Raw genomic sequence first — 70347 nt, 5'->3', positions numbered from 1 at the left:
GTAGTTTTTAGCAAGCATTCCTCAAACAGGAGTCAAAGCTGCTAATATTAGGGACTATTTTCAGCTGCGGATTCATACACATTTAGCGCTCTTGTGTTTGTGGGACTGAATCAAACTAAACTCCGGCGTACGTGTTTATTATAAATAACAAACATCTTACCTAGCACCCTGGTGTGGCTCACTGATGTGTTTGTAATAGTTTAATCTCTGTGCCCTGAGGGGAAGTGCGAAGGAGATGACTTTTCGTGAATAGGAGAGCGCCGGCGGAGGGTGGGAGGAGTTCATTGTCCACTGGCTGCACCACCTCTCTCTGATCTAAGCGCCTGAAGAAACAGGACATGGAAATGTGTAATTCTGCCATGGAGTGTGTGTGTGTGTGTGTGTGTTTGCGTGTGTGTGTGTGTGTGCCCGTGAGCAAGAGAGAGGCTGCGATGTGAGACTGCATATAAGGAGGTATATAAAAAAAGAGCTACTCTCAACTCCCCTGAGGTGTGGTCTGTGTGCGCGCGTACACGCATGTATGTGATCTGCATACAAATCTCCGGTCTGGTAACCCATCTGCCCGTGCGCTTAATATTCCGTCATGAGTGCCAGCCTGTCTCTATCTGTTGACCAGTGTTAAGAGGCAGCAAGGATGTAACACCAGGGCCTTCAGGCTTCTACTACAAAATATTGTTTTGCTCAGGAGGTAGGCCCGAGGCGGTTAAATCAAGCATCATCATAGGCTCTTTATCTCCATTCGTTCACCCTGCACTGAACTTAAGAGCTCTCTGCAGGAACAGCGAGTGTTAACGCCTGTGGAAATGGGGATTGCAATGAGCTAACATGTTGGCCACTCATTCATTTAGGGTTGACATACACAGCAAAGGAAAAAGTACTTGACAGGTGATTGGATGAACCATCTCTCTGTCACCATCTATCCTGGGCTAACTTTGGGCTGAAGTTGACTGTTTAATGGTGCATCTGCGTGTTCATTAAGAGGTGAAACATTTGGATTCAAACAAACACCGCACGGCGAATCAACCGTTTTCCAGCAATGCTCGCTCATTCAGTAACCCAGCTTGAACTCAAAACCTGATGACTCTGAACCAAAACAGCCATTCAATCCCTTTTTCAGAGCCCGCTCTCTTCCTCTGCTCCTTGAAGATCTGAAGCACGCATTTCTGTGCTGCTTCTGGCTTTCTGTCTCTTTACCCCCTCCCCAGCTGTGATAGGCTTTTCTCGCATTTTGATAGGCTCCCCTGTCACATAATTGGGGGGTTTTCTTGGAATGCTGGCTTTAAAGGTTTGTCCCCTGTTATCAGTGCTAATGGGAAAATGAGTAGCGTTGCACTGATATGTTTCAGAGCGGCAGCGGAAGTTTAATGTGCTGCCTGTAAATAACAAGCAGAGTCAGATGTGTACTTTAATAAAGACGAGTGTTCCCTGTCTGTGCCTGCGTGCTCTTTTCATCTCTTGTTCTCTGTAGAATAAAACAGAGTTTCCTATAAAAAAGACTGACAGGAAAACAATTCAATTTTTAAGGAGATTCCCAGACTTATTTATTCTGCCAGCAAACTGAATAAATAGCCTAAGTAGGACCCAGATCAGTCTTCTCCTTCTCTCCAAAAATACTCCAGGGCCTCCACTGTGAAGGGAACAAGCTGGTCCCATCTTTTGCCATTTTAAACTCTCAATACATAATTATATGGATTGTAACCAATTTATCCAAGCCTTCATCTTTTCCCTCTTTCACCCCCTCAGCTGTTTTTTTTTTCCTTGACAGGGCAGCTGGTTGCATTGTATCATCTCAATGTCTCGCTTCACCGCATGTACAAACCTTTTTTTGGCAACTACAAGCAGCCCAGCCAGCCAAGAGAGGCTTTTGTCGACTCCTTCCCAGTCTGTATTAATATTTACCAGGCTGGGAAACATAGGCAGATGTCAGCCATGAGGCGATCTCGTCGTGTTGCTCGCTGGTGAGCCCACTCTTGTTCTGGATTAAAGTGTAATCCATGCATCAGATTTGTGGTGTTAAAACATCTTGTACAATTGCAAGAGGCAAGTGGGTGGGGGGTGGGGGTCCCCACTTCTCTGGCTGCTGCAGAGTTCCTCGATAGCCGAGATCAGCTCACAGTTTCAGTGACACGATGATTAAAATATTTACCAGCATATTTATCATTCTCATTGTGGCCTCATTTGACCTCTTCACATATGGAAGATTTGCAATTCAGTAGTCTGAAATTCATCGTGGCGCTGAACTGGAATATATTTTGTTTTTATACACTGTCAAGCCAGCAATAAAACAGCACACACACTGAACACAACATCGTGAAAAATAACAGGAATTAACATACATCTTCCTCAGTAACCCCCCTGTAACCCGCTACCTACTCTTTTCATTTTAATGCACTCAGATGATACAAACTCCAACAGGGAAACATTTCAGCACTGTCTAATACAAATATACGAATTGATTCTAGGTGTAATGTAAGTCTGAATCTGATCCAGCCTTATACTCAGCAAGAGTCCAAATGTGCACTGAATATGAAATTAAACCTAATACGATTCAGTGTATCAAAACATGACACAGATCTTCTAGATATCAACTTCATTGCGGTTAGGCTGCTCTATGACACCCAATGAGATGGTGTAAATCAATACACACATGCCCTGCAGTGTGCTTAATTTATCACAAACCTGCATGGAGCTGCAAATGCAAAGAAAATGCCTTCAAACGAGTCAGGATGGATTCCAGCACTGGACAGCTCCCACAAAGAGGACAAAGAGTAGAGGAGTCTTTTCAGTGCAGAAATTTGGCATTGCGCCTCCACAAAGTTGGAGACTCCCAAGAGACAGCTTTTAAAAAAGGATGCTCTGACTCAAAGCAGCAGACGTAGACATATCCTGACTTTTGTGGAACAAGCTCCCAACATGCTGGATCCTACCTTTCCCATAATGCCTTCCCACGATACATTGCCACAGGAGCTTTCATCAGACCCTCTAGGCCTGCTAAATGTCCACTTCTTTCGAGCCACAAACCTCCAGCTTGTAATGCTCGCTGTCTGAAAAAAATGCTAGGTCTCAAGCTCAAGCCATGATAACCCTGATGACATTATGAAGATTATTTTTTTCAAACATTGGCGATTCTGTCATCAGCTCAGTCTCCCTCCAGAGTCGCAGAGGACATTACTTGTCTGGAAAAAACCCAGTTTTGTTGCCACAAACACGGCTTGAACAGTGGTCCACCCAGCCGTCCACACCACCATCCCCGCCTCCTCCTAATGAGAAACTCACCCACTGTGGAAACACTGATATGATGCGATGAAATGTACAGATTTTTGGCAACTGGGCCAGATTTTGTTCATTTGTGAGAAGCTCCAGAAAATTGCCTACTTTCATGCCAAACTATGAGAAATTAAAAGGGAAGAAGAGGATGAGGCCTCACCCAATTCTGTTGGGATTTCCCAACAGCAAGGCGCTCCCAAAACTTTCCACATGTGTTTCCTCGGGAGGAGGGGGGCAGAGATAGATGCAGTTCTCTTCCACTCAGACGCTAATTTGGGCTTACACTGATTAAGCTGTCCATCGCACTGCCAGGAGACCTCCGTGTATGTGTGATCCACTGTGCGCCTGAGCGTATGTGAGCAGAATCTCCAAAGCTTAAGGGGACGCCATCGGCAGTGCTGGTGATTCACAGGGAGGACGTCATGAAAGAGCTGCGGAGAGCCGGTGACATAGCGGGATTACAGATGGGAGAGGAATCCTCCCCGTTCAGTCGGCAATTAACGAGGGGATAACTACAAAACAAGCTCGGCGTTTCTGTCATCGGCTCAGTCCTCAGGTGCACAGAGGGAAGGCGGCTAATTGAATGTAGAAGTGAAAACAGGATGGAGTAACGAGACGTGATGAGGCTGTGTTTTTGACTCCTGGCAGCACTTCAGCTTGTTTTCTCATGTTAATGAAGGTGAAACATTTCACAGACTCAAACTGTAGCATCTTGTTGAGAATGGCTGATTTGAAACCCAGTCATGGAAACATATGATCACAAAATACTAGATATGATAAGTGCAGACATATCCAGTGAATTGCACCATATCGTGGGACTATAAGATAAAAAAGGCAAAGCACAGCACTATCTGATATATATTCACGCTCCATAATAGAATGTCATATGATAACACCTGCTAGCTATGGGCAGTTTGGCCTCTCACAATGGCTAATAATCTCCATATCATGTGCTAGCCCCGTGGGTCTTAGGTTGTGAACTATCACTAAGCTGACACGAGCAGCTTTTGACCCCCAACCCCGAACCAGCAGCCAGGCGGATCATGTCCGAAGGGAGACTGTGGCCTGACAATGATCCCTCACCCCGGGCTCCGCGCTGTCACAACATACACACCAACACATTATGTTTACTTGGGTTCCTTATAAGCAAGTTTCAATTCCACTGGTCAGCGTGTACAACTGTAGCTGTAAACCTGGAGCTAGTGGTGGAAACTAAAGCTGGTCCTAATGTCCCCGAAAAAGTGCATCGCAGCAAGTAGAAAGTGAGTCCTACCACACTGCATGCTGCTCCAAAGCTTTATTACCTATTAAATCAAATAAAGGTGTTGTTTCAAGCCGCAAAAGGCAAGCTCACACCTGTGACCACGGACATGCATGTCCATATAAGCAAGAATACCTGAAGACACAACAGAGTGTTTGGTATTAAAGGAACAGTGTGACATTTTGGGATTTTTAGATGCCTTTACCCCGACACTGTCCAGTGACACTTCACAGAAAAGCACTGTGAGATGCTCTCGCTCCAAACTTTCCTCTCTAACCAGCAACACAAGCAGTGACTTTGCACAATCGTTCCCGGCGCTCTCCGACTTGTTTTCCCACTACAGATATGAACAAAATAATCAATTGAACCACAGCAGAATAAATACAGCTAATCAATGTAACAGCCTTCAGGTGCAGCTGCGGACGAGGCTGAGTGGATTGTCTCATTCTGGGAAAACCCATCTTGACAGGATGCACTAACTTGAACATAAGAGATGCTCCTTTCAGCCACATGGAAAGAAGAGTCAGGCTTATTTTCAGATTAAATGTGAGGGTGGGAACAGGTGAGAGTGGAGGAGAAGGTATCTCACTAAGGCTCGTGGAATTTTCTTTTCTTTCTTTTTTTTTCGAAAAGGTCAGCGAGTTTCAGTTCAGATTTTACTCTCAGTCTCTCAGCATGTGAGTAATTTAGCCTGTGGCACAAATGTCCTCATGCGTTAGACTACAGCACAGTCGCGGTTTGGGGAGATCCACTCGTTTGACGAGGAGCAAAGGCGGCTGTCAAACACGAGCACTGTAACAGAATCCGAGTACGGTGGTCAGGCTCGGCTTCTGATGCTCAAAAACGCCACAGACGTCGACTAAAGCCCTGACAGCCGGGGTGACATGTTTCAAACCCCTTCCACCGAGTCTCGCGGTGGGCTGTTTTACATTTTCTCAGCCGCCGTGCGTTACTTCCCCCCACCCCCCATTAAATGCCAGCCACTGCGTCTGTCTGCACCAAAAAACGCTGCTCAGAAGCTTCGACTGATCAGCCTAAACGGAGCAGAGGAGCTGCGCGCACCGGTGTCACATTTTTACTACTACTGTAGCCGCTGCATGTCACAGATTACGCGCAGAGACGTGCACCTTGAGCATCCCCGCGGTCCCCCGACGCGTCAATTTGCACGGCCAAAAAGCGGATTTGAGGACCGAAGACGTCGAGACGTCGCAGAGGAGTCGATGACATCATGTCTGTGGGGGGAAGCTGTAGTTTGGCGAGCCGTGAAAACAGATGCTCGTCTGGCCTCTAGTTGCGGAGTTGGAGTATTTGATGCGGGCAGGGAGAGCGGGTGAATCGAGGCGACCGCGAGCGGCGCGCCTGGCGCACGCACACTCAGACGCGCACGCACGCAAACACACACAAACAGACACGCGCGCGCGAGCTTCCAGCTACTACCTGTCCGTCTTTGAACAAATAGCCCTCTTCCCTCCCCACACAAGCGCAATGGCGCACTGTGATGAAATAATCACAGCGGTGCGATTTCTGTGCAGCTGCAGCTGTCTGTTCCGGGCACGGTTGGCTGCGAGCATGGGAATTATGCAAAACCGCCTCGAATGCAATTAGATGTATTCCAAATGCAAATACAGGCATGCGTGACAGCAAAGAGTGGAGACTGTGAGGCGAGCGTAATGGCATCACCACTGTGCTGATTTTCACCCCAGTCATGTACACAACGGGTTATACCAGGTGACAGTCAAGAGGAGGCTGGAAGAAGTGAATGGATAGAGTGAGAGGAGCTGGACGCGCTGTGCTCTGGGGGTTTTAACTGATCCCTTTAAAGGCAAAACTTTAAGTTTGTCTTACCTCCACACTTGTCCCAACTGAAAGATGTGTATGATGGTCTGCCAGACCCAGACAGAAAGGCGGCAGCACCTGTCTCTTTGCACAGCGACTGTAGCTCTTCGACTACTCAGCCCCTCCACGGAGCCCAGTCCGCCCCCAGTGTAATCCTGCACAAACCACCTGAAGCTCAGGATCTGGACCAGAACCGAGGGCACCAGCACGAAGAACAGGGTCAGGCCCGACCACAGGAAGTCCTGCTTGTGGTAGTAGTCGATGGCCAGCCACAAATCGGTCCCCACGTCCCAGAAAAAGACCAGCAGTGCCAGGATGATCCACAGGCAGTCCAGCCAGAGGCGCTCCTCCTGCGGTGGCCGCGCCGCATCTCTCTCCTTCCCCTTCCCCTTCCCCCGGAGGTAATGCAGGCAGGCGCTCCGGCAGCCCCAGTAGCACGACGAGGTGTTGCAGCAGTGGCAGATGTGGAATGAGCTGCCGTTCCGAGTGTCGTCCTCTCCCGTCCCCACCACCTCGTCCAGGTTGTGCAGCTGGGCGAAACCGGTGACGACCCCGCGACCATCGGATTTCGCTGCCATCTTTCCCTCTGATGTTCCCACCTCCTCCGGCTTCCGGGGTTCGTGACGACACTTCCCTGACACCTGTTTTGCACCCCAAATGTTGGAGCCATCTAAAAGCGGGGTGTCAGCGCGTCGCCGCCGCTCACTCTGTCCCCGGATAGCGCACCGGTGGCGCCACGGACGCAGCACATCTTGTCTTGCTTTCCCTCCACTGCAGCTCTATTCCCACCTGGTAACAATAATCTAATCTACAAATTCGAACAGTTTAATTCGTAACTCATGCGTCCAACTGTGGTCGGCCAGCTTTTACCTGTGCATTCATCTCATCCCCCCCCGTTCAGCTGTTTACCCTCTCTGCAGCTCTCCTCCAGCTGCAAGCCGAGTGCCATGAGCAGACCGTCCCTCCACTGTCCCACGCCGACGTAATTCATCCCCCCACCTCTCCCCCTCTCTCCCCCTCCCCTCTCTCTCACTCTCTCTCTCTGTCTCACACACACACACTCAAACAGGCGCGCACACACACACCGTCTCTCCCTCTCAACGTGGTTGCCATCTAGTGTCTCGTTTGAAGCCCCCAAATACGCAGGAGTGGTCCGCATGATGTAATGCAACATGCCTCACCACCACCGAAGGAAGTCTTTCCTGTTGTTGGAACATGTGAATCAGTCTCGGTGACACAGCGTGGGGTCACTTTTTTTGTAGGAGGCAGCCGGAAGAAAGACGAAGAAAAAAAAACTTCACGATGACCTCACTCTTCTTAGTGTTTACATCTCCTGCGACTAGTGCAGCGCTCCTATATGTTATGATCAGCCTTGCCTGTGCTTAATAGACTTGCGAAATCCATATGTTCTGGTAAGAGAATAGTAATTTCTGCACACCTGCATCGACAAACAATTGGGAATTGTCGCTGAAAGTTATGAGTGCAAACAGGAAAACAGGGTGACAAAAATGGAAGCCACACACACACCACGTCCTCCGAGGAAAGACATACTTTATCTATAGGTGAATCTATAGGCCTCTGGAACGGTTGCTAAGAGACATGTTGGGTTTTCTCTCCTGTCTGCTGCATTTTTTTCCTCCCCGGCAGCAGTCAAGGGGTTAAGCTATTGCTGAAATGTGACGCCCCCCCGTATAGCATGTGCGAGCAAAAGAGCAGGCTGCAGGCTCACCATCCCAGTGATTAGACTGAGCCCACAGATGCCATGCAGAGTCATATCCAGCGTGAGATTGATTGGACCATGCCCCCCCTCCTTACCTATCCGGACGCCGGAGTTCGGAGCTGTCCATTGCTGAAGTGGTGCTGAACACACACACACTCCCTCTCCCCTAAAACACAGCCTTAAGCTTTGAAGGAGCCAGGACGTCCCCACTTGAAAATGTCCTCATCCTCAAGGCCTAAAGCTCAGTTCAGCTCAAAAAGAAAAGTCTTCAATTGATCATCATCCTTTGCAAACACTCAGACGCCTCATTCACACACACAATAATAAAAAAAAGTGCAAAATATGAGAGTGAAAGGTTACAAGAGAATGGAGAATAAAGCAGTTAAAAGACAAGAAGGCGAAAGAAGTCTAAAAGATGGCTGTCTGTTTTTCTTGGCTGTTTTATGCACTATGATAGACACACACACACACACACACACACACACACACACACACACACACACATACACACACACACTACCAAATCACTCCAACACTACAAGGCTACAGTGCAAATAAATACCCACAACCACTCTGCTTGGTTGTGATCATGGTCACTGCTTTGTTTTGGTAATACTGTGCACCTGAGTGGAGCTTCACCGGGTCAGACAGTCACGTGGATCCCAATCCGAGCACTGCTGAAGACTGTAGCTAAAATATCTGCGACTCTGATGCTACTGCAGTGAATTTGTATGAATACAGAATCATGTGCAGGCAACCACGAACCCGTGAGATCCAGACATGACACGTCACCAAGCAGCCTGGACCAAGAGTTTGATGTTTAGGCATTTCAGTAGATTGTATATTTATAGGATTCTATTTAACAGTGAACAGGGAGTGTTTTTTGTTTTAATTGAGGAAGGAGTTAAGCAAAATAGGTTTTCTTACTGATACATACAGAAACTGGTACCACGAAGTCATTTTTTAAAGATCCCCTCCAGACATGTTTTACTTTGGATGAACTTTTTTGATCGACATATTTTTTCACAAAAACTAGTTTTGATTAACGAGTTAAATTTCTTAAACTTACAGCCTCTCCTTCTCCCACCACCCAGAATTGATAGATGTGCAAAAAGTTTTTCTTTCAAAGGTTTAACTGCTGGACAAGAGATGTCTGCAACTTAACTCAAAAGTCATTTCTTGGTGTGTGTGTGAGTCTGATTCACTGGACCAGGTCTTCTCTGGTCCAGCCATATGTTTTCTCCCAGTCATTATAATATATCTCACAAGACACTGAAAAGCACTTTAAGTCTAAAGCTATCACAGAAATCAGAATATTGTGAGTGAAAACAGACTGAGATTTGTTGTTAAACTGTTGTATGTCTCCTTGCGCACGGTGGGTAGACTTTGTTAGTAGCCTGTGTGTTCAACATAGATTCGTGTTATTGGAGAATTTATGTCAGGTTGATTTTATAAACAGCTGGCATGCACTGTAGCTCTTTCTATACGGGATAGCTGATGGAGCGGTTGAATGAGCTTTGTGCGTCTTTACGCACGGTGGGTATCTTTGGATTACGACGCACCATGTGTTCATAGCCGACCTATGCGCTCAGCGTATATATTATCTCGTGTGCACGAAATAACCAAAGCGTGGGACCCAGCTGTATGTCGTGCGCACGCATTAGCACGAGATGTTGTAAAACTTGGCCTCTGTATACACAGACGCCCCAAGAGGAGGCGTGGAAAGACGGTCTTAATCGGCAGGGTGGTCCCGACGGGCAGCGATCCAGGCGTGGGAGCCGAGCTGGCCCTCAGCAGAGGACGGCCAGTTCAAGGCGAGGTCCGTGGCAGCGGACAATCATTTATAAGGTCCACCATATTGTAAAGTGTTACCATTGTCTTTTATCTCTGTGGCCACTCCAGGGCTCTGTAGGTTTGTACTGAAGTGCATTTGTAATCTTGTGAGTATTTGTTGTTTTCTTTCGTTACTGTAAAATGTAATTATTCAGTAATATATAATTCAGTTCTGGCAATGATGTAGGCCATCTTTAAAGCATTTTTTTTTTTTAGTGATATTGTTAACCGACATAATGTTGAGGGTGTTGCTCAACACGAAGACCCACCAGACCCAACAGCAGCTCACCACCAGCTCACTCTTGGCACCCACCAGCTAACTGTCCTGGTAGGGATCCCTCTTTGAGTAGACGCTCCCGAGTTTTTCCTTCTTCTCATTGAGGGTCTAAGGTTTGGATGAGTGTCTTTTCTGTCTAATGTGGGCACTGAAGACCTCTGTCGAAAAAAAAAAACCCTCAATAAACTGAATAAAGACAAAGATATAAAACTTACTTTGGCGGGCTGACTCATCGCTTTTGTTTCATGAGGCATCAATTCAAATTACAAAGCACTTTTTAAACCAGTTTGTCGTGAACCGCTGTACGGGGCAACAAACAGGCATTAGCCATTTTAAACAAAACAAAAACAAACCACAGGGCTAACATGAGTGTGTCAGAGCCAGAGGGAGTGGGTGAATATTAAAGAATACAAGGCAGGACTGCAAGAAAGACTCAGCGGCCTCTCGAGGAAGAGATCAGGATGAAGGCTGGTTAGGGGGGCGTAGGCTAAATAAATCAGACAGAGTGTTTGTGTGTGTGCGTGTGTGTGTGTGTGATTTCTACCCAGGGACAGGAGGGAACCTGCAGAGGGAGGGAGCACTCATCCTTTCTAGTCATCTGTACTTCAATTGTAAACCCTGCATCTTGTGAGCAACATGTTCAGGTGGAGCAAAACACTGATGCATTGTGGGCGAGCTACCAACAGCTGAGAAAGACCTCTATAAGGCCGTTTTTCAGTGTGTGTACAATAAATTCTAAAGATACTCATCCAGCAATAATTAACAAATTAGTGCTAACATTCAGCAGCATTTTAAGGCTGTTAGCTATCCTGAGCAACTAAACTGCCAATTTCATCTCAGTTCTTTTATTTGAATGTGCAAATCTGAGACAACAAGTGCCCTGCTTTGTTTTTTGTGACTGTGTTTCATCAGATAAACTCAGTTTGGAGTCGACTGTAAAAACTAAATACTAACAGGAGTGCTTCTCAAAATTAAAGACAGAAAGAAATGCAAAGAAACCAGCTTTCAGAACCTATGAAAATTTGATGAAAGCAAATAGGGAGGCATATTGCTCGGACGTGCAGCGTTTACAGCAGCACACACGCGGCATGTGCTACATGCACTAAATAATGCAAAGAATGTAATTAGTGATGAATCCTTCAGGAGCTTTTTCACAGTTTTTTTCCCCTTTGAGGTGATGGCAGGAGCTGAAGTAGAGGTGAATGTCTCAGTGCGAAACAGAAGAAGAAGAAGAAGAAGACAAAGAAGAATGAGACAAAGAAGTATTTGAGAAGCAATTACCAGTACAGCAGCCAGTATTCTTACATGAAACGTATTGTTCTACCAGTCAAATCAGAAGCTCGATGAGATATAAAATACCTCTGTCTCACAGAGCTTACACAACATATTTTGGTATTAGACTCTTCACCCACGTTTCAGTCATCATTATCTGTCGTGACAGACTGCTCTGATTCACTGGACATGCCTAAAATAACGAAACAACACCAGAACAAGCAGCAAACAAACCGTGCAGAACGGGGGGTTGGATGAGACATTGTCTTTAGCAGAAACTGAATAAAAAGCTTGAGTGAGTAATGGTGTAGGTGTGGGTGCAAGCTGCCAATCCCTAAAATTTTGGCGGAAGATGTTCCAAAATGTTCAGAACTCGTCAATAAATGTCAAAGTCTGATCTGTGTGACGCAGGCGAGCGTTCAGCAGTTCACTCAAGACAGATTTAGAAGCTCACTGATTACCACTTGATCATAGTTTGACATTTACTGGTTGTAGTTACTCATCCAGGTCATCGCTGTTCTTTTCTCTCTTTTCTTGAGAAGTTTATTGATATTTTTCCCCAGATTCTTCCGAGGCACAATGAGCAGAAGTGTGTTTGATCAAGTGTTAGCTCTTTAAACATTCCGCTGCGGCTGTAAGAGTTAGCATTTTATTACTGAACCTTTTACAACAGATGCTAAAGTAAATCATCTCCTCCTGCACTGACACATTCGTCTAAGCATCCTGTTAAATAAAACATAGAGGTTGGGTTACTCTATTGTATCCTGCATCGGGCTGGGAAGTGAATATTTGCTTTGAAAGCTGTTTTTTATCAGCCCGTCTTCTTTAAAAAAAAAAAAGTCATAGCAAAGCATCTTTTTCCCAGAGGCAGGGCAGTTATTTGGTTTGTAAAGCAACACTGGGTTTCACATTCAATTGAGCCCTGGCGTCAATACATGCGTTCTCTATGATGCTGGGCTGGAAAGGCCCAGAGCAAACCATCTATTGTGAAACCCAGACAGGCTGCAACTGAAGCAGATATTGCACTGATTTGCAATACATCAAACACATGCACGTACACACACGCACACACTTTCCTGACAAAGATGTGCCTAAAACAAGCAAAGCCTGCTATTACCTTTGCCAAGCCATCTGCTCCTCTTCTTCTTCTCTCTCACCTCTTTAGGGAGTCTCCAGCTTTAACATCTCGGCAGGCAGACCTCCTCACTATCCCAAGAACTGAAAACAAAATCCTCTGCTGGCCACATTCCCTGCTGCTATTAGGGAAGCCAGCGCTCTTATGATCTTTAAGTCAAACTCAAATTGTACTTATCATCTCTATGAGTGTCAAAATGAGTCAAAGGAAATGAGGCAAATCCTCACATTTGTGAAGCTGGAACCATGAAACATTTTTGCATGAAAACTCTACCTCAGAATAAATTACAAATTGATTAGGCGGTTATCCGACTAATTGTTCTTGATGTATTAAGCTGTATTAAATGAGATGAGAAGAAAATACTCAAGTAAAGTACGAGTAAATTGAAATTTTACTGAGTAAATGTACTCTGTTATACAGCACACTGACTGTGGTCTTAACCTCAGCCCCTCCTCCTCTGACAGGTCTCTGTTCCTGGGGGTTTCTCTGAAGCTGTTTGGAAGAGCTGGGCCTCCATCTTTTCACTTACGCCACCCTCTGCTTCACCAGGCTGCCCACACTGTCACACTCCTCCAAGGGATTCCATCCTCTGACCTCCCCTCTAACCCCTGCTGCACCAACCTGGCACCGTCTGCTCGGGACTGGAACCACTCCTGGACTGTTATAACCCTTTGTTCGTTTTACTGTAGGCTAATTATAAGGCTCCTATTCTATCATCAGCCATCTGAGGAGGTATGGGTCTCTCTTTGAATTCCCTGTCCGGAGCTTGCTTCCTTTTTTCCGCCTTATGTTGCTTGTTAGTCTGGTAGGACTGTATATACACTATAGAAGCCAATTTACTGTTTCCTTTTGTTAGACTGCTCAAGTTGCCCTCACATTCTTGTCTTCTAGTCTCCAGCCTGTTCATGTGCTTGACTTGCCTGCCTGTTGTTTTGACTGAATCTAGTCCACCTGTGTTTGTTGCCTGTTAACAGCTACTCACAAGTCACCATCACCATGTAGGCAGTCTGACTGACCAATCAAGGGCTTTTAAATCACCCAGCCTGCCAGAGGAGTCTATGTTTGATTCTGGTGCCTACTCCTCTTATAATTTGTAACACACATTCCTTTACCTGGCCAGCACAATACCGTATTTCTCATGATCATTCAGAATACACTTTCCATGCATACATACTGACTCATAGGCTCAGGCAGTTTAGTCTTCTAACACCACGGGCCTCACCAGAATCTTTCAGTGTCACCACCTAGTGTCCTTTTTTAATATTGTTCCGTGCTCCGTACAACAAGACATGAAAAGGTGATAGATGAGCAGCTAATGTAGCACCATCAGCTGTAGACAACATGAATCTGAAAATGTGTGCTGGAGGAAATCAATAGGTCTTTATTTCACAATGAATAAGTGAATAAATACCTGTGTGATTTTACTAATCATCCATTTACATAGGGTTCACTCCTGAACACATAATCAGTGAAAACAGTTTGGACAGTCTTTGGAAGGCATGACAATCTAAATATTCTTGTTTACCAGTGAGAGGAATTTAAAATTTTTGACCATACAATGGATTCATGTACAAAAAAAACTTTGTTTTGTTCTGTCAAATTGTGTTTGGCTTTCATAGCAAAGGCTCATGACAGTTTCCATAGCCCACCTGAACTTCTATCAATGATTTCAGTAGTTATTCTTACTTTAGATTAAATGTTACAAGGAAAGCCCACCCTTGAATAGGGTAGAACATATGTGTATTTTAGCTGAAGGCTACAGATGATTTATGAAAAGTCTTCATGTCTTTAAATGAAGTCCAGTGGATAAGTGAACTTTTACTTAACACCTGAACGAATGAGATGAACCCACATTTGACATACACTCATCTTTCATCTTATAGTTCCACGTTTAGTCCCATTGGGTTATAATTTCTACGGAGGAATTTAACTATAGTTCCAATGCTAAAGATCGTTGGAAAGCATAAATAACCTATTTTATCCTTTGTAGTAAAGAATTGTAAGATTTGCAACGCAAACTGTCCGGAGCCAAATTTCGCAAGTCGCTTGTTTCCAGTCGGCGTGTTTTTGTGAACGTACCAGTCTTGCCCAACAACAAATTAAACGAAAAGATAACCAGGTATGATTAATCATTTTAGCATCAATGAAAAATTTCAAATGTTTGTCTCGTAAATGTATAGCATGTATGATGTTAACATTTTGATGTAAATCTAAAAGTGACAGACAATTTATACGGTCTGTCACGATTAGCTGGCTAGCTAACGTTAGCCACTTCATTTCCTGAATCAAGCTAACTTCAGCTAACTGACAGATTGTCGCAGCATTATTAGTTTAATGTTAATTGACAACGACTTTTTGCACAGTATCGATCTTGAAAAGCAGCACAGCAGGGCTTGACTTAGTCTGTTTTAGCAGTGGTAACGTTAGCTCATCAGTAGCGTTTATATCCATATGCGGTGAGAAACCCCCACACCCTTATCATTTCTGTCCTATGTAGCTGGGCTAATTGCTGTCTTTTCTTCAGGCCAGGTCATGGAGTTTGCTGAGTTGATAAAGACACCCAGAGTGGACGGGGTTGTCCTTCATCGGCCTTTCATGCCTACTGTAGAGGGGACCCTGTGTTTGACTGGTCATCACCTGATTCTCTCATCCAGACAGGACAACACTGAGGAGCTGTGGCTTCTTCACTCAAACATTGACTCTATAGAGAAAAGGTGATGAACCTCTTATTAACTGTTGTGAGGATTTCAAGCCCTTTTCCTTCATCATGTACCTGTAACTGTAGCTTAATTACTTGTGCTTAAAAAGACAATGCCGCATGAAGAGGGGGGCATAGGGCAGTGTGTTTTTGCATTGAGCGACCTCTTTATAAAACACATTATGAAAATAGAGGCAGATCAGTAGGACAATGTATTTGCATCATTTTGAGTAACAAGGAAGGCAATGCAGTGAAAGTAGAGTGTGATTGACTGTGGTTACACCTTCAGCCTTTCAACCACCAGATCACAGCATTTCACAGCCATTTTCTTTTTCTAAAGTAATCTTATGCTTGACTTTTGTTGTGGAGAGAGGATGTGAAACTGCTGTGGCCGGAAGTTAAAGTCTCACTGTGTGCTGTCACTACAGTGCTTCCCAAAGGTTGAGAGTTAATCTCATGGGGTACTGAGGCAAACAAATGATTGCATGTGAATGCACTATCCTAGCACCCGTATCAGAAGATCAGCAATGTACATAACATAACATAACGATTTAGGAAAGACCACCTCAAGCTCTGATGTCTGTGCGTTGGTCAAATTCAGGCAGGAGTATACGCAGTCCCTCTGTTTGACTCAAGGGCATTCTCGCTGTGAGGCAGCGGTGACAGGGCTGAGCCGTCATGTCTTTCCTGTGGTGGTTGTTCTGCCTGCTGCACTTTGCAGTTTTAATAAAATCTTCAGCTTTTCTTTCAGATTTGTGGGGTCTCTGGGAAGCATCATAGTCAAATGCAAAGACCTGAGAGTGATCCAGCTCGACATCCCCGGCATGGAGGAGTGTCTCAACATTGCCAGCTCTATTGAGGTTAAAAAAAAAAAGCAGACACAGATTACTTTAAACTTGCAAAAACTGCAAAATGTTCACTTTTACTGTCAATTGTGATTAACCAATACATATTCTTGATTCCTCTCTAGGCTCTGTCCACACTCGATTCGCTCTCCCTGATGTACCCTTTCTTCTACCGGCCCATGTTTGAAGTCATAGAAGATGGCTGGAATTCATTTCTTCCAGAGGATGCATTTAAAGATTTGGAGTCCATGGTATGAGCATGATAAGTGGCAAACGCTTTCACACTCAGCATTCTCTCAGCCCTCTGTCGCACATGCTGAACACACTTCTTTTAACCTGTCACCGTCCATTTTATCAGACAGATGAGTGGAGACTGAGTGTAGTCAACAAGGATTTCAGTGTGTGTCCATCATACCCCCCTTTGGTGGCAGTGCCCAAAGATGTCGATGATGACACGCTGAGGAAAGTAGCCACCTTCCGTCACAGTGGCCGTTTCCCAGTGCTTAGCTACTATCACAAGAAGAATGGCATGGTGAGCACCTGGGAAATGGAGTCTGTATGATTCTTTATGGATATATATTGTGTAATGGCTGAGTGAAGTATCTGTAGACGTGGTTTACTTTTATTTATTTGAAATGTTTATTTTAATCGCCTTCACTTTCAGGTGATGATGCGAGCGGGGCAGCCTCTGACAGGCACCAACGGGCGACGGTGTAAGGAAGACGAGAAGCTGATCAACGCCACCCTGCGGCCAGGCAAACGTGGCTACATCATCGACACACGCACTATCAGCGTTGCCCAGCAGGCCAAAGCTCGAGGTGGAGGATTCGAGTCGGAGGCTAACTACCCCCAGTGGAGGAGGATCCACAAGGCGCTCGAAAGGTGAGTGGTGACTGAGGGCTTCAGTGGCTCCATAGCTGGCAAATCTTGTTTTTTGTCTTTCTTTTAAACTACATATTTTTAAGACTCTTTGGGATGCTACGTGTCAAAAAAATCTGTTGTTTCCAGGTCCAACATCCTACAGGAGAGCCTGATAAAGCTGGTCGAGGCGTGTAACGACCAGTCGCACAGTATGGACCGCTGGTTAAGCAAGCTCGAGGCGTCCAGCTGGCAGGCTCATGTCAAAGAGATCCTCACCACTGCCTGCCTGGCTGCACAGTGTATCGACAGGTGAGTTAACAAAGTCTGCTTGTTGTATTAATCCTGGACCAGTAGTAAGCAGTGCATTCACATTTCATCTACTCTGTACACGCTGCATTGAGAAAATCGCAGTATTGCACCAGACAGTGTATCAGACAGACAGTAATTGTGTGTATGTGTGTGTGTGTCTCAGGGAGGGAGCGTCGGTGCTCGTCCACGGTACAGAGGGGACAGACTCCACCCTGCAGGTGACCTCCTTGGCTCAGATCATCCTTGATCCGGCCTGCAGGACCATCAGAGGCTTCCAGGGCCTGGTGGAGCGAGAGTGGCTGCAGGTAAGCTCTTCTGACCTTTGAAGCACAGCCATAATCTGTGACACTTTTGACAGTTTGTTATGGAACAATACGAGCACCAATGAAGTTACAGAAACATGCATCACCTCAATTAAGCTGATGATCATAAATACTTCCGTACCGGTACAGTAATCTCATCCAGTAAGCATTTTCATATTATGATAGACGTGTCCTTTGCGTTCCTCCTCATTACCGCTCTCCCCTCTCGGACCCTGTATCCCAGGCGGGTCACCCGTTCCAGCAGCGCTGTGCCCAGTCAGCCTACTCCAACAGCAAGCCTCGCCAAGAGGCGCCTGTCTTCCTGCTCTTCTTGGACTGCGTGTGGCAGATCCTTCGCCAGTTTCCCTGCTCCTTTGAATTCAGCGAGAGCTTCCTGGTGCTGCTCTTCGAACACGCCTATGCTTCTCAGTTCGGTACCTTCTTGGGCAACAGCACAGCTGAGAGGTAGGTCTGTTGAAGTCGGCCATACGCTTAGTTATGTGTTGATAATAATCTAATCCAATCGAATACAATATCCACACAACACAGCGTTTAGAAAGGTTAAATTACAGTATATAAGTGATTCCCATTCATGTAAAGAGTTGCATTATGCACACAATATTTTATGGAGCATTTCCTTCACGTTCTTGGCTACTGGCCACTAAGCTGCTGTACTAAAGCAGTTGTGGAGTAGGTGACTTTCTCAAAGTCAAGTTTTTATTCAGGGAAAGGAGAATGCTTTCACCATCATCAGTAACAACGCTTTACAAGCCCACTTGAGCAAACTGCAGGCCGCCACTGTTCTCACTGATTAACCCGCTCACCCTTTACTTAGAGCCAAACTGTCTCTGCCGGAGAAGACTGTGTCCCTTTGGTCGTGGGTGAATCGGCCGCAAGAGCTGGAGCGTCTGACCAACCCGCTCTACGAGGCCAACAGCCTCGTGATCTGGCCCTCGGTTGCCCCTCAGAGTCTGCTGCTGTGGGAAGGTGAGAAACGAACACAAAAGATATGCAGTGGCTGAGATTACATACCCCAGGTGACGTAAAGGTTCCTTCCACCGGAGAAGAAGGCCATGTTAGTCCATTACATTCACAACACTATGTCTCTCAAGACTAAATCAAAATTTTTAAACCAACCATATTGTGTTTATGTTATACTTTTAGCAATGCATTGAAAAACAAACTTAGCAGAAGAAAACTCAGCTGTCAACTATCCCTGATATGATATGATTGAAAGATAAGCAAACCAAGAAGTGAAAATACCCACAAAGGTTTAAGGCAAAAACTTGTAAGTAGAGTAAACTTTTTGTGGTTAAAAACAAGATTTGAGATAAACAAAAAAGAGCTTTTGTCTGAACAGATGACGGCAGAGGCTTAGAGTTGCTATGCTCATCATAAAACTATTGCTCAGTGTCACATTGTCTAACACATATTGTCTACATTTAATTTCCAGGTCACACAATGTAAACATTTGTCACATTCATTTGCATGGGGAATGTTCATCCTGTGTCCAGAGGGCTGTGTAAATCATTATATGCTTTCAACATACTTGTGTTTACACAGTATCTGTCGCGTGTTCTGTTGGTTTAAATGACAAAGTTGTGTTAAAGCAGACTGGAGGTAGGCTACACCGCTGATGACCGTCCTGATATTCTTGTTTGACACAAACAGCCTGTTTCTGTGTGCGTCAGCCACTAGCACTGCCTGCTGTGTACTTGCAGCATGACACATATTTCATGGCGCTGTGGGCTTGACTTGTGGTTTTGGTTTATCCCTGGAGTGAAGACAGGCCCAAAACCAAGTGTGAGTAAGTTAATTACTTAGTTAATCACTAATGCCTGAAACCGTTGTTAGCAGTGGGGAGGAACGCTGCTGTGGCTGCCACAGTTGCGCTGCCACGAACTGATCATTGTCTCACCTGTGATTGCATTTTGTCTCAGACAAACACTGTGAACTGTCACCACAAGGGGGCGCCATTTGATTTCACCAATTGCATTAGTGATAAACTGAGTGACCCTGCGATCTTCCAGTAAATTCTGTGACAGTCACCATTTGGTCCCAATATACGTTCACATCCATAAAACATATGACATTGTAGCATAAACATTCAGGAAATAATAAACATTAGGAATACTCTATTTATATTGTGATAATGTTATTATTAACAATATATATATATGACTGATAAGATGAATATTTTGTGTGAAAAACAGTGTAAACAAACCTTCAAGCATTTTCCAACCTCTTCCAGTAGTGAACTTCCACCTCTGGTAACCCGCCTTATGAACCATGTCACATGAAGAGGTCAAACTCGTGCCCGTTTAGCTCTTACGTCTTTTTCCCTCTCGTCTGGCATTCAGCACCTTTATATTTTCAACATTGCTCACATTGCTTCTCAGGCATCTCAATGGTGTGTTTGGCTTACGTGTTTGTCTAATTATAGGTTGCACAGACAGTATTTACACTGACCCCTGAGCCAGTGGCGGCTTAGTACCAGTTAGCAGTCATATGCACGCTAACCTTAGTCCTGTGGCACACTTTCACTCCTGTCTCCAGTAGCTCATTTATGAATTGCACCACAAAATATCAGATTAGCTTGGCAGCCGATGTCAGAATGTTACAGGTACCTGCATAAAACTTGACTCAAGAATTCGTCCACCTTGTTACTTTGAAGGTTTCAGAGCAGTGACTGGTGGTAAACAGAATGAGCAGTGATGCAGTGATGGTGCCACTGTGATTAAGAAAATCTGTGTGAGCTCTGTTATTTCTCAGCCACTGTAGATCAAGGGTTACATGGAATTAATTAGATCCCACCTGAAGTATCCGCTGCTGGGTCTGAAATGACGAAAAAAAAAAACCCCTGCGTGATGCAAAACAATCATTAAATAAAATAATTACAGTCCAATCGAATTTCTTTCTAAATGACTGTATTTGAAGGAAGCTAGGTTTGGCATGTGCAGGGTTTTTCCACCACAAACTTAATGATAGAGATAAAAATGTTCTTTTTTTGTTGTTGTTGTTTGAGAAGAATGGATTTAATTTCTATAATTATGGGTGCACTGCCTCCCCAAAAAAAAAAAAAAGTTCCAGCAATCTACGCTTGAATTTGCTGGATGTCACATCAGCTCAAAGCGCACGCCATTCATAAAGAAAAGTAGGGGGGATGGGGGTCTAGACAGATGAGAGGTTATTAGGTTCAGGCCATCCTGTGTGAGGGGCCCCCTTTTTCTGCCTAAAGCCTCAGAGCCACACCCTCATTCTATATGAACTGGAATGTATGTGAACTAGTGAAGCACATGAAATGCAACAGACATCCTGCTTACGCAACTCTTTCGTAGAGAATGATGCCTACTCCAACTTAAAAGACCCCATGCGAGTCCATATCTGGACATGTCTGACATGTCTGCAGCTAGGCAGGCCACTTCAGAGGGAGGATAAATCTGACTACGAGAGCGTGACACAAGCTGCTGTGTTAGTTGTTCAGAGCTGGAAAGAAGTTTGATGAGTTTTTATGTTTATATTAAAAATGCAACAGCGTGCCGTGATGGGAATCGCATCCAGTTTCATTCAGAGTGGTGTTTTACTCATGCTAACCTGGACTCAAAAATTTCAGAATTCGCTGTTTTCAAGTGCAATGAAACTGTCATCTACCTAAATGTAAATGAACGACATGACAAAATAGTTGAGATCTCAATCGTGGGAGCGAGACGTGACATTTTTAGCCACTTGTGTCACATTTACTCTCACCGTGACAGAGGAGTCGCCTCGTTATTGTGCGGTACATTCCAGTCGTGCAGCACATCTCTGCGGTCACACTCGTTTCTCTGGAGTGTCAGTCCCTCATGTTCCTCTGCCAAAGTCCCACACCCCGTGTCAAGGTTGTTATCCGCACAGTCAGCGCTCTGTTTTTCAGCACAAAGATGTTGAAATCCACTCACTTCTTCATTGCATTTAGTCTGAAGGATCTTTATATGGGTTTATTGCTCTTTAACCATTCAGCATTTGTTTAATTCATTAATTGTCAGAACGCCTCAGTTGCGGTTTTTCAGCCACACTGTTAGCGTACTGAATGTGGTACGGATGATCGTGGTTCCCAGAAGATGAATACTACTGACTTTTTCTAGTGATTTGTATTTCTGAGTGACATATCTCTACAATTTTTGGATGGATTGCCATGAAATTTGGTACAGACGTCCATGTCCCCCTCAGGTTCAATTCTGTTCACTTAACCAGATGACCTGCAAAAACCAATGGCATTCCCATCAGCCGTGTTTAGTGCTAATAAGTGAATGGTAGCATGCTAACATGCTACCTTCTAAACATTAGCATGTTAGAATTGTGACTGTAAACATTTTAGCTTACTAACATTAGCATTTAGCTCGAGGCACTGCTGTGTCTAAGCCTCACAGAGCCGCTAGCAGGGATGTAGACTCTTAGTCTAATTAGAGCCTAAACAGAATACAAGAAACCACGTCTTTGCAACAGGTTTTGTTCTTCATGCATTACTCACATTGCCCTCCTCCCTTTCCCATTACAGGAGTGTTCCTCCGATGGAACCGCTCCTCCAAGTGTTTGGACGAGGCTTATGAGGAAATGGTACATATAATTGAATATAACAAGGAGCTCCAGAAGAAAGTAAACAGCCTGCGCAGACAGCTGGCCCAGCTGGAAACTGAAGATCCTCTGCTGCAGACGCCATAGAGAGAGTGAGAGAGCGAGAGGAAAGAAGATGGAAGACAGAGGTAGAAAATGTGAAAACAGCAAACTACATAAACAGATCAATGTCGGCCTGGTTTCATGTTTCATTTAGGTTTGAATTCTTTTCACATGTTTGAGAATATGTAATCCAAGCAGTTTGATTTTGAGTTCACGGACTGAAAGAGCGCCCGTGAAGAAAAAAAAAAAGAAGACTTTTAGCCAGTTTCACTGTGCGTCACCGAAACTAAGCTGGACTGAGAGGGAAAGATGCAGAAACAAACAAAGCAAAAGAGTCCTGGAATAAAAGCCAAGCACTCATCATCTCATAGTCCTGCAATACAAAGGCCGAAACAATTAGTCAAGTCATCAATCAGTCGATTGTGAAAAATAATTGGCAAATGTTTAGTCATTTAATCATTTCAGCGTTGCTTTGGCGTGTCAGCTTGATTTCGCAGTTGCTGAACCTCGTCAAACCCTCATTTACATACGCAGGTACCTAAAAATCCAGTGAGTGAGTCCATTATCCCCCAGCCTGTGTTAAGATTTCTATAAAGTTCTGGGCATTGATCGTGGTCAGGAGGGAATGCTGGTCCTTGGGATGTTCATTCACTACAGGGTACACATTTGCACCAAACATCCTGCTGATTGTATGTGCCACTGAAGCACTGCAGAGTAACTATGGCAACATATAGGGTGCTATAAGGCAGCATGTGCCTTCGCTGCACGTTGAGATGATATAATAAGCGTAGGTATGGTCGGCGCCTGCTGTACAATGAGAGGGCAGGCTTGTCTTATTAGACCAAAATATCCTGATACTTGTATGTTTATGAGATCATTACTTGACATTCCAGTAGGAAGCACTGCAGGACGTATTAACAAATACTTCTTTAACCTTATAAAATGTCATCAGCTTGCCTCATTACGGCTGTCAATATTTATTCCAGTCTCATATGCATGATAGTAAAATAGTCAAATATGTCCAAGCACATGTTGCAGAAAAAAAAGAGCTATGATGGTACTGGAGGTTTTGTTGCCACAGTAATGGAGGCCATGTTCAGCCCTTACAGAGCTGAACACATGCAGGTTTGTCTGCATTAATGTGAGATTACTGCTTTAAAGACCAATTTATGTTTTGGTTATCAAAGTTCTATAATGTTGCGTTCAAGTACATTGTTAAGCAAAATGCACACTCGCTATTTTGGAGTTTAAGATGCAGAACTAATGCACTTTGTGTGAAATATCCACATACGCCTGTAATTCTGTAATCGGCATCATTTTTCACTTACCAGCTATTGCCATTTTAGACAATAAATGTGTTAATATTAAAACATGCCAACATATCCCGCTAATGTAAAATCCAACTACTAGGCTTACTACAGATGACACAGTGTGTCATAGGAACATTGTTACCAACCCAGGACTCATCACAGCACATCAAACACAAAAACATTGTTGGTGTTTCTTCTAAGTCTTTGATCGTCATCAAAGAGGCAACAACTCAGCCTAAATTATCCTCTCATGTTGACATTACAGCTCATCTCCCAGTGCTGTCCATTGGCGTGGGCGTCTTGTATTAGCATTACACCGTTACTTAAGCTTTACGCTGCACTTTAAATACAAAAACATGGGCCGGTTTGAGGTGAAATGAAATCCAGTGTCCAACCTGGGCCAGTTTTGTTTGCTCTGCCAGTAAGAAAATGCGTTTTTTTTTTCTGCTTCTCTCCATGTCATGTTCATATATTGAAACCATTTTGCTTGACGACGATGTGATAGTCACACTAATCTGAGCTGATTCCAGCCACTACGTTAAACTGCATTATAAAGGGAAGGTTGCTTATAGCTGCACAACATCCATTTTTTCCAGTTGCCAAAAATGACACCTTACCTTCCGTTGCTTTGTGTGTGCATGAATGGAGCACCGAGTTAAATCAAAGTAAGGGTGTGATTTAGAATTGTGCACTTTTTCATATGCTTGCGTTATTCGTAATATTATCCTTAAATGATTATTGCTTTGTCAAAGTCGGCAAAACTCTAAAAAATCATTAGCAATGTGGACAAATAATGCTTTTGTCTGATTTTGTCGTATATGTCAGCTTTGTGCAATGCCTTACTGCAAGATCAGAATAAGAAATAAACATTTCTTTTATCACTGCTGATCACATGTCTGTAAAATCCTATTATTGTTTGAAAGATGAAATGTTTTTTTAGTGTTCAAGCCATTAAAAATTGTCGCACACAACATGTTTGATTTTGTAATTTTTCAACTGAGGTTTTGTTCTCACAGCAAGATTCATTCAATTCTGACTTACCAGTTTAATTTTTAACATTTCATCAACCACAAATACAATTTAAAGCTGCACTGATATTCCTTTTTATAAAAAATGAATCAGATAACTGTGTCATGTGAAAGGTGTCGCTCGGAGTGAGGAAACCACACAGAATTATCACCTGCAGCTTCAGCTTTACAGAGCATTTTAGCATCTTTCAGCTCTTTGTTTTGGTTTTGCAGCCCATGACTTCACTGGTTTGAGTCACCGCTCTCATCAACCCGGTGTGAAGTCCCAGCATACAGCTGTGTTTGTGAAGAAGCTTCACAAATGCATGTTACCTACCAACCACCAAATAGCAAACAGATAAAGCTAGCCATTAGCTGGTGAACATAGTGGAGCATTTAGCAGCCGATGAGCCCAATATGCTAAAAAAAAAAAAAAAAAAAAAAGTTCACTGTTCACAAAGTTCACAAAACTTTATATGGCAGCCCGGATGCCCTGGTGACGTCTGTCACTGTCCAGTGACGAAGGAGCATGTCCCCACTACAATGACAGGTGACATAGAATTCAATTTTCCCATACCCTGTCCCCACATGGCTTGTCCAAGGACTAGTAAACAGTAAGCACACCATGTTGCCATCCCTGTGATGCAGGGATCATCTGATGAGGTGACCGGGGAATAAATAGCCAGGACTCAGCTGCTCCATGAAGCCATGTGATGGCAGCAAGTGTTTACAGTGCTAGCGTCCAGTCATCGCTCTGCTCGCCATATTAATGTGGCCTTGCATCTGTCACTGCTCTGATTTCAAGACTGAAAGCCTTGCTTTGCTTAACGCACAGACTAGGGTTGCCAGGGGAAGATGAACTGTTGGAGGTGCTGGTGCAGTCCACTGGAGAGTTGGACAGACTGATGAATCCTGTGTCTGTTGTCCTTGCTGCGCAGATGTTCTCAGCTGGGGTTACACCATCCCACCAACACTGAACGAAAAACTAAACCAAAACTGTGTCACTGCAAAGTTATCAGGTGTCCGTTTTGTGTGCGGAGGACTTTGGGTTATCAAAGTTCATCCGCGTGAGGCAAAATATCTCTGTGATGCTTGTAACTGGATGCGATCTAAGTGGCCCAGTTTGCAGATTAACTTGTTTTTGAGCCTGTCATTTCCCTCCCAGTGATGACAGGAGTGGGGGTGTGCGGCCGTCCACCACTCATGTTTCAGCACTGACCTTATGCCCACCCTCTGCTCGGTCCACTCGCAGACATCGTCACCCTCTTTGGTCCTCCTCTGTGTACTGCAAACAAACCTCAAAGTCAAACAGAGGGTGCGCACATATTCCCATCATCCCTTTCCCTTGGTAAACATGAATGGATTCTGTTACGCTTAAATCACAGAGCCCGTAGAGTTCGACCGCTCCCTGTTACTGCAGTGAGTTTGCATTAAGCACCTTTTCAAACTGTATCAGTAGATAATCATTAGAAGTGTTTGATTACAAGGCTGCATCAGGTTTGTCCTTTGTTCTGCTTCATGTGTAGTCCAGCAAATCACTCATTGGTCTGTCTTTGTGTTTTTATGGACACGTGAGCTCATGTGGTTCTACTTGTCAGTGCGTCAGTCATGGCAAGCTCAGACTGTTCAGCCAAATAGTCAAACCCACAGTTCAAAATCCAGAAAATACCAAATCTAAAAAGTACATCCAGCTTTTGTGGAGGCATGCAAATGATGCTTAAGGCATCTAAAATATTTCTATTTGATGTAATGGAGCAGTCATAAAAGCACCGAGTCATGGGGTTGAATATTTTAGCCTTAATGTCATACAGCTGGAACAAAACAATACAAAGTGTACTGTCCAACAGTGTGGCACAAGATGATTTTTCCAATCTTAAAGCAATTTAAGGGGAAAGGGGTAAAACTGAATGTTAAGGAAACTATAGGAATTTAGATAAATAGGTAGAAATTCACATTTTTGTGGACATTTTGGCAATAACCAAAAGTTTAGAGTACAGAATACAATGTTAAAAGTCTAGAAAGACAAGAAACATGTACTCTTTTAAGGAACTGTAGCACCTTATAGTATCATGCAAGTTGTAAACCATCTCTGGAAGCTCAGAGAAATTTAAACTGAAAAATCTGAGAAATAAATATTCATAATTAACTTTTGGCTTGATCCAAATTTTTATGAGCAGTCAGAAATGTAAAGTAAACATAGTTTTACTCACATTTTAAACATTTTGAAACATAAATATCTATTTTAAAACATATTAAGATATACTTAAATATAGACACAGTAGAACGTATAATATATTAAAGCTGAAATTATTAGCCAATTAATCCCAGTAAGTTTAAAAAAAAAAGCATATTAGAAATTGGATAATTTTTTTTGGCAAATTTGGGGATTTTTTTCTTCTTCCAAGTTTTCTGTGACAGTAAACTGAGTATCTTTTAATTTTAGACGGTCGCTTTAACTGAACAAGCAACTTAAATAGCTACATGACATTTTCTGCACCTCATGAAGATATGATGTCAAAAATATAATCATAATCAGCCATATATAATATCTTGTGCGTTGTGATCATCCTGATCTCCACCATCTTTGTATCCTTACACCATTAAGCGCCATCTCTCATTAAGCTACACCCAGAATCAGTCACCGCACACAGCTTTTAGAACACCCCGTGTGTCACATCACTTTGTTTGTTTCTTTGTTTGTTTGTTTGTTTGTTTGTTTGGAGACAACGCGTAAAAGCGCACCCGGGGCCTGCTGACAGCCAGCTACAGGACGCGCGAGCTGCACTTGCAGCCACGCTGAGACTCGGGGCGCGGGGGTGTAGGTCGGTGACGCTCTATGGGAGGGGTCTGCAGTGAGGACCGCACCTCCGAGGCTCCACCAATCGAGAGAAAGCCGGCTTCCCCCTGGAGCCAGATAGCCGCTGATATATAGCTTGAAGGGGCAGCTGATGCAACACTGGACAGAGATAACACGGGCGGCACGTCAGAGCGCTGCAGGCTACAGGATCAGCTCAGAGGAGGAAGCAGCATCTCGCTCTCTTAAAGCAAGTCCGCCAGGAGTTTTATAGTCCCGAAGATCAACCGGTGAGTAAACTCCTTCCCTTTTATCTCCCGTATTCTTCCGCTCACATGCGGCGACTGAAATGTGCTTCAATTAAATCAATTTATCAGAACACAATAAATTCTGTATTTAAGTTGTCCTCCTCTACCACGTGCCGCCTCTATACAATAATTTTATTTAATCATAATAACATTTTATTATATGCCGATATTTCACAATTTCAGCGCTCATGCTGTTCTTCAGCCTGTTGCAAAACCTCGCCCCCTGCTTATTAGAGGCCAAAGCAAACTAAAGAGCCGTCTTAACTCTGTTAGATTTGAGGCTGCCACCGTGACAGTGACGCGGTGCGCTCAGGCGCTGCGCCAGGACACCTTCACTCCGGCGCACTGGCCTGGTTTCGTTTGTCTGGACGGCCGACTGCGTCCTCGCAGACCCACATTTTGGAAAAGTGTGACATGAGCGAGTTGTTTGTTCTCACTCATTCAAGAGAACACGGCGAGCTCTTTAAACTGCTCGCCGCCACCGTAGTGTGTGAGGAAAAACGGCCGCACTAAATGCAGCTCAGCAGCCCTGCCATTAAAGCGCTAGATTATAGACGGTTCTTAAAAGATCCACCACGTCGCGCGGCGTCAGGTCTAAGAGGGGGGCATCTCTTTGCATCCACCCTATTACACAACTAACATGATGCACGCTGAAACCATGTTGGCACAACAGCGAGCAGCACATGTAGTGAGGAGGGGCGAAGGGTCAGGCGCGATGGAGCAGGAGCGCACGGCTTTATCGCGCAAAACAGTCGCACAAGTTGTACTGCTGATGCTCAATATATGATCTCCCTTATATAATGATGATACTAAAAATCTGGGTGTGGTGGAGTATCCCCTCCCCCTCCATTAGCCGGCTGATGTGCCCTTGAGCAAGGAACTTAACCCCCCTATATGCTCCCCGGGCGCCTGACACATGTTGCATGTGTGTTTCAATCAGTGATGGGTTAAATGCAGAGAAGTAATTTCCCAGTTTGGGAGCAATAAAGTAAATAAAATAATAATAATAACAATAATAATAACCTCGTGTGTTAGGTTGTATGTTTTGTACTCCAAATGAGAATTCCTCTGTAAGATGTTAAAGACAAAAGAGTCCTGACAGCTAAAACCTTCCGGAGATGTATCCAAATCCCGGCACAGTAATTGTCAACCCACTCTTGGCACAGTTTTCGTCCGCTACTGTACGCCCTCTCTCCCTGATTGGCTCGCGTTGAAGGCAGGGCAGTATAAATACTCTCAAGTTAACTCTCGTCCTCCCTTTTTTGGAAGCCCGCAGCTCTCACGGTAAGACCATCTCTGAAACTGACGCGTCGCGCCGAAGTCGAGGCAGCTGAGGGATGAACGCGCGAAGAGACGGCAGCTTTTCATCACGTTAAACCCGGTGACGCTCTTTAAACTACAGGAGCTCCGTTCAGTGTCCTGACTGAATGCTCCGTTCAGTGTCCTGACTGAATGCTCCGTCTGTTCTCTAGTCGTGCGCGTTTCTGAGAGTGTTTACCTGCAGTGAAGTCCACTAAAGTGTAGTAAAAGTGAGCAGACTGAGTGAAAGACAGTTGATCAAGTGTTGTGTGTTGCTACGCGCTCGAGTGCTGCGTTGCGCCTCTTTGGACACAATAGTCATTTGCATTTGAGTGAAGCCGACGTGTCTTCCCCGCTGGCACGTTTGCTCGCATCTCGGACCGTTTTCATTGTCTTGTAGATCTCTTCCTGCTGTGAGTTTCGCCGTTTCGCCGCGCATGAATTACACGGGGTTTTTGAAGTGAGATCTTTTCCCTCAGCTGCAGTTCTGCGGACCAGTTCTCTGTCTGTCTCCTGGCGCCTGAGGTCTGGAGACCAGCCCAAATCTCTTGACACAGTGCGTCATGCATTGGCCATAAAATGTCCTGAAAGAAGCCATCAGATGATGGCAGTCAGATATATTCAGATGTCTTCAATTAAGTGTCCAGATCGAAGGGAAATCAACAGATTCACATAAAATAAGTTTTAGGGGTTTTTTTTTTGCTCTCTAAAAAAAAGCATCTAAACAGGCTGGATTTTGCTGGCAGCCCAAACATCACCTGAAAGAGTGAACACTTTCTTTCCCCTCTCAGGTACCAGCATGCCTGTCATCAGAACCCTCAGCAAGGTGGCCAAGCAGGCCCTGCTCAGCACCCCGGGGTGCGGCTGCCAGCCCCTGACGGTGGCTGTACGCAACATCAGCTTCTCCCCTCGGCAGGTGACGTCTGACGCCAGCTTCCACTCCGTGTCCTTCTCTGAGACAGACCACCCCAAGGTGCTCATTACAGGTATGCAGCGTCGGTGAGGAGGTCCAGCAGCAGTGGTATCATGCATGGTGGCCAGCTGCTACAAAATGTGCTCTGCGGGGATTCAGGACCAGCAGGATTTCTAGCAAGTTTTGCAATGACAGCAGAAAGGGATGACGGTTAAAAACAAAGAGTAGGCGGCAAATGCTGACCTTTTTCTTATGGCCCACTCTCCTTCTTACTTACTTCAGTCTCCATGGAAACCAGATGATCATTAGCTGCTGCTGATTTAATGCATGCAGCGGTCTCTAATGTTTCTGTCTCTCCCCATGTTAATGCAGGTGGCCTGGGTCAGCTCGGGGTGGGGCTCGCCAAACTCCTCAGGTAAGATTTGACTCATCTGTGTGCAAATTACACATCCTGTCGCCTGCAGCTGGCAAACATCCAGTTGTCAAATACGCTGCAATACAGCGAGAACGGCGTCTGGTGCGTTTTCATGCTGTGCAATGTTACTTACTTGCTTACTGCTTTACAGGAAGAGGTTTGGCAAGAACAACGTCATCCTGTCTGACATCAGGAAACCTCCAAGCAACGTTTTCCACAGTGGTGAGTCAACTCATGTGCTGGAATTGAGTTCGGCTGTATGGAATTCAGCAGATTCAGACATACAGAGTGCCTGCTTATATTACTTTCATCCAAATCACCTACAGTCAGTGCACTCAGCCTCAAGGAACAAGAGCTAGATGTCGTCAAAATGTAAAAACTCTTCAGTGTCTTTGTTTCATCACATCAAAAAGCACAAAGTTGGGCTCCTCCTGGTGAGTGTAGCTATGAGTAATACACAGAACATTCAGGCGTTTGGCAATAAAGCTTGTCAGTGTGTTAGAAATGTGCCCCAGCTTTACTGCCAAATGACAGAGGGACAGTGTTGCAAATAAATCTTATTGATTTCCATTCATTTGCACAGGAGAGGAAGTCACATTTTCGTGAAAAATGTTGTTGATGAACGACCCTAAATCAATATGTGACACATGGGGGCCTCTGCTCTGCTAATGTACAGTAATGAGCTGTCCAAAGGACGTATTGAATGTAGCAATGAACAGCTGCAAGGACTGAGATCTGCTTCCAAGAAGCCGTGTTACAAGCTAGACCTGAAACACAAGCGCAGCCGCCGCAGACGATTAACAAATGCATATTTCCTGCTTTAGCTCAGCAGTGATGTGAGAACTTCTAAATAAGATGAGCTGAACAGTTGCTTTATATAAAATCTTTCTGCAGGCCCCTTCATCTACTCAGACATCCTGGACTACAAGAACCTGCGGGAAATTGTGGTGAACAACCGCATCACTTGGCTGGTTCACTACAGTGCCCTCCTCAGTGCTGTTGGAGAGGCTAACGTGGCCCTGGCGCGCTCTGTTAACATCACCGGTAAGCAAATTAGCAATGTGCTAACTAGGATTGAGCCTTAGAATCGCGTGGTAGCGATAATGTTCCTTTGAACGTGAAGGTGTCGTGTCCTCACGGTGCTTCGTCTGTTCCTTAGGGCTTCACAACATCTTGGACATCGCAGCGGAGCACGGCCTGCGACTCTTTGTCCCCAGCACCATCGGTGCCTTCGGCCCCACTTCTCCCCGCAACCCTACGCCCGATCTCTGTGTGCAGAGACCTCGCACCATCTATGGCGTCTCCAAAGTCCACGCCGAGCTGATGGGAGAGGTTAGAGCTCAGATTCCTTTCCTCCTTTTGTACTCTCACTCGGCTTTGTTCTTCTGTTCCCATGGTGAGACTGGTTTTAACTGTAAACTGGGACTCTCTGTTCTTTGACAGTACTACCACCACCGTTACGGCCTAGACTTCCGCTGTCTCCGTTACCCAGGAATCATCTCTGCTGACTCCATGCCTGGAGGCGGCACAACAGGTGAGAGTGCGCTTCAGACCACATACAGGGTTTCAATTTTAACCTATTCCTGTAGCGCTCCTGTCATGTCACACGTTTGTTATGTAACCGACTTGTCTCAGAGTTGTCATGACTTGTATTTTTAGGCCAGCGGATCACTCGATGCATCATGTACATATTTTCACGCGTCTGAACAGCCACCACAGCCCCCTTCACACCGCAATCCGCCCCTTCTGATCAGACAGGTTTATTCCAGAATCGGCGCGACCGTAATGCCTTTATTTGTCTCCGAACAGACTACGCCGTCCAGATTTTCCACGATGCGATCAAGACCGGCAAGTTTGAGTGCAACTTGAAACCCGACACGCGGCTGCCCATGATGTACATTGACGACTGCCTGCGCGCCACGCTGGAGGTGATGGAGGCGCCGGCCGACACGCTGAGCATGAGGACCTACAACATCAATGCCATGAGCTTCACCCCCGAGGAGCTGGCCCAGGAGCTCCAGAAGCAGATGCCCGAGCTGGAGGTCACGTATGACGTCGACCACGTACGACAGGCCATCGGTAAGCCTTGATCTTCACTGATGTCATCATTTGTTAGGAGCACTTGCAGAGAAAAGTCAGCGTCACCACAATGACTTGCTAATGTCTGTCACACAGCAATATCTATTTAAAGTTGGCTAACTTTGCCAGCATACGCTATGAGCATGCAGCTCAAGAGGCTGTAGCAGCAAAAGCCCTGAGTGGGTGTAGTCTTATATATTATTTGCAAGACTTTCAAAAGTTGCTTAATCTACCTTAATGTAACAGGATATTGGCATAAACAGATTTTTAGTTAATGACATACTTAAGTTGAGGCAGGAAACTAATCAGATAATAAGACGCAGGCTGTATCAAACCCTTTTTCCATCATTAAAGCATATTTGTTTCTTTGCAGCCGACAGTTGGCCGATGAACTTTGACGACTCCAACGCGCGGAAGGACTGGGGCTGGAAGCACGATTACGACCTCCCCGAGCTCGTCCAGACAATGCTCAACTTCTTTGGCGCAGACACGCGCATGGCTCGCGCCAACTGAGGGGGGGGTGGGACGTGCGTGACACCGCTCCTGGTATTCTTTGTACATAATGTAAAGACTGACCAAAGAGAGTAGGGAAACATGGTCTGTACATAGTCGTTCTCTCACTTCTCTCCGTAAAATCAGAAGGGCTCTGCTTGCCTGGCACGAGGCTACCGTGTCGTCAGAACGTAAAGGTCAGCGCGGGCCAGACAATCCTCCCCCTGCTCCTGCCTGTCCGCCCCTGCTTTGCTCTCTCTACCCCCTTTTTTCTCCTTTGGAGGTTTGGCGAGGAGCGGCCTGTCGATCGAAGGTTGTCAGCGGTATCGGTGATAACGACTTGTTTGAGTGGTAAGGAAGAGGGACTTGCATGTTGATGAATTGTGCGACTTTTTGCACACACACAAACAACAGTTAGCAATCAGCACAAATGAGGATGTCGCATTGTGCGTTTGTAAGCGTCTCCACCTGTTTTCCTTTGGAAACGGGTCAGGGTTTCGTTTTCTGCTAAATTTGTAAGTAGTGTCAAAATCCAGGTATTCGTCTTTTGGCTAAAATCAAGTATGTGTACAAATAGACGAGTTGCGTCCTCTGATGCACTTTAGAAAGATTTGTCTTAAAATTGCCGACAAGTAAATGAGCCTAATCACCTGCGGGGGCGATTTCTGATACAGCGTGTCTGTATTTCAAGCAGTGCGGAGCGATAATTCTCAAGAACTGTTCTTCTGTTTATTCCACGTCACGTTATTTATTCTGTCTGTTGGTGTTAAACACGTGGGAGCTTCATCGAGTGAAGGCATTTCTTTACACTCTTGTTTCCAAGTGTTCCTGTCCACTTTTATTGTGTTTTTTTTTTTTTTTTCATCAACTCTGGGGGAATATTTTGACACAAAAGGGAAATGTGACACTGTATGCCACATTTAGTATGTTTAGCCACATTTGGTGGTTGCTGTATTTCAACATTTTGTAAAGGAAATGCTGGAATTGGTTTCTATGTGAAAGTTTCTGTCTGTTCTTTCAATCACAACAAGCTTTGACAATAAAACCTTTTTCCACACACCCCTGTCTGTCTCTGTCATGTTCTCACCTCGCAACGGGGAGAGAATTTAATCTCTTAACAAGTTCATCTTGATTCTCTTGTGTAAACAAGCTGCAGGCGATGTTCCCTTAGCCCCAAACCTCAGGGTGGCAGAGAGTGTGCCATGTCAAACATTTGAGTACAAAATGTTCTCGCAGTTCGAACACTCACTCACTCAGAACAGGGACCTGTCTGTCTTTACGAAAAGACTCGTTTGAAGGAGCCAAGCTGTGTAAATCACAGCAGGCGAGACGCATCCGTGCATGCATTTAGTGACTGATTCTGTGGAGTAAAGCTTTATATGCAGCGACATGCAGAATCACTCACCTCATATTGACCTTTATTGATGTGGAATCATCTCCAAAAAAAAAAAAAAAAAAAAAAAACAGGTTCAAACCGGTATTGTCTGACTGCAGAAATGAATATGAGGCCTGCTTTGCCAGCGCGACGTGTGAAGGTTTGAGTTTGCGCTGTTGGCAGCTAAAACCTGTAATATAATCCATAAATAACTTCGTCTGCGCTCCGGCTTAAAGTGACACAAAGCATCACGGGACTTGGAGAAGAGTCCAAAAGTTGAGATGTGCATATTGTGTGGAAAATTTGAGAAAACAGATGTCAGGATACTGTTTCACACATGCAAACATGAGCCTGCTTTTCCCGTCTTTCTGCTGCTGTAAACGTGACTTTCTGTAAGTCAGGGTTAAATCTCGAAACTTTGCATCTTTATATAATTTTTCAGTTGGACTTGGTGACTCTTCCAGCTGAAATTCCTGTTTTGTGCATTGTATTCGGGAACCAGTGTGGCTGTGTGCTCGAGCACAGATTAAATTACATTGGGGATTTAAATGATCTAATGTGGACTGACCAGATCAGCGTGCGTCACACAATAGCAGCAGGTGCAGGAAGGCAGACTCAAATCACAGCATGAACTTTCGCTGGTTTTGGTTCCCTTGTTTGTATTTTCTCTAATCTGTGTCAAACATATACATTTATTTCTCCAATGTGATTCAGTAGAGAGCAGAAGGGTTAACACTGCAAACTATCATTATATACTGATGAGAATATTTGAATCCCAGTTGAGTCAAGAGGCACAAAAAACTAACCCAGCTGAGAAAAGAAGCCTCCTCAGCACATCAATAAGCGCAATAAACCGAAGCCGCTGTATTTTCTTCGGGGAATGGGATCATAAACTGTAACCCTGAGGACAGCGAGGTCATCCGCCGCACGCTTGATAGCCTTTCTTCAATTTCTCTGTGTCAGTAATTGCAGCTGTTCCGGGTGACCTTGTTTGGTTTTGTTTTGCAGTCGTGCCGCAGAGAGAGAGAGGCGCACGGAGTGGAGACAGGCCGTCTGGGTGGCTCGCTTCATTCAGCCAAATTCGGTGTTAAGTAAGGTGAGGCGCAATTTCCATTCGGTCTCAATCACCAGCCGCTGAGACTGAAGAGCACAAACACTTCACGAGCTCTCGACACTAATTAACACCTCTGTGAGCGTGTGTCAATAAAGCTGCAGGTGTGCTCCCCGGCTGGAAGGAGAAATTAGAATTCAACCGGGAAGAAATATGTTTGCAGGCTGCAGCTCCACCGAGCAGGAATCATTTCACACATCCAGCACGTGGAAATGGACTTCCTGCGAAACAAAGCAGCCTTTTAAGTTCTGGGTTAATCCTAAAGTTCACAAAGAATGATGAGACCACTAACAGGGAACCAAACAGACCACACCATCAAGTCACAGCTGTCTTTAAAAATAGAAATGCCTGAATTACCACCAGTTCAGTCATTTCTATTTTTTAAAGTCATTTCTCATGTAATGTAATGTAATTTCTATTGTTGCAGCTCGTCTTGGTCACAGCGTACACTTGATTTGCACCATTCCAGATATGTATCTAACGCAGCTTTCCTGCCTCCTGGAACAGAGTGTCTTATTGCTGACCTTAACTGCGAGTGGTCTCAAAGAACTGAGAGTAGCCAGCTGTGGACCAATCAACACGCATCTTTCAGGAGTTACAACACGTATACGCACGTGGCCAAGCAAATGCAATGCATACATGTGGACTGGTTTGCATGTGTAAAAGATGCATTTTTCCCACATACAAGTTTTGTATAACATATCTGTATGTGAATGTGACTGAACATGTGTGTGCCTCACAGACTGGGGTCTTGGGGGGTGTTGCGGGGGAGGGTGTTTTGAAACAGAAACAAAGAGCCATGTGACTAGGTGCTCACTTTTTCCTTCTTCTTCAGTCTCTAGCAAGGGAAACCAAGCCTGCCTCTTATGTAAGACGTCTCCCTGGGTGTGTGCACACACTTGCAGGCCCGCCTCCCATCAGCCAATCGTGGAGCTTCCCCGCTCGCCTGGGCCCCAGTGTTTTGTTCGTCATCGTGTAATGAGATTCACACAGCGTGTGCAGCAGCTTTCGTTGGACCGGGGCAGAAAGTGAAGGACGGGACAGAGACATAAAGAGGACCGGTGGGGGGAAGAGCTGCTAGGCGGTGGGTCAAAAACGCCAAAACACTCTGTGCCACAGCTGTTATTTCACATGGAGACCTGTTGCCATGGTAATAGAGCCCAAGACCCCACCACCTCCACCTCCTCCCACCATCCAACCTCAAGAGAAATGTAAAGGCCCACTGTATAGCACTCCCTTACGGCTCCAGCACAGTCTCGCAGCTTCATTTGTGACAACGCTTCACAATTACAGACAGTGACTTATTTCAGGTTTCATATTTGTAATGTCTAATGTCATTTATTTCGTTTGTTCTTGTTTTGTGATCTTGTGGTTTCATGCTGCTGAAAGAACTTCCTCTTGTAGTGACAGTAAAAAAACTGCACTGTACTTCCTCTTTCTGCTTTTGCAAAGCAGTTAACAGCTTTGTCGCTGCTCCAGTAGTCTGGAACAGCTGATACCGTGATGGTCAGAAAATCGATGATGACCTGGGGACCACAGTCATATTTATGAGCTCTATGGATTCAATGAGCTATACATTCTGATGGACGGTTTTGACCGGATCTGACCTTTACACTGCCAGTGCACAGTGTGAATGAGTGATCTGTGCATACTAAATCATTTTAAATCAGACCTTTTCAGGGTTATAAGAAGAAAAAAAAAACAGGAATGGTAACATGAGGCGCAGTGACACAACACACTACTATGAGCTCTATTGTCAGCTTCTTTGTAGGGCAATCTGCTCGAGTCAAGATGACAATATTCACTGTCACTGATCCCTCTCAGGCTGTTACACAACCTTGCCTTAATCCCACGCTTGAGGTGGTAATTTTAGCCACAGATTTGGGGTCAGATTAGAGCTTCACACAACTCAGGCCTGACCATTATGGAAACCATCTGATGTCTGACTCTGGAACAGCAGATGTGATGATCTTGTTCCCTTTAATCCCACGAGTAAAGCTCTGCAAGACCGTGTCAAATGCAAGGTTGCCAGTATCTTTAATTTATACAGTGAATATTTCATTTTTATTCTAAACATATCACAGTTATGCAGTGTATTTGTTAATGAGTTATATATTCAGTCTGTGCTGTTGGTGATGGGGCCCGTTTGTGCTGTACTTTATATATATATATATATAGAATTTGTGGCTCTCCATATATTTAAATGGAGAGCCACAAATTCTCAATTCAGGGACTGAAAGTCCAAACCAAAAAGTGTCACATTTTGAAATTCATTTAATGTAAATTTTTCACTTCAATTTTTAACTTCCAATCAATAATTGACATGGAAGAAAGAAGAAAAAATGTTTCTCGAGAGATCAGCTGAGGACTTGGGCTCCATTCCAAGATTAAAAGAAAAAACTCCTGAAGGTGACCTGACTTGTTTATCCTGGACATGATTCCATAGAACTAACAGACATCTTCTGGGACTATTTTGCATAAATAAATATTATGTTCATTTCTTGGCCTTAGGCACACAAGAACTGTGAGCACTGGCCTCCCATCTAGATAGGGCTGATAAATGCTCCCAGAGAGTTTTTATAACCCATTAGTAACTCAAGGACATTCAAGTCCCAGCCACCACTTGCAACTGCAAAACAACCACCTGCAATGTGGAGCTGTGAGTGTGCTATGGAATGATTTTAGACTTTTACAGTGTTTAATTGTCAATCAATAAACTGAAAAACTGTGAAAACTGCAGGCTCCATACTATAACACCCTAACAGCAGCTGTAAGTGAGACCAAAACAACCACCCAGTAGCATCCCAGTAACTACGACTGACACTATTACTGTCTAACACTTTGGTTGCTTGTTGTTTACTCAGGTTGGTTTATTGTCTCATATGTTGATCACAAGTTACATAAGAGGAGTTCAGTATTCATGTGGAATCTTTTTGGTCCACATCTCAAGTACAGCTGCTTTACTTTGTGGTGGTGAAGCTGCTGCGTTCAAGTGCTAATTGTAAGCTCCTGTTTCGAGTGTTTTCTCTTTGCAGCCAAAAATAAAAAAAGAAAGAAGGTTAAAAAAAAGCAAAAGAAAAGAAAAGAAAAGAGTTTGATGTGAGTATTTGGTGCCACATTCAGAGAGGATAAAAACTGTGCTTGTCTACTTGCTTTTTTCTCTGATAATTCAAAGCAGCTCTCTGCACTATATTCAGATGTTTATAATTGCTTGCGGTTGTGCTTTTCCTGCCAGTTCTAGGAGCATGCCCATATCAAAAGCTGCTGATATGTGATCATGTGCAGCTGGGGCTCAGTGCATCACATCCTTTAGCAAAAATGTTGTGACACCAGCCGGTTTTTGGAGCAAGAACATGTTATGCAATGACTTGTTTGAGTTGGGATATCACAGTTTAGATTTGGGTGGAGCTTGACTAATGAATTAGTGGCCTGATATCAGCTGATGCTCACTGATCACGAACACATACATTGGTATTGGCATTTATATTTGAAGGTATGCAAAATGATTTGCGGAAATTCAATGCCTTAGTTGCCATTTAAAAAATATCTTATCCTTGTTTCAAGGATAAGATATGTTGTTGTTCATTGTAATTGTTGAATTTCAGGTGAATACAAAAATTGTAATTTTTTAATATGATATACTGTATTACTATCTTATTATTGCTGAGATATGAGAAAATCCTTCCTCTGTACATCTTAGTCCCAACTCTACAAACTGATTTAGTGCATATATAAGCAAGATAATATATTGCTCACATCTTTGTACAAGTCATATTTTCTTTACACAGATAAATCAGTGTCAGACACAGAAACCCACTATCCGCTGTACTGTAGTTTTGGGTTCATCGAACCCGGATGACCCAGCACACGTAGCATGTTTTTGTGCTGCGTCTGTGTGGCTGTGGCGCCCTCTATCGGCGAAACTAATCACTTGCAATGTTCTAAATACAATCATTATTGTATTCATAGTTGAAATAATATGATGATCCATACACTTTCATATGTATTAAATATGACATTCTAACAAATATTTTAGAATGATGTGTTCACGACAAACAACCAGCGTGGCCTCATATTTTTTTCAGGCACTTTCTAAGAGCCCTACTCGATTTTCAAGCTAGTTAAGGACCCCAGGATGTCCATGCTTGCTGAGCGTACGTAAATTTCTTCTAGAGTTTTTGATGACTATTTTCCTTTTTCTTTCAATGTAACAGCATGTATTTCTATATTTTCTGTTCCAGAAAAAAACCACTACCACCTGTCAATAGACTTTGTTCTGAATATATTCAGTATTGAGTACTTGTTTAAGAATTCGAGTTGCCAACATTAGCATTAGCTTTAGCTACATCAGTCTGTAAACACGTGTTGTCTCTGGTATCTTTGAGCAGTTTGTACAGTAGCTTGTCATTTGCTCATTTTAGACAACTTTATTGTCCTTCATGGTCGACTGTTTTTCGACTTTTTAATAACTTACTGTGACACTCAAAGCATAGTCGGAAGTTGAAGTGTCAAACATAGCCTCTGCTCCTGTTCCCATCATGTTGACAGTAGCTGACAGTCAGTGTTCGCACGGACATGAGACCCTAATTTAGGAGTAAACTATTACGACACATTATCAGTTTTATCTTGATTTGAGTTGATTGTACTAACAGTTTATGTCATGTTTTGTTTGACGACTGTTATGTTATGATATTGCTGCTCTCTGTCCAGCCCGGAGGAAACAGAAGTGGTCTGTTGATCCCAGGAACAGCGCCTGGAGCAATGACGACTCCAAATTCGGCCAGAAGATGCTGGAGCGAATGGGCTGGTCTAAGGGCAAGGTGAGTGTTGAGACTCATGTCTGCTGTTGCAGGCTGAGGCAACAGTGAATAGATGAGTTGTTGAATATCTGTGTTCACAAACAAATGTTGTGTCTTCCCATTTCATGTTAAGGGCCTGGGCAGAAGTGAGCAAGGCTCCACGGATCATATCAAAGTAAAGGTTAAAAACAACAACTATGGTCTTGGAACCACTGCCAGCTATGAGGTGAGCACATTTCACACTTACCGACTTCAACCAGTATGATAGTAAATTTTCCAAGGACTAATGCCATATTTCAGATTATTTATTATCAAAAATATTCAAACCTACCAACCTCATTTCATTTCAGTTTGCAGTTCTGCTTATATTATTTATTTACTGGCTGATTTCTGAAGAGCCAAAAGTTAATAACACGTAAGTGTGAATCACAAATTATGAGCCATGCACAGCTGGTGGAACCACAGCTCAGTGTTCCCAATTTGAAGAGGCATGTGGCAGTTTTGGGAACTGTTAGCAAATGCATTTTTGCTTGAATGCTCTAATTCAGTTGAATATGCATTCAGTTGCTAGTTTATTAGCTACACCAAGTTAAAACTAATTCAGTCTTATACCCTAATGTTCCTAAAGAGAGGTGTTTGTGGGAATTTTGAAGGATGCTGTATCACATTATACTGAGAGTTGTTTCTGTCAGCTAGCCTTTTGTCATTGATGGGCTGGACAAAATAATAGAAACACTTGTTAGTATAACAAAACACAGTTCAACATCGCCACAAAGTACATCCTCCAAAATGATCACATAGTTGAATCAGCACCTCTCGAAAACAGTTTCAACAAAACCATCATAAGCTTAATGGAGGGAGGATATATTGCAGGACTGCTGTCCGTATCCACATTTATCTCCTTTATCTCTTTTGAAATCATCTGATTTCGATGTTGGTTCTGTGTTGACAGGATAATTGGATCGCCCACCAAGATGATTTCAATGAGCTTCTTGCTCAACTGAACAACCATCATGGTCAAAACAATAGCATTGGTATGTAAAAAATGCTTTAAGATGTCTATGTCCATGTCCTGCACTTTTTGCAACTTCACCGTGTGCTCTTCAACAGTGTAACATGTTTTTCGCCAATAACACCTGTGACATTAAACCTGCAGTGTGGAGCTTTTGTCTCCCCCATTTGGCAGCAAGATTAATTACACAAACACCAAGATTAATTACACTAACACTGTTTACATGCTTCTGATGCCATAGACACCGCAATACTGCCAGTTGCTGTGGCCAACTCTGTCGCTATGGTTGCTGCCACCAGTCATTTCTTGTTGACATAAAATGCATCAGTCCCCATGCACCAGATTTAAAAACTGGTATGCAGCAAAACTCAGAGGGATTTACCTGGAGGTTGTAGGCTTAATCAGCATTGTGTGAGCTCATTTGGCAAAGGCGTGAATGTAACAGATGAGCATTTGTATGTAAAAGTCCCGCCTTCCTGCTTTAAAGAAAATGTCCTTTGATTTCAATATAAACCCCCCAAAAAATCCCCTCCAGACTTATTAAAATCCTTGAAATGACATCTACTCCTTCTCTTTCGTTTAAAATTCCAAAATCTGTGACCTGTGTTTCATTTCCAAAATGTAACTGTTAGACGTGATGTCTCCTACTTTACTAAAAATTCAATTCCCACTCCACGTGCACTGGAGCCTCAAGTTTCCATCGCCTTAGCTTTGGTCAATTGGCTTCCAAAGTAGTGATGTCACAAATCATGCTTGCTGGGCCAACCTTCAAAATAGGATATTCATTGAGCCCGAACAAACTTCCCACTGTCAGTAGATGAATGTGAAAACAGCCTTCTACCATCAAACTCTGTACATACATCATTCTGCACAGCGAAGCTCAAACATTCAAACTACAGTAAAATACAGGGAGACTTTAAATTTGAATGCCTGTTGGAACACCAAAGCTCACATGGTGTGTTCAAGCACCTCATTGTCCTCGGTTGTGTAAAAAGTTATTTTTCAGTTCTTATTACTCTTAAATTGGTGGGCAGGACGACAGAAATTGTAAAACTACATGTGACCACACCAAATTAAAGTGCAGCTTTTTCCTGGTTGGTTGTTCCACCTCTTGGACAGTAGAGGGTGCTGCACTGCAACATTTTGCAGAGAAAACCTTTGTTTACAGTTACTGTCATACAATGAACATTTTAATTATCAGCGCTCTGGGAAGCAAAGTGCATAAAGAATACTGTTTGTACGACATGTCATTTAGATTTTTTTCCTTATATTTTCTTTATTGTCAACAGAACCACAACCAGAGGAGAAGCAATCATTCAGCTTGGAAGAGAAGTCCAAGACTTCCAGAAAGAGGGTCCATTACATGAAGTTCACTAAAGGTGGGTTTTATCTTTTGGCAGCTCATCGTCTTTTACAGCAGCAGACAGATAGCAGAGGGATAAACAGGAAGACGCTAACTGTCACATGGGGCTCTCTTTTCTCATTGTCAACTGTCATTACACTGATTACCTGGGAAGCTGTTTCTGTAGTATCATGCTATCATGCAACAAACTCAGCCAGACTGCATCAACTGCTCATCACATAGTAAAAGCATGTCAATCTAAAATATTTTCAGGACAACCATGTTCTGATTTAAGCTCAGCACCCTTTTTTTTTTTTTTTGATCAAGCTCAAGTCTGCGCATTAACTTTTTTAGTTCATCACCTTCATACAGTCCACACAGACAGACAGACAGCCAGACAGCCCCCCTGGTTGAGCCTTGTGTGCTTGGCTCATACCACCGATGCTGATCACAGCTCTGTCAGCCTGTGCTGGGTCAGTTGGCCCGGTCAGTGCTAGGGGAGGTTATTAATAACTCTCCCTTCTACTTTCATTACTCCTTTACATGTCAGGAAGTCAAGATTTGCTGGTCAAGGCCAGTACACTGATAGGCACGAGGAGGAATTCAGCGTTCAGGACCACTGGAGACCAAAATGAATAACCACTATCCCATATTTTAATGCTGAGTTGCTTTACTTGGAGCATAGTTGAGTGATTACAGGCACAATTTCTTATTAAGATTGTCAGGGTTTGCAGTAATTCTTTGAGGCCTTTCGCAAGAATGCAAGTCATACTCATCAAATATTAACATGTGTTTAAGTAATTAATCTATTCAGAGGTTCAGATGTACCTCATCAGGTCAGCGTACATGGGAAAACAAAATATCTCAACTTTTGCCTCACCTGGAAGAGCCTTTTATATTTTACGTCATTCAATAGCAACTTCCTGTTTCCTGTTTGGGGCATCTGGCATGTCCATTTACTGCCCCCCTCCCCAAAAACAACACCTCCCAGGGGCTGTGTGACCCATTAGATGACCCTGCCAGATAAAACGTGGCCTCAGTCTCTCCCCCAGACCCCCTGACCCTGTTTTTGTGATCTTAGTTTGGCAGGAGCCAGAAAAAGACCCTGTCCCTGATGGATTTGATCCACCATACAAGGCCTCACTTAAGATATGAAGCACAGACATTAGGGGTGTGATGATGAGTCTTGTTTTTCTTATTTTCCTCCGGACGCTCTCCTTCCTGCCCTCTTTATACATGGAAGTCCTACAACTCTGTATGACAGTGAATTTTCAGACTCATGCAGAGGCACCATCGCCTCAGTTAGTGTTCCATATTCTGTTTGCCACTTTGTTTGAATGCATCCTTTTCCTCTCTAAAGATCACTTCACATTATTTTCATAATGAGGACATGTCACCTAGGCATGATGAGAGTGTAAGATATTATTTGCATTTTGCACAAAAATCCAGAGCGCATCAACGTGTCAGTCCCACCAAACTGATCCTTACTGAATTGCTACTCTTCTGTTTAGGCCTCTCTGTCCTTACGACTGTTCACCTCCTCCCTTCCTCCAGCCTCACTGACCTCGTGCAGAGCGCCACAGTTCATGCCTTTGTTTGTCGTTCACCACTGGACATTTGTGTTGACGGTGAACTTGGGCCTCTTTTATTGTCTTTGCATTAGGATGCACTTGTACCCCAACCTGCCGTCAACTGATAAAGTCTGATCCTGCAGGGCTTTAAGTTCTAATCCATTTGAGGAGATCCTTTCCGTTATCACCACCAGCTGTTTATAAATGCCAGGGGAAGCTAAAGAGCAGGTAGCACCTGACACTACTGCTGTTTGTTGCATGAACACATGTGACATCGGCTCTCTTTCAGTGTTTTCTCAGACTTGCAGAGAGGGAGGCGGTTTCGGTGATAGGAAGATATGCAGGTGGGGATGTTTTCGCTGGAATTCAATCTTAAGCCAGTTTGTGAGTCTGCAGACAGCAGACCTGTCAATTCAACAGTCTTTGGCAACATGACACCACTTCAAGCCGTTTCTTCTCAAAGAGGCTGCAACCGTTGTCATACAACAGAAGGGACGCTGGCACAGCTTGTTTGTCCATAAGTGACTCAAAACCTATAAACCCGCGAGTCCAGTGCTCCGCCTGCCTTAAGTGGTCTGACATAAATTTTCTTTTCACTTTGACAGTGAAGCTGTCAGTTTTGAGCTGCTAATATAGACGGTGCTCTCACAATGGTCGGCGTCAGCTGCAGGAAAGTTTTTTGATCATCTTCCTTCTGTTGACATTGCCTTGCTGTGTCCTGCTTGTGGTCTGGATTGGCACGGGCAACCAAACAGTTACCTGGCAAGCATGTACAGTAACCTGCCAGGCCTGTTTGCATGCTTCCACCGATTGCTCCAATGCCGGCTCCCCTCCCTGTGAAGCTGTTGCCAAGTTAAGGCTTGGTAATAGATTTAGTGTCTCTAAGCTTGTTACATGAGAGGTTGAAAAAGTCATGTACTACTCTCATAGGTCTGGATGTGCAATCTGCATTTGAATCTACCATTAAATACATGATTTCATATCCAGTCAGATCAAAAATATTGTAAGTGATTTTAAAATTACAACCCTGATTTAAAAAACAATGGCATGCTGTGTAAAAGGTAAATAAGAACTGAATGTGCACTCATTTGCAAACCAACCGAAATGTTCCTGAGCTCATGCAGTAACATCCTTTATACAATCATGTGTTCACAAAGTGGTGAACCTCCTCCATCCTTGCTTGTGAAAGAATGAGCCTTTCCAGGATGATCCTTTCATACCCAACCATGATACTATCACCTGTTACCAATAAACCTGTTTACCTGTGGAATGTTCCAAACAGGTGTTTTTGGAGCGTTCCACTTTCCCAGTCTTTTGTTGCTCCAGTCACGACTTGTTTGAAACATGTTGCTGTCATCAAATTCAGAATATGCAGATATTTACCAAAATATGCATGTATTTATTTTTTATTATTACTAAGACAAAACAAGACAAGGAAGATGAGAACAGTAAGAGCAGTAAATACAGTACACACAGCCCAGTGAATTGAATTTCACAGGGAATAACAGAACAGGGTTATCTCAGCTGTCGTGTGCGAGGTGTGTTTGATGTTGGTGTATGTTTGTGTGTGTCAGTTTAGAACATGTCTGAAAGGATTAGCAAATGAACACGTTCTGTTTTATGTCTTACAGACAGCGTCCCAGCTGTTTTGAAATTGGGGAAATATTGTTTGCTTCGTTTATAACCAGGCCAGTCTTGTCTCGTCATTTATTGATGACTGATTGGTTTATTGCTCTTGATATTAAATCTGTGAAACACTGCTGCAAAAAATGTTGTGGCCACAGTAGCATCTGGGAACCTTGTAACCATCTCCCTCTCCACCTCAGTGCCGGCCTCCTCCTTATTCTCTCTTCTGCCTTTTTTTTTTATTGATATCCTGTTCTGGCTGGCTCCCTCACTGCCAGCACCGAGGATTGATGGCCTTTGTTTGCGGGGAAAGGCACCAAAATCTCCGCTGCTTAGGTCCGGGAGTCCACAGCATAAACCAGTAACCCAGTTTTAATTGCTGCCCCCATCTATCACCTGTCATGGCAGCAAGGGTGGTGGTTGATGCAGAATTTAACTACAGCTCTCCATCCTTTGCTCTCTGTGGTTGGCTTTATCACAGTCTTTGGGCTTTTAATAACAAAGCACATCACATCTGTATGTGTATTTCTCTGTAGAGCCTCTGCTATTTGTTGGTCTGGTTTAACTAGTTATCAGTGCTGACAGTTGTTGCCATTTCATCCGTGTCCTTGGAAACCTAACACTAACACTTTCCACTGCAGGTTAGCAGCGGCCAGGCTTCACCTCGCGTAATGGCATTCAGCCACCTTTTGAATGTTTGTGGGAAAAGTAGCGTTAAGCTCCTTTTTTATCAGAACACTGTTATTTGCACTTTCACCTGAAAGCCTGGGAACCTTTGACAGGTATTTCCTCATCCAAACAGCAGAAAGGTCAGATTAGGTATAATTTTGTGTTTGACCTGAGTTCACTAGATGACAAACAACACAGCCCCTCCCCTCATTTATTTAAGTTTTCAACATACTTTCTTGGTTTTGCTTCTTAGACCTGCATGTGCAGCGACTTTCAAAGCCAAGAGTAGGGGGAGATAGAGGTTTAAAAGCAATAAATAACCAAATGTTATCAGAGCCCCGCTGAAGGAAGAGGATGCAGCTGTACGAACAGGACCCGGGCTTGAGACAGGCGACTGTGTGCTTCAGGAGTCTTTGAGGCCTGGCTTGAAAATGGGAATCCGGAGGCGTGGCGTGGCAGACCCCGTCGTCGGTTTATTTTTCTTTGCCGTTTTATCCCTGGAGCAAGAAGCAGACCACGCAATCCTCCTCTTTCTTTACTCAAGAGACCACCTCCTCCTACCTTCTAACCCCCAACACACACACACGTGCATATACACAGACTCAAAAACATATGCATTGACCTGCAACAGTTACAGGTTGCATATTTAAAGCCGTTTCCCTTAAAATGTCTGCATTTTAATTTGTTGTATTTATTCGTTTATCTATTTGGTGGGTGGGTGTTGGAGAAATTGGGGCTGAATTGTTATTGATCACCTTGGGGTACATTTGGTTGAAAACCCCACTAGTGATGTTGCTTTTGTTTTACGGACTGTCAGTATCTCTTCCATTTTATCCTGTTGTTTAAATTTGCCTTCTTCTTTTGTATTTCAGGAAAGGATCTGTCCTCCCGTACTGAAACAGACCTGAACTGTATCTTTGGGAAAAGAGGAAACTCTGCCAAGGACCAAGAGCAGGTAAGAGATGTCAAGATTATTGACATTATCCACGATTTGCCTTAAAGTTGAAATCAGGCAGCAAGTTTTATTTTCCAGGTTTCCATCTAATTTACCTTATTTGTTTTTTGATTAACCTGCAAACAAAGGCAAATGTAGCATTAAAAAAAATCCCAAATATACAAGAACAAAACAAATTCTGCACACTGATGATCTCTGGCTTTGCAACTTCGTAGATTAAGTTTGTTTTTTGTTTGAGGAAAACACTTCCAAATATCCCCCCAAAAAACAGATATACAATAAAACTATAAACAGCATATAAAACAAATTGATATGTATATAATTGAAGCTTGGCACAGGATTGAAAAAAACTTGAAAGATAAATTAATTTCCATAGAGTTTATGACCAGACACACGTGTCTAGGACATTCTTTTTAATTATATCCACACCAGGACGTATGATCATGAGTAACACCCACAATATAGTATTATACTCCAGGTTCTAGGCAATCAGTCTTATCGTGTCAAAGTGCACTATATCCAGTTACAAAAGATTGTAATGTATATCCCTAATCCAAACTGTAATTTGCTGTTTTTGCAGTGAAACAGTAGTTTTCTAAGCTGAGAGGGCAGGCCTGTGATCTCTGTTAACCCAGCCAATGTCAAGTATGCACCGGGGGAGGAGGTGGCGTACCTCTGGCCATGTGGCACAAGCTTATCTGCCTCTGTCTTGGTAATTAAGGATGACCACTGGTGCTGATGCCTCCATCAATCGCTGCAGCATCACGTGATCCTACTGCTTCTGCAGGGCCCAGCTCCTGAGCAGCCCGTGGCCCTAGATTAGCCATGTCACAGCGTGCGGCTTTAACACCGCCAACAGGCCACTGATGGCAGCAAGAGCACCTAAATCCAGTTAAAGGATTTGCACTCTTAACCCCGCACTCCTCTCTGCGCACTTCCTCTCTTCTCTACTTCTGTCTTGAAGCGCTCACATCAGGTAGTTAAGACGCCGGCAGGCATTATTAAAGGCAAATCAAAATTGGGGTGAGGTGTGCAGAAATCTGAAATGATGACGCCTGCAAAAAAAAAAAAGTTCTCATTTCGCTCTTGGCAGTGGTGGTTGGTCACTTCAAACGTCACTTTGCCATTCGGCGTTATGCTGGCTCTCATGCTTTTGAAATGTAGCTGGCAGGCTCAGACAGGTGCAAGTTTCATTTCAGGACTGTGGGATTATCATTATAAAGACATGAGAAGTGACACAATCAGACACAGAGCATCTATGTATTTTATTATGAATTAATACTTCTTTTTTTAATAAACTGGCATTTCTGGTGTCACAACATCTGCTGACCCCCTTCAGAACCGGAAGGACAATGACAAATGTCGCTTTTGGACTCAGAGACCCAGAAAAGCCTCTTGCTGGCCTCCTCTGTTTATCTCAAGCATTTAGCTTGAAAAAATTGGCATCTTTAAATCCATAAATTGCAGGAGAAAAACCTTCTCTATTCCCCTACAGGTGCCGAGCCATAACATCACAATGGCTGCTTCTCCCTAGCTGATTAACATTGGAAATGCAAGCAATACACACCACCATTTTCTCCCTAATCGTTTGGTTATGGGTTGTTATTTTTCAGCCAGGAGGGACACCATTGACCATATCGAAAACACTGAACACAATTACAATGGCTTCCCACGAGGCCTTGTGTTGAAGCCCAGCAACATCTGAGGTTACTGGGAAGAGGTAAAGAGGGTGATGGACCAATCAAGCTCGAGGCATTGTGCAGGATCTCCTGCGAGTGTGTCCATGACTCTGCCAGTGACCCTCGGCGCACCCTGATCTGTGCTTACAGTACTGTTGCAGCACAAAATATGCTCTGCAGTGTAGACACGTGCAATAATCTGAACACCCTAAAGAGCTTTATGCCTAAGCAGTGACTATTATCAACATTAGGAGCTGTGGTTTAGTGGTGGAGTTGCCTTTCAGCCACCAGTCACATCATCACATCACGCTTGACCAAATCTGGATCGGCTCCTCCAGAACCGCCCTCCTTCCCTGTCAGGAATCTTCACCCGCCACCCACTGCTGTCTCCCCAGCCTCCCTTCCACCAGTCCCCCACTGCTGGGGTCTTCCTTCCTCCCACAGTGATGTGCTTCCTGCTCGCCTCTTATCGCGCCTCACAACGCTCCCTGAAATGCAGACAGGCAGACGCACGCACACGCACACACACACACACACACACGCACTCAGCTGTCCCACATGCCTGTGTTCATCAAAGGCAGCACAAGATGTGATGGAAAAAACTTAGGAGCACACGGGACGGATTATTTACTCATTTTAATTGTATGCAGGTTGCTAATAAGTCTCAACCATTATTATGCTTCACCTGTGTACTGTGTAGCTGTGTGACATAAAAAGTGCAACCATTCAGTAGGCTTAAAAAAAAAAAAGAAGAAGAGAAAAATTAATTGATCGCTCCCTGAAGAATAATTAAACAAGCCGAAGAAGCTTGTCAGTTCCTGCTTCAGTGGTCAGAAAGTATTGGGGGTTCTGCGCCCTACTTAAACATGACAGAAGGGAGGACTTCAAGCACTAACATCACACCTATCATCTATCTGTTTCCATGCACACACACACTTACTCATGTGTCCACTTTATTAAATACACCAGGGCAACCTTTCTCAGTATAATCCAGTCCAGCACACGACCAAGCTATGACCTAATTGATAAACATGTAATTGATTTTACACATTTCCAACAATGGCAACAAAAACTGCTTATAAACCCTCTTAAGGTAGAATTTGTGGCTGAGCAGTCGTATTGAATTGCTGTAGATTGCACAGGTAAGAAAGTGGCCGCTGAGTGTACATACCGAAGTTCATTACACTTGTGCAGAATTAGTTGTTAAATTAAAACCATTATCTGCAAGATCAATGGATGATCTTTTCACTCACAGCCTCTTTCCACCGTACAGCGCAGCCACCTGAAAATATATGCTTAAAACCATTATTTACACTCCCTGACCAGCGAGGGCTCTGTAGTGGTGGTGGAGCACCTGTCCATCTACATGGCTCTCTGTTATCCATCACCCATCCCACGCTTGCGAGCCCCCTCCATCTCCTGCCTCCTCTTGTGCCCCTCAACACAATTACTCACAGCATGACAAACGACAGGCTCTCTCTGCCGAGATATCAAAAAGCCCCGGCCACTTCTAAATGAAGGCACTTTGGCAGCCCTGTGCTCCCCGTGCTTATCGGCGGGCGAGCAGTGCCCCTGGCCATCCTGCGTCCCCCTCTCCTTCCCCCTCCCTCTCCGCCACCGTGCCCTCCTCAGGGGGTTTAGTTAGGGGAGCCACATGGAGGGCCAGCCCGGCTTGATTTATCTCCCTTGCCCCTCTGCCCGGCCACTCAGGCAGGCCGAAAGAGCCGACGAGGCTCCAACGGGCCTCAGCTCGAAAGCCCGGCATTAGCTGAAATAAACCATTCTGCCGCCCAGTGAAAAATGTCCTCTGATTGGCTAATTAATCAGTCAAAGGGGAGCGACGCGGCTTGTGACTTGAGGGACCCAAGCGGCCGACCGCAGAGGGCCTGCTGATAAATAGACTCCCCGCCGATTCATACATCAACAAAAGTTAGTCATTTTTTAAAGCCGCCAGCGCAGATGAAAGGGAGAAACAAGCCGTAGTTTTATTTCTCCACCTACATTCCCTTCTGCGTTTCTTTTTTAGGGTGTGTGTTTTGAAAAAGACAAAATTCAGTTTCATCTTTTTTTTTTTTTCTTTTTTTTTTGGGCAGGGGGTTCTTCCTAAAAAAAAAATAAATCTAGATCTAAAATTCTATTTTTATGATATTATGACTGTAACATGGCCAAACCTTCGTCATGTGCATACTGTTTGTAATGAGTGTGAAATAAATGACAAATTCGTTTGGTCCTGCAGATATTGAGTTTGCGAAGAGTCGACAGCATGATTTACTTATTTGTCATTATCATTTGGCTTTAGCTTAATGTCATTACTGAATGGAATTTTCAGTTTTCATTCAGGATCTTAACACAGAAAAAATATCACATCTATAATGAATTTAGTTTTACAGCCGATAAACAGATCCGATGATTTCACTATTAGAAATATTAATTATAATTGTTTCAACATGGTTCATTAGTTCTGTACTCCCTAAAACCTCAGGGAAGAAGAATGGTTGAGTATAATTTGGTAAAAGGCTTGTTTTGACGTCTGAACCTTCCAGTCAGACAGTCAGTATGGCGCACCCTGCTCTGGGTCAGCGTGACCCCCCGCGGCCTATCCCACTCCCACTCCTGCTCAGGCACAAAGGGCCGAGGATCAAGCCTCATCGGGTGGCACCTGTTGCAAGTTTTTCCTGCCCACGCGTCGTCCACATGAAGGATCGCACGTCAGCGGGGGCTCCCCCGACACCACCGTCTTAAGGAATATGGGACAGGGGCGGCGCGGGTTGGGGGCTCGAGCGTTTGGCAGATGCTTCGGCGAGGCGCCAAGGAGCTGATGGGCGGAGTCGAGCGGTGAAACTTTGCTGACAGCGCAGAAGCAGAATATGTTTTTGGTACAGAAACTGTCTGCAACTCTAGTGCGAGTTTCACAGGTGAGGCTCCTGAGGCCTGTGAACAGTGAAGTGTGGCGGTGTCGAATTGTTATTTTAAAAAAGTGTCTCAATTATTAGTAACTGGGCTGGTTGATACTATAGATAAGACATAAAATTGTTCCATTAACATGACTTTAGCTGCTTTAGTCATTTAAGAATAACGTATCTTTTTTTTAATTTCAGCTTCATTTCATGAAATTAACCAGACTTGACAACTCTTTTACTATTTATAACCTCAATTCCAAAAAAGTTGGGACAGTGTAAAAGGTAAATTAAAACAGATTAAAACATCACCTGTTACCAATCAACCTGTTTACCTGTGGAATGATCCAAACAGGTGTTTTTGGAGCGTTCCACTACTTTCCCAGTCTTTTGTTGCTCCTGTCCCAACTTGTTTGAAACATGTTGCTGCATCAAATTCAGAACAAGCAGATATTTACAAAAATCAGTGAAGCTGATGAGGTCAAACATTAAATGTCTCTGTTCTGTTTTCAGTTGAGTTTATGTCAAACAGGATTAGCAAGTTCTCACATTCTGTTTGATTTATGTTTTACTCGGCGTCCCAACTTTTATGGAATCAGGGTTGTTCTTACTTAGATCACATGTTTTTCTACATGTTGACTTCCATCGTTAGACATTAACTAATGAAGACTGGCTTCACATGTGGTCAGTACTGTATCTATTTAAACATTTGTTTGTATCAAGCAATTTTATTGTCAACTTCAGAGGGTTAACTGTCCTGTTAGTAACATGATTGTTCTTCACTTACTGCAGACTTCCACTGCACAGTATAGTTGACAGTATAAATGAAAATACAGCACCAAAGCAGAATAGTTCTTTTTGGCTCAGATGTCCATCAACTTGCAGCACTGATCTGTTGAAAGGGGATGGTGCTGTAAACGTTGTCTCAGCGTGGTCGGCGCTCTTTGAATGGGCCAGTGCACTCATGCAGGGTGCCGGGCTGATTGTGAAGCCGGGGAACTCTTATTCATTCTCAGATAACATCTAATTGCCTCAAGCGAGAGCTCTCCCTTTCTCGAGCGTGTTTGTTGACAGGCCCTTTTGCTCCTGCCGCTGAAAATATCAAGACCCGCCAAGTAACACCCCCCCCCCCACACTTGCAAAGACACACACATTTACCGCCTACCTCCCTGGCAGTTGTGTGGACTGCTCCCTCCTGGCCATGCCAGCTCGCTGACACTTACAGATTAGCGCAGGACAAAAAAGAAAAAGAGGGCGTCCGTCTCTTAGTTACGGGCCTAAACTAGAATACATGGGGCCTGGGTAATTACCGCCCGGTGAAGCTAACCGCCCAAAGATTTCCAGCCCTCTCGGCTGTTTACAGCCACCGACTAGCGTTTAATCACTGACTCTTTAATCTAATAAATCACAGCTGGGGAAAATAATCACTGCATCTTCCTTCTCTGGGGTTTGGGTGGGGGGGACCCCGACGCTCTTGAGGGGGCCATTGTCGGCAAGCGTTTGCAATGTTAAACAAGCACAGGGCAGTCACGCTGCATGCATAATGTTGTCTTCATTTGTTACTTATGATAAACGTTCTCGCAGCGGCCACAAAGTGCAATTTTTCAAAACCCTTTTTTTGTGTGTGTTTTGTCTTCACTGCACACAGAAAGTATGCCTTTAGCAAAAGTGTTGCTTTGTGGACGCTTCCATGTGTGGCATTTAATGTACTTATGGTACATCATCTTACAGTTTCTACCTTTGTTACTGCGTGTAAATATAATTTTCTGCGGAGGATAAAGATAAATATGAGTATCGCTTTCGTGGCAGTGACATTACTAAAAAGTATTGATGGTCAACCGGAGGGTTTGCTTATTTACAGGGAATAAGGTTTCAGCCTGTTTTTGTGTCCGCCTACATCAGGCTCATGAAGGATGGGCTCCTGGACTTGTGTGCTCATCAGGGAGAGACAGCTGGCTAATCAGGGCCTGATCCATAGACCTTGAGTATCGCCAAATTTATTATTGTGGCAGGACAATGAGGGCACACTCATGCAATTACAGACCCAACCAATATTGGCTAGAAATTATTGAAAAAAACAGCAAGTAATGCAAACAGGCAGTTTTTTTTAAGAAAATAAATGGGCAGCTGCAGCTTTGTCAAATGCTAATTAACATGTGAGCCAGAGGGTGACTTTATGTCTTTGAGTAGTAGTTGGTTAGCCAAACTCTTAATATTCACCCGTTTTAATAACTTTTAGTAAATCTAGAAAAAGTAAACCTGCTAAACTTGCATATGAGTTTTGTCCAGTTTTACACTGTTGTATGAGGTTTAGATTTTTCATGACTGAAACACAAAAGAACCAGGCAACATTTTTCATAATTTTGCTATTATTTTTAAACCTCATACCACCTCCTTTGAGAACTTGAAGGGCTGGCAGTTCATGGGAAGGTTGACCTTATTACCATGAAATAGTCAGTTGAAAAGTACGTTCTATTTACTACAGATGCCCCAGTTTACTTACTGTTTATTTCTAAGCAACAACGTGGTTTTATCTGTGCATCAGGGAAAGCAGCTGCCAGACTACCAATGCATTGCTGCACATTTTACAGGACCTCTGAGTTCTGCATAACAAGTGGATTGTTTGATTTCCAACACTTCAAAAGCACATGAATGAACAATCGGACTTGATTTGAATCAGAGTGAGGAATTTATTCTCACATTTGAAAAGTTGTAAATAACAACTATCTGATATTGAGCCAGATGGTGCTCACATATGTGTGTGGCAGCTACAACTATTAGCAGTGTCCTGTTACAATCCACAGGATCAGGATCAGGATCAGGACAGATCCAGGCATTTGTTAGAGATCCGAAAAGCTCCATTGCACTCAGTTTAAACATTGGAACAGTTTGATGATGATCAGCATAGCAAGTGACTGAGTCATGGAATTGGAACCAAATTACAGCAATCAGTAGTTTGAGCTGAAATGATCCACACTGACTGCGAGGGTCAACACGTGATGCAAACGGAGCTGTGATATTTTCCTATATTTCAGGGACATTTTGCATGTTGAAATCCAGCTCAAAACACAGCACACTGACACGCGTCTCTTTACACATTATATACAGACAGTCTGCAGAGCCATTCAGCTGCCAAGACCTGCCAAAACCTGGATTATTTTACTGATTTAGTTTTTAGGTAGGCTTACTTTTGTGTACTCAAGCACTTAATTGTACACTGAAGTTGAATAATGTGTGGGAAAAAATAAAACAATAATTGGACTGGACTGGTTAAAAGGCCTTGGAAACCTGAATTAGGACATCTCTAAAAGTACTGATTTTGAATTTTATTCTGTCTTTAGGGATAAGTAAACATGAAGTAGCTGTGCTTGCTCCGTAAAGGTTTCGGATCTGGACTTCTCGTCGATTCATTGAAGCTCAATAAATTTCCCTGCAAATCTTGTTGAGTCAGAAAAGTTTCACATGCACTCTGGTGAACCTTCTCCACATCCCTCTGCTGGCTTGGTTGACTCTCCTCCTGAATGTGTTGGCCTCGGTATCTTGGCACCTTGGCACATGTCTTACCGTTGGCTTTCCATCGGCTACATTAGCAGGGAGAGATAGAACTGGAGAGTCTTGAAGGAGGTGGCCTGTTGAATGTCTTCCCACCCTCTCCTTTTCTCTGGGACCCTCTGCGGGCCCTCCCTGTGTTCCCTGCCCAGCCCCAGCCCCCGCCAGGGGAGAGAGCGGAGCAGGAAGGGCCCGATAGCCAGCCAGGCCGCTCCTCTGCCGAAGGAGCCTTATCTCAGAACTGCACACAGTGCGCTGAGCACATCCTTTTCCTGGGTTTCTGGGTCCTGGAGGAGGAGGAGGGGGAGGAGTAGACATGGCTGGATATAGGTGTGTTCTCCAACCCTCCACTCCTCAGCCCCACTGTGTTGTAGCCTGGGACTGCATTTTCAGCCACTCTTCTCTATTCCTGCAATTATGTAAACTGATTTTATAAATTCTAAGTTGTTTGCAGCCTTTCTTTTGCTGTAGGTTTAAAAGGGAATTCTCTGTTGAAGTGCTTCTACTATTATAGGAAATAAACTTTGCTGTTCAGATTTTGGTTTAGCAATTGAATAGTAAAAAAAAATGTAAAAAAAAAAAAAAAAAATCTGTGGTTAGATCCCCAGACTAAACCTGGTGTATATAGAAGGTTTCGCCTTTTGTTGCTTCATCTGACATCAGCTCGATGTGTAAAATGTGGAAAAGTAAAACAAACTACATGAAGCCTACGCTGACCACAACTAAAGACTCTCTGCAGTTGCTTCTAAAAAGACTGAAGTAATTGTCTTTGCTGCAAGGCTTTTTATTGTGAGTCAGTGTTGTGACGGTCCACTTCAGGAATGTAGGAATGCAAATCGGCATTGCAGTAGTTTCATTTGTTATTAAGTAATAAATACATTTTTAAAAATCTGATTCTTAAAATAGAAAATATAAGCGGTCTTGAAAAAAAGGAAACTAAAACTGAAACGTGTCAAATAATATACAGATACTGCAGTGCTAACTTTAATATTATTAATTATTATTACCTCCTCCACTACTTTGATTGGTTTGTCAGCAGGATTCAAAAAAACGACTGGCCTGACGTTCATGAAACTTGGTGAAAGGCTGTAGCACGGGCCAAGGAAGAACCCATTACATTTGGGAGTGGATCCGAATCAGGGGGCAGACACACGAATCATCTTTCACTTTTGTGACTGCTGGTTAAAGCATTTCATCACGAAGCTCGTATCAGGACACACGTCTGTTCTGGTGCGAGGGCATCGTCTCGTGGCTGCTGTGTTCTGTTTGCGCCGACACGCACGCACAAGTAGTAACTGATAATAACCGGCCAGAGAGAATAACACACACACCTGGAAATAAGGAAACAAGATCTCAAACATTGCTGCTGACTTGTCTCTTAGTAACACGTTACCCTCAACAAAAATCTCCAGGGCTGCCAGTGATGCTGACTGGAGCTTTAGGCATATGTCCGTACTATACGTGTGTGTGTGTGTGTGTGTGTGTGTGTGTGTGTGTGTGTGTGTGTGTGTGTGTGTGTGTGTGTGTGTGTGTGTGTGTGTGTGTGTGTGTGTGTGTGTGTGTGTGTGTGTGTGTGTGTGTGTGTGTGTGTGTGTGTGTGTGTGTGTGTGTGTGTGTGTGTGTGTGTGTGCGTGCGCGCGTGTGTGTGTGTGTCCAGCGCAGCACTTTCCCTCCCGTCGGATCAGGGTCTAATGATGATCCCCAGGCAGTAGGGAACGAACCACATACCAAGTTCCAGCCACTTTTCCCTGATGGAGGAGATGTTTCTCAGTCACTCTTCTTCTCCCCCCTTTCCCCTCGCTCATTCACGCTCCCCCTCTCTTGAGAGTAATTTCACAGGCAGTGCTAAAGTGGCCCCCAGCCATCTTCCCAAATCCCAGTTACATGTTGTTCGGCGCTGTCAGCTCCACTCTCCCAAGCAGAGAGGATGCCATTGTGCAGTAACGGGGAGTATAGATTTTCTCTGGGAAGTTGGAAAGTTTTGTTTAATGGCACCTCACCTGAAGGGCCTTATCCCTCTTGTTAGAAGTTGGGGGGCTCTTTCTCGCGGAGGTCTGAGGCGGCGGAAAACTTTTTTGAGCTGCTGCCTTGTCATTTAGCCTCAATCATGTGCTCTGCGACTGCTTCTGAATCCTTTTTAGATTTAATACAGTGTGCAGCAACTCATTTAACACTCATCTGTGTTGTACTCAAAATTTTACACACAGTTTATAGCCCAAAAAAAAAAAAAAAAAACCAGAATATTTGAACCCAGGGTGTGTTCGTCACTGCTTACCATATTAATCAATATATTAGCCCACCAAAACAATGGTTATGGAAATATATTGACTATGAAGAGCCTTTAAGTGGGTTAAGACTAATAGCTTGCATGGTTTCACTGAAGTCCCTGGTGGCTAGTTGAAAAGAAATGACATGTATGTTTTTTATATATATATAGATAAATATAGATACTGCATACTTCAAGCTCCAGAGGAAGCCCAGTGCATATATAGTAACTCAGTCACTCTGCATTTCAGTCTATTCAGGTCCCACAAGACCTGCTCGGATCCGCATCCACATTGTTTCACCGGTCCATCAGTTAGCTTGTCTGTCTCAATCCGTGCTGAGGGTCAAAGTAGTTTAATCCCAATGTAAAAGCTGAAAGGCCAAACCGTGAGGTGACTCGGCACGACGCAACGTTTTCAATTCATCTCTAATCTGTGGGGTTAGAAAAACGCCGTCCACTTCGCCATCTCTGAGGTAATACACGGAGCGGCGGTATTGTTTAGTGCGATTCTCAGGAGGAGCCTCTGTATTCTTCTGGACAAATCATTATGCATTGAGTAGGCCATTAGGAAAATGAAGACAAATGGGTCGCAGGGGTGAGGTGACAAATTGTTCATGCTGTGGAGTTAAAAGGAGCTCAGAGTTGTAAAGTTGGCCCTGTTTTATACTGTAGCCGAAAGGTTGGAGAGATCAGTCGATGACCGGACTGACTCGTGTCCTCAGATTGAAGACCAGACGAGTTTTATTTTATTGCTTCCACTTCCCAAAATGGGCCTGACAGAAAACTGTTTCTAATGTAGTACACTTTTTAGAGGTACACTTGAGTATGCCTTTGACATGTTTGCAGCCTACGGAAGCCTCAATGACAAGTCCCTTATGGATGGCCTCAACTTCAGTCTGAGCAACATGCAGTATTCTAACCAGCAATTCCAGCCAGTCATGGCTAACTAAACTCATCATCAAGATGTTATTTATGAATGATGACACTTACAATAAAGTACACTTTTTATAAGTACTGTGAAATACCTTTTTAAATATTGCAGAATTATAAATTCATTTAAATAGAACTTAACTACATCTATTTAGAAGTAAGGTTTGTCAAACATACTTTAAATTAAGCACAAAAATTAAAACTGTGCTTGTAATGACTTTTCTTTACTTTCGTTATATTTCTAATACAGCAAAGTCTAATCCTTTTTTAACTGGTGAATTACTTTTAATAAATTCAGTGTAATGAGTTGTTTCAATATTTCTCAATCATATGAAATTATTTTCCGAAGGTGATGCTCTGTAGGATTTGATGTCAGAGCACAGCTGTGTAGTGGCACTATGTGAACTGAAAACTCCTCTGCAGTGTCCACACTTCAGGTTTCTGTTGACCGCCTTCGTCGGGCACATTAACTGTTGTCTCACATTAGAACGCTTCAGTAGTGAGCAGCTGTCACAGAGGGGTGGCACTGACACACAGCTGTATGTGTGGCGCTACATCTTGTTGTAAGACGACGATGATAAATGCCTATTTTAAGGTGATCCTTTAACACCTATTGTTACATGAACATCCTATTTTGGCCTCTTTTCACTCACCAAAATCTGCCTGGTTAATCTCTGCATGACGATTGACGATCACTTAAGCTCCTCTGTCCACCATTGTGTGCCGTCTATTTCTGTAGATGCTGCATGAAATCCTAACCTGTCCTCTTATTTGTGTTTTTTTTTTTTTTTTGGTCTAGGGGAGCAACAGCAGTGATTCTCAGGGTGAGACGGGCGAGACTTGTACTCCGGCGTCTTCTGAACTGGATACTGAGTCCATCACCAAGACTGTGACGAGCACGCTCACCATGCAGGAGTATTTTGCACAGCGAATGGCTCAGTTGAAGAAGGCTCGTGGACAGGCCCAGAGTACAGCACCCGACGAGACATCGGGCCCATCGGAGGAACCCAGTCCCACCCACAGCAGCAACGACGATTCAGAGGAGCCCAAAAAGAAAAAGAAGAAGAAGAAGAGCAAAAAGTCAGCAGATCAGCTTGAAGTGGCAGAAGAGATCAGTACTGCTGCTGTTGTAATGGAGGACAATGAGGGCCAACCGCAGGAGCGTCCGGGGAAGAAGAAGAAAAAGAGGAAAAGGGTTGAAAACGAAGGGGCTACAAATGAGAACTGCAGCTCCCCCTCTGGCGTGGAGCAGAACTGTAAGGAGCTGCCTCCATCCAAGAAGAAGAAGAAGGTTAAAAACAACAATAAGGAAACAGAGCTACTAAAGGGACACAGGCCAACAGAGGATCAAACTGTAGAATCTGAGCTCGTTCACAAAAAGAAGAAGAAACACAGAGTGGAGGAGGTGGACGATGTGGTAAAAGAGGAGGAGCAGGAGATAGTAGAGAAGAAATCCAAAAAGGACAAGAAAAAGAAAAAGAAGCATCAAGAATAGGTGGAATTAATAAAAAATGGCCTCCAGTTCCATCAGTCCTTAGAGCTTCAGGGGGACTCGTGTCATCCTGTTTCCATACACATGAGCACTGGGCATGTTCATTGTCTTCATGAGCAAATCAAATGTCTTGTGTTTGTATATTCAATCCAATAACCTGTTTATGAGGAACACTCAGCTACAGTGAGGAGGAAAGACATTCGATCACAATAAAAACCTTGAAGCTGGCCAGTAAAGCCACTGGGATACTCCATTGTTGCAGCGGAGGGTAAAATGCCACGACTTAATGAAGAGTTACAACATTTTGGTAAAAACCTATTTGCTTTCTTGCTGTGAGTTGGATGAGAAGATTGACGCCACTCTCACGTCTGTGTGGTAAATATAAAGTTAAGACCTGTGCAACTCCACATAAATGGAATATGTCATTTCTACACATTTGGACTGATTAAACAAAAATCGTGTGTCAGTTAGGGTTAGAGGTGATGTTGTTGGCAGAGCCAGGCTAGCTGTTTCCACTCATGCTACATGCTAAGCTAACCAGCTGCTGGCTGTAGCGTCATATTTAATGGACAGATGTGAGAGTGGTATCGATCTACTCGCCGACTCTGGGCGAATATTCCCAAGATGTTGAACTCTTCCTTTTAAGATATTAGATGGATCTATTTCTCCACAGTGTCTCAAATGTATGAGCACAGATGTCATAAGCTGACGTACTTTTTTAAATGAGGTGAGAAGAGTGCTTCTGTCTCGTCTCATTAAGTAAAAAGGGTCCAAATAATTGATTTCAAAAATAGCACCAATCAATTCAAGAAAACTTATTTGATGTTTTTTTGAACAATATATAAAAATGCAATTTTACCATCATTTGTGTCTCAGCATTTTATCTGCATTAGTATTTATTGAGGCAATCATAGTGGACTGTTTCTTAACCATCTTTGTCCTGTTAAAGGCCATGGATGCCTCCTGTGAAATGAAGCTCTTCATATCGTTTATTAAAGTGACCCAGAGACTGTTTTTGCAAAATTTGTAAGAACACAGAACTTTGTCGTCTCTGCGATGTGTTTGTATGACGTGACGAATCTGAATGGATGCAATTCAATGTTGTTTTGCTACAAATCTTTGAAAACATCTGTCTGACACATTAAGTTTAATAGGATCAAACCATTTTTAAATAAATTCAAGTAGCCGTGAATGCATGTTTGCTTGTTTTCCCTTTGTCAGTGAAATGTATGTGGAAAGAGCGATGAGGAGAAATGGTGGTTTACTTCAGTCAAACACAGAGCACCGCATACAGTATCAGCTGTAAAGGTATCAACAGCAGTCACCCCCTCCACTTCCAAATGTGATTTACAAGCTTTCGAAATCTTTCCTTTGACTTGACAGATAAGATCTTAACAAGCCGGTTCGTGGTTGGTGTGAGTCAAAGGAGGAAAAAGAAAGCTACAGCCTTCCGGTGTTAGACGTCAAAGAGACGCAACACTCCTCGTCACTATTTTCAGTTTGTAAGTTGCGAAAAGCCCTGAACTTGGATTGGTTAATTCGTCATGTTGACTGGATGACTAGTGTAAGGTGTGCAGGTGTGACGCACCCTCAGGTACAGTTCAGGTTATTAATAGATCCATTAGTCCATATATAAGAGTCATTAAAGGTATAAGAGTACAAAATGGACAAGTAAATCTCTTTAGAAACTGAACCTTTAAGACATTAAAGGTGTCGTGTTATAATAAAATGTTATTAAAACTATACTTTTCCTTTTAAAGATCAAATCAGTCACAGTATAACACGCTGTAGAATTGTTCAACCGCCACCATTTACTGACATAATGATGCTGCTCACTTTTATTTTGAAAACCATATATATATATACCATTTGAATATACAAAAGCGAGTTATTTAAATAGTACAAAACAGTGCTTTAGGTGTAATGATGCTCAACAGTGATATTGATTCAGGAACTGTTCTGAATGTGTACTTGCTTAAAAGAAAAGACGTCACCATGGTGAAATGTCCCCTCACAGAGAGACAAACCCCCTCTCCAAGTCTCCAGTAGCCACATGTCTTTTACACTGAAAGGGTGAACAACAGCAGGCTGATGCAGCTCCCACCCACACAGCAGTTAACACACAGAGCGATTAGTCATCTCAGAAACCCCCAACTCAGAGCTTTGGTACACTTAGCTCTCTCAAATTGCAAATATGATGTGAAACTTTTGCCTCACACGTTGCCACTCTGCTGTCTGACTGTACCGAGCGTGCACTCTCACTCCGGCGCCCCCCTCGGCTCAGCGTGGCCCCTATATATCACTGATGTGCCTAGTCCGTGCACAATCTGCGGCTTCAGGTGCTGTATCCTGTTCCTGTGTGTGTGTGGAGGAGAGCGGGGGCAAGTTTCACACAAAGCTAGAGCTGACACTTCAGTTTGACGGTTGAGGAGGGACCACTGATTACTATTTAAGATCCATGCTGCCTGTGGATTAACTCTGGAAGAAGAGAGTACAGGCGATTCTATCCAAGAGTTAAAACCACAGTTTTCTAGTCAGGTTACTCCCACCTCTATAAATATTACACACCGAGATACTATCTGACCTGTGATCAGTAGCTGTATTTGAGCAGTGTGTGCCCTTGTGTGTGTGTCTGTGCCCTTGTGTGTGAGAGTGTGAGCTACTCCATGGCAGCAGCCCAAGAGTATCCTGTCAACAGGAACTCCTGGATTTGATACGCAGCGGCCTCTGGCCACAGAAGGAAACTGATTTGTTTGTAGTGTGTGCTCACTGGTTTTATCTCTCCTCTCACCCACAGATGTGATCAGAGGTTCCAGAAATTGATCTGCACCCAAAATGGAATTTTTCCTCTCTGAGGCAGCATACTTTAACATGGGCTTTTGCATTCAGACGTTTATGTGAAGAATTTATTTAGAAAGCTACACTTTCTGTAAAATGTTGTGGGTTTTTTTTTCTTAAGCTCAGGAGTTCAGGGAAATCTGAAAGCACATCTTCGTGCAGTTAGCTGTTAAGTGCTGCAGAACAGGTTAGATAACTCTGTCAGGTGAGGTTTAACTTGTTCCATGGAAGAAAAAAAAACAAACTCAAGCTGCCAAATCTGTCTTAGTCATCACTGCAGCACTGATGTCGCTATAAATTAAACATGGATTTCTCTAAAAATCTCAAATTATTTCTAGTTTTTATTCCACTTTGGTCCCATATGAATCCATCAAGATAACTGGTTGAATTACCAAAGCTGCTCAGAGCCTGATTTGAACCACTGTCGTTATCTTTCAGTGGAAAGAGTTGTTTTGTTGTGAGGCCAGTTTAAGTAGTTAGTAGTGTTGAAATGCTCCTCTCCCTCTCTCTCTCTTCTCTTTCACGGGGCTCAACTCGCAATCAAGGAGGAGCCGAGAGTCCTGCGGGGCTTCTCCTGGAACCTGCTCCTCAAATATAAAGCGCTGCCCCCATCCACCAGGAAAGACTGAATCATAACTCACAAGGAGGAGCCGCCGCCACATCTGTGCTTTCTCCCCAAATCCTGACGGTAGCTGTAGTGATAGTCAGTGTGTGAAACACTGCTGGATTTAAAAAAAAAAAAAAAAAAAAAAAAAGTTTCTTTACCTTTTCAACCTTTTTTTTTTTTTTTTTGTTAAAACTGAGAATTCAACTTGCCAAAGTCAGACAGGAGAAGCGCGTCCTAACTTTGGAGAGGAGAGAGCGCGCAGATGGCAGCCCTCATCAGCGCGTACTCGTCGTGGCCAGAGTCCTTCGAGTGTCCTCCAGGAGATGGGGACGTGCCCGACGGACACGGCCCGCACAGGACCGCCGCGGACAAGGCGCCGGAGCCACGGATCAGACGGCCCATGAACGCGTTCATGGTTTGGGCCAAAGACGAGCGCAAGCGGCTGGCGGTTCAAAATCCAGACCTGCACAATGCCGAGCTCAGCAAAATGTTGGGTGAGATGAAAAAGTTGTATTAATATCTGCTTTTATTTCCTATTATTATTATTATTATTATTATTATTATTATTATTATTACTTTTAAACACACACACATTTAATTCCCTTCAGGCCTCGGCTGTGTTAAAGAAGTTGTTTTCCGAGTAGCCTAAATAAAAATCTACTAAAACCCTGAGAGATGTTGAAGGGAAAGACAACAAAACGTTTTTAATCGTAGTTACTGAGACCAAGTCTATCAATCACGTCTCCTCACAGCCAGTAAAGCCTGATGCGCGCCGCCAAAACCCCTGAATTTAAAAGTTAATGTCGCCTTAACATCAAATTCGTGAAGCCTGCGGATGGAAAATGAGAGAAATGTTTCATTTATGCGCTGGATTTGAGCTTTATGGATTAGTGCTTAATAATAAACTCTAAATCTGAGCAATCGGAAATCATTTTTAAGCCAAATCTGAGAAGAGAAACATGTGAAATACGCTTTCCTTTCCTACATGTAAAAAAAGGGTAAAATTGGCACCTGCGTTTATATTGAAACGAGTCATTCACTGCTTGAAGGTGACTCTCTGAAATACAATTAAGAACCAATCAGGAAGCTGAATATTGATCCTGCGGTAAAAGTTTTAACATGATTATTATTTTTCTTTCTTTTTTAAATGTCACCTCAGAAGTAAATTACAAATATGAGCTTTCTAAGCAAAGGAAGTCTTATTGTTTATGTTATATTTGTTTCATAGTGATATTTAACTTAATAATCTCACTATTATTCATATGAATTTAATATCTTAATTATCCAATAACAGAATATCAGCCTGCAACTTGAAAAAGACTGAGAACACATTAATGGATATTTTACAAGTTGTAGAAATTGTTAGTGTGAGAAAATATATTCAGTTATTTTAACATTCTGTGGTTATTATAGGCTTAAAACATGAAATTAATAAAAAAGGTGCAAATGAATGTGTTGTTGAACCAAATTCAGGATTTTAACTCCCAGTTCAAAGTCTTCTGTCTCTTCTTGTTGCAGGTAAATCATGGAAGGCCCTGACTCCCCCCCAGAAGAGGCCCTACGTGGAGGAGGCAGAGAGGCTCCGGGTGCAGCACATGCAGGACTACCCCAACTACAAGTATCGGCCTCGCCGGAAGAAGCAGCTGAAACGCATCTGCAAACGAGTGGACCCCGGCTTCCTCCTGAGCGGCCTGGCCCCCGATCAGAATGCCCTGCCCGAGCAGCGGGCCCTCTGCCACCCCCTCGACAAAGACGAGGGCAGCCCCGCTGGCGTCGGCGGCAGGTTTTCCAGCCCCAGCCCTGCTCTGCCCGGTGTCAGAAGCTTCCGGGACGCAGCCGGGTCCAACAGCAGCTTTGACACCTACCCCTACGGCCTGCCCACCCCCCCTGAGATGTCCCCCTTAGATGCCGTGGACCACGAGCACGTGGCCCCCTCTTATTACTCGACGTCTGGTAGCTCCTCCGTCTCCTGCTCTTCCTCGGCCTCCTGTCCCGACGAGCACCACCAGAATCAGACACACATGGGCAGCCCGCCCCCTTACCACACTGACTACACTCAGACCCAAATCCACTGTGGGGGCGCACACATAGGTCACATCTCTCACATGTCCCAACCTGGTGGCGGTGGACTGATCCCTGGCCCTCCACTGTCTTACTACAGTACCTCATCTTTCCCCCAGATTCACCACGGGCTCCACCAGGGCCACCTGGGGCAGCTGTCCCCCCCACCAGAGACACAGGGTCACCTGGAGACTCTAGACCAGCTGAGCCAGGCTGAGCTTCTGGGCGAGGTGGACCGCAATGAGTTTGATCAGTACCTGAACTCCACCGGGACCGGGTTCCATCCTGAGCAGGGCGGCAGCATGACTGTCACAGGACACATCCAGGTGGCGTCCGCCGCCTCCGCGTGTCCCAGCAGCACCACGGAAACCAGCCTCATTTCCGTGCTTGCGGACGCAACAGCGGCCTACTACAACAACTACGGCATCTCGTAAGCTCGGCCACAGCATCCGTAACACTCGTGACTGATCAGAGACGCTTCAGGGTTAAATATGGGACGATGTTGCACCTGGGTGCTAGTCAGAGAAAGCTTTCTGTGCCCTCGTCCGTGATTTCAACTCTCGTGTTAGCATCCGTGAGCAACCTCCTCCCACCATGATTAAAACCCGAACTGATTACCGAGCAATATGATTGTCTGGAGCCGAGGAAAGAACAAAGAGCAATTTGGAGGAGTATGAAGGAAGGCAGATGGACAACTCAGGGATGCAGACACAAGATACTATAGTATGCCACCTCCAGTTGTCATGACATTTCTAAACCAGAAGAACAATCGCAAAAGACTTGTTGTCCACTTGTAAATGTCGCCAGTTACTGTTGCCACTGCGGCGTGTACAGATGCTCTTTAGAAGCTAATTTAAGTCCTTCGATGTTTCGCCTAAATGCTAACTGTAATGCTATTATCAACGCTTTCCATTCGAATGTTTGTATCATATGTTCTCGCTCTCATTAGCTTGAGAGTCTTACCTCAGTAGTTGTAATTGAATGAGGTTTTAGTTGGACATTTCTTATGCAATTTAACAAAAACGGTGTATAATGACGAAAAAAGGCGTTTATACTTCTTCTCAAGTACTTAATAATATATAATCATAACCTCTACGATGAAAAATAATAATGGTAACTATAACTGTATGCTGATTTAGGTTTGTGAGAGACAATAATTTAAAATAAAGTTGAATTTTTCTAGAAATGCCGTTGCTGCTTGGAGAATGCGCCCACAGACAACACACCACAGCGGGGGAATGACTTTTTGTTGTTTCATTATTCCACCCAAACAGGAGATATTGGTCATTACTGACACACCTAAAATGCATCATTCCTCATATACAGATTCACAGCACCTCATTATTACAGATTCCTGAATAAAGACTCCTGCTTGTGATGCTTTTTTTTTTTCCAGTTTTCACACAAACTGGTGTGTGATACTTGTCCATCTCTGCTCTCCGTGTGTCTCCATATATTCTTCTATTTTAGGCTCTTGTCTGGCTGTTGTGCTGCAAGTGGCCCATTCTGACACCCACTCCCCTGCTCGCTTTTTCCACCCTCCGTCACATCATCCTTCTCCATCCGTCTCCTCTCGCTTTCATTTCATCGCGGTTCAGAGGATTAGTGTAAAACAGGCGCAGCCGCCGCCACCCGCCTCCATCTCCACCATCCTTTGTTTTCCTGGAGTCTTATTCTGGGTGCCATTCTTAGGCACTCTGGACCCCCCTTCCACCCCCCCACCCCCTCACCCCGTGTTCTATCTTGCTGATGCAGACCTTTCGTAATCTGTGCAAAATAAATAAAAAAATAAATCCCAGGGCCTCGTTGACTGTTTTACACCCTCCTCATTTTTCTCCCCCACCCCCTCCTCCCCTCCCCTCTCACCCTCTCTGTTCTCTTGAATTTTTCTTTTTCGATAAAAGGAATTCAGGGGGCTTTTGACAAATCCTGGAGTCTGGCTGGTCTTCCTGCATTTTTTGGGAACGGTTGAGTCGTGCTTCTTGTAAAGAGGATGTGGCGGAGGAGCGGTGTTTCCTGACTGATAAGGGAAAAGCCTCTCTCCGTCAGGATGTTTGGGCCTGGCTTGGGCCCGCATTAAAGAGCCAGAGAGAGGGAAGGGAACCTGCTGTTCAGCAAGCGGGAGGAAACGCTGCCGTGCTGATTAGCATCTTACTTACCCGTCTTTACTTACCCGCCATTTTTCAGGAGGGGTTTGTCAACCTGGCCTGTCGTACCTTGTCGCACCACAGACATCCACACAGCAGCGGGAGGCTTCTTTCTCTGAAACCAGAAAACAACACTCGCGGCGAATAATCTGCACCTAAAAATGACCTTTCCCTGTACCCACATTCAACCACGATTGTGTACTCTTGATGCACCGTCGTGCAAACGTGATTGAACTCGCCCGCATGACAACATTCATCAAGCGCCAGAGTTTGCGGCCGGCCAACGTCGCGCTCACGTCTTCTGGGTTAGATCATTACCCTTTGCGCCTGCAGGGGTTCAAAACTCTGCGGAGGGTCCATTTGAGCGCGGCCCGTATTTTGGACGGGGGGTGCCCCAGGCATGCGGGGTGAGAATCAGCAGGGTCAGCTCAGGGTGCTGCTGCAGACTCCCCTGGCGAGGACGCCCTGCAATGCCTCAACAGTCACATCCGCCACCTCAGGGTAGGACACAGTAGCACGGACAAGGACAAAGAGCGTCAGCAAAGCATCATCACGTTAGAGCACAAATAGCACAATAAAGTGTTTTCACCATTATATAAGACAAGGTTTGATATTCTAATAGTATTTTACGACTCAGACAATCATTATGGCCACACGTAGGCCTGGTATGAGCGTACAAGCAAGATAAAAATGTAGTTAATGTCACATGAAAACTATGTGTCTCCAACATGTCAACTTTTCATGAGCTAACAATCCAGTTTTGAGACAAGCCAGGAGACTTCTTTTAAAATTCAAAATGACCATAGTTGGGGATGGATGGCTTTCACAGGACAGCAAGCACATTCAAGATCAACTGACTTTGAAATCAAACTCATGTTATACATTTAAACAGTGGCGACTCATAATAAAGGTGTTTTTAAAGATGTATTTCCTACTAAAATCTTTTTTCAAGGTGCTGCCGCTTTTTAAAAATGTGATCAGCTTTCACCCATCGAGCCTCTGCAGTGATAATCAATCATGTGGTGTCTAAAGCATTAAGTTACCAGTAATAACCAACTAAGCACTGACCAGTTTCACATCTCCTGTGCACAATAACACTTATCTCTGATTAGCGCACCAAAACCCCTCCTGCGACGTGGCCAGCGGGGCTCCGCGGGAGTGTTTACAGTACAGGGAACTGTGGATCCTGTGAAGTTTTTCGGGAAGTGAGGGCAAAGCGCTCAACTTGTTAGTCTCAATCTTTTCCTCCCTCGATGTTGACTCATCGTCATCGCAACTTTTAGTCAGAGCCTTCCGCTGAAAACCTGAGGCAGCCGTCGCTGCTGTTTTAGCTGCAATAAATCAACAAGAGGGGAAGACGCGATGTGTCAACAAACGCTGGCATGATGTTGTTGTGAACTGCATAAACTTTACAGACACAGGAACTTGCAGGAGTTGTCTGTAAAGCCTCTTGTTCTGCATAAAGGCAGGGCACAATCTTTAATTTGACTCACTGAGTCTTTCACAGGTTTGCAGGATCACAAGCTTTACAATATTTGCAAATATAAGGATATAGGCTGAACAAACAAAAGAGCCTCCTCTTGTTATTTCTCTCTGATTGCTGACTGGCTCAGTTCCAGCCTCAGGTCAAGCCTGTGGAATGAGTCTGTCAGGTAGTCTGTTATGTTTCCTTTTTCCTCCTCTGCCGTCATGTCACTTCCCTGGGCAAACAAACAACCCGGCGGTCCAACTCAACACCAACTGTCAAGGTAACAGCGTACGGCTCGCTGCGTGTGGACGGGGCGCCGAGCTCGCACAGCTGTGTAAAGTATTATCCATCTGCTGGGACCGAGGTGAGCAGCGATCACTTTAAATATCATGTCCTCCGGAGGCACGGAGGAGGCCGACTGTCTGGTTGGTCCAGCGTCCATTGTGTAGCCGGCGAGGGGGCGTCCAGTCACGTCACACTTATAGGTCGACCGTTCGGGCTATAGGACGTTCTTCGCCTATTAACTGTAGGTCAGGAGGAAGTGGCTGATTTGAACTACGTGACTAAGGCATATCTGTGTCTGAGACTGAGATGCCCTTTAAACCTCCATACTGTAGATACTGCATGTTATGGTGCGTTTGAGTGAAGGAGGTTATTATGAGTGCAGCACATTGCCTCTTTACCTTTACCTAATATACGCAGCTGCTTGTATCACAAGTCATTATTTCCAACTGGATGAAGTGAAGTGATCTTTCCAAGTGATTCTGGGGGAATAATCGTGTCTTTCCTGTTAAGCCTTGCAAATAGAAACCAACAAAACCCATTACAGCATCCTCATCACTGTAAATGCAGTGAACTTTACACCCAAATTCAACTACTCTGTGGAACGGATAAAGACACACTTACATCAGTAAATACTAAATGTTGTCGGAGTGCATTTCCAGTTGGAGTGTGTTACAGCAGCATAATAACCTGTTTACAATTTGTACTTGGCCCTAAATCTGGCCAAAGGAGGAAAAGAAGGAAAACACACACACACACACAGACAGACACACACCTCACAG

General features: G+C 44.1%; 5 protein-coding genes across 6 annotated transcripts in view; 4 read left to right on the top strand and 1 right to left on the bottom strand.

Annotated features, from left to right (window-relative positions):
• xkr6b (XK, Kell blood group complex subunit-related family, member 6b) overlaps window positions 1–6942 on the bottom strand; it is a 48658-nt gene extending 41716 nt beyond the window's left edge. The window contains exon 1 of the mRNA XM_041959121.1: window positions 6374–6942. Within this exon, the coding sequence (XP_041815055.1) occupies window positions 6374–6942 (569 nt within the window). The remainder of the gene's footprint in view (window positions 1–6373) is intronic.
• A 7719-nt stretch (window positions 6943–14661) lies between these two features.
• Window positions 14662–24547, top strand: mtmr9 (myotubularin related protein 9). Its single transcript, XM_041958651.1, has 11 exons — window positions 14662–14720; window positions 15126–15315; window positions 16051–16159; window positions 16270–16395; window positions 16503–16676; window positions 16809–17026; window positions 17153–17314; window positions 17478–17619; window positions 17861–18081; window positions 18452–18603; window positions 22154–24547. The coding sequence occupies exons 2-11, from the start codon at window positions 15134–15136 to the stop codon at window positions 22315–22317; spliced, it is 1650 nt and encodes a 549-aa protein (XP_041814585.1). The 5' UTR covers window positions 14662–14720; window positions 15126–15133; the 3' UTR covers window positions 22318–24547.
• A 3001-nt stretch (window positions 24548–27548) lies between these two features.
• Window positions 27549–33946, top strand: tdh (L-threonine dehydrogenase). Of its 2 annotated transcripts, none has more exons than XM_041958474.1 (9): window positions 27549–27673; window positions 29782–29976; window positions 30276–30318; window positions 30470–30540; window positions 31213–31362; window positions 31478–31650; window positions 31762–31852; window positions 32128–32397; window positions 32771–33946. In XM_041958474.1, exons 2-9 carry the CDS (start codon window positions 29790–29792, stop codon window positions 32908–32910), a joined length of 1125 nt encoding a protein of 374 aa, XP_041814408.1. In that variant the 5' UTR covers window positions 27549–27673; window positions 29782–29789; the 3' UTR covers window positions 32911–33946. The 2 variants fall into 2 exon arrangements, with proteins under 2 accessions (XP_041814408.1, XP_041814407.1); XM_041958473.1 differs by lacking the exon at window positions 27549–27673 and adding an exon at window positions 28945–28975.
• Window positions 33947–39496: 5550 nt separating this feature from the next.
• Window positions 39497–61348, top strand: pinx1 (PIN2 (TERF1) interacting telomerase inhibitor 1). The gene is made up of 7 exons (XM_041958550.1): window positions 39497–39529; window positions 40086–40195; window positions 40308–40400; window positions 41127–41208; window positions 42476–42565; window positions 47267–47349; window positions 59470–61348. Exons 1-7 carry the CDS (start codon window positions 39511–39513, stop codon window positions 60163–60165), a joined length of 1173 nt encoding a protein of 390 aa, XP_041814484.1. The 5' UTR covers window positions 39497–39510; the 3' UTR covers window positions 60166–61348.
• Window positions 61349–63631: 2283 nt separating this feature from the next.
• sox7 (SRY-box transcription factor 7) lies at window positions 63632–66870 on the top strand. Its single transcript, XM_041958411.1, has 2 exons — window positions 63632–64101; window positions 65126–66870. The coding sequence occupies exons 1-2, from the start codon at window positions 63870–63872 to the stop codon at window positions 66100–66102; spliced, it is 1209 nt and encodes a 402-aa protein (XP_041814345.1). The 5' UTR covers window positions 63632–63869; the 3' UTR covers window positions 66103–66870.
• The last annotated feature ends 3477 nt before the right edge of the window (window positions 66871–70347 follow it).

This window comes from Chelmon rostratus, chromosome 18 (assembly GCF_017976325.1).
Source record: "Chelmon rostratus isolate fCheRos1 chromosome 18, fCheRos1.pri, whole genome shotgun sequence".
NCBI lineage: Eukaryota > Metazoa > Chordata > Actinopteri > Chaetodontiformes > Chaetodontidae > Chelmon > Chelmon rostratus.
Note: the sequence above shows the minus strand (reverse complement) of the source record. Positions and strands in the feature narration are given on the sequence as shown.

What these genes read in the sequence shown, in the direction of transcription:
- mtmr9 (XM_041958651.1), top strand. Translation starts at nt 15,134, where the DNA reads ATGGAGTTTGCTGAGTTGATAAAGACACCCAGAGTGGACGGGGTTGTC. An exon ending in TTAAAGATTTGGAGTCCATG is followed by an intron (nt 16,396 to 16,502) that starts GTATGAGCATGA and finishes CCATTTTATCAG; the next exon opens with ACAGATGAGTGGAGACTGAG. An exon ending in GCTGCACAGTGTATCGACAG is followed by an intron (nt 17,315 to 17,477) that starts GTGAGTTAACAA and finishes TGTGTGTCTCAG; the next exon opens with GGAGGGAGCGTCGGTGCTCG.
- tdh (XM_041958474.1), top strand. Translation starts at nt 29,790, where the DNA reads ATGCCTGTCATCAGAACCCTCAGCAAGGTGGCCAAGCAGGCCCTGCTC. An exon ending in GGGCTCGCCAAACTCCTCAG is followed by an intron (nt 30,319 to 30,469) that starts GTAAGATTTGAC and finishes ACTGCTTTACAG; the next exon opens with GAAGAGGTTTGGCAAGAACA. An exon ending in AAGCAACGTTTTCCACAGTG is followed by an intron (nt 30,541 to 31,212) that starts GTGAGTCAACTC and finishes ATCTTTCTGCAG; the next exon opens with GCCCCTTCATCTACTCAGAC.
- pinx1 (XM_041958550.1), top strand. An exon ending in TGGTCAAAACAATAGCATTG is followed by an intron (nt 41,209 to 42,475) that starts GTATGTAAAAAA and finishes TATTGTCAACAG; the next exon opens with AACCACAACCAGAGGAGAAG. An exon ending in CTGCCAAGGACCAAGAGCAG is followed by an intron (nt 47,350 to 59,469) that starts GTAAGAGATGTC and finishes TTTTTGGTCTAG; the next exon opens with GGGAGCAACAGCAGTGATTC.
- sox7 (XM_041958411.1), top strand. Translation starts at nt 63,870, where the DNA reads ATGGCAGCCCTCATCAGCGCGTACTCGTCGTGGCCAGAGTCCTTCGAG. An exon ending in CGAGCTCAGCAAAATGTTGG is followed by an intron (nt 64,102 to 65,125) that starts GTGAGATGAAAA and finishes TTCTTGTTGCAG; the next exon opens with GTAAATCATGGAAGGCCCTG.